The 72,089-nt window shown below is 40.0% G+C and overlaps 1 long non-coding RNA gene and 1 pseudogene across 1 annotated transcript; both read left to right on the top strand.

Moving 5' to 3' along the window:
- Positions 1-678: 678 nt before the first annotated feature.
- LOC137241607 (palmitoyltransferase ZDHHC15B-like) lies at positions 679-1,541 on the top strand (annotated as a pseudogene).
- Positions 1,542-44,116: 42,575 nt separating this feature from the next.
- On the top strand, positions 44,117-59,341 carry LOC137242316 (uncharacterized). Its single transcript, XR_010950184.1, has 3 exons — positions 44,117-44,359; positions 44,418-44,545; positions 58,922-59,341. It is a non-coding gene; the product is annotated as an uncharacterized lncRNA (long non-coding RNA).
- The last annotated feature ends 12,748 nt before the right edge of the window (positions 59,342-72,089 follow it).

Here is a 72,089-nt window from a genome sequence, read left to right on the forward strand (position 1 = left end):
CTTGCGCATGAGGCCTAACGTTTGTATTGCAATAATAATTGACAGTCATACATTAAATGTAGAGATTTTGACGTTTTCTACAATTTCTCACTTCCTGAATGAAAAAAAAAATGTCATTCATATAAAACACGCGGTGAGAACGGTTTCCGTAGTGTGGTAACAAAAGAAGTTGTAACTGTGGTGAAAGTTTTCGGGAAGAAAACTTTTAATTTCACTTTCGCTGGGAGTATTTCCGTTTTTTGGAGCAGAAAATATTAAATTGAACAAAGCGAGAGTTAGTCGCCGTAAAAGTTATATTCATAATTGACATTTAAGTGTTGGATTGCCATTTTAAAATTGCCCAGAAAACGGAGAAGTTTGGCGTTAGATTCTGCGAGTGCTGCCTCACAAGTTGGTGGAAAAAGGAAGCGGATAATTTTTGTACAAAAAAATGTAATATGTAAGCATTTGAGTTGGGAAAGGGAAAAGGTGTAGTGAATTAAAGTTTATGAATACTGCCTCGCTAATATTTGCTTAAACTTCTTGAAAAGTAAAAGCATCAAGCGATCAGTGGTGTGTAGCGTTTACTTTGGCGATATCTCCAGCGTAGTGTTAATGTGCATTGTTTTTTTTGCGAGTCAAAAATTGCCGATTCCGAAGTGCTTTCCATCTGCTATCTGCAATTTTGGCAACTAGATGAACGCGCTGCCCTTATTGAAGGATTTGCAAGAGTCGTCACGGGGCCAACTTTAGCTCAACATATTTCTTTAAATATTTGAGAAATTTACTTCCATAATTCATGCCAGCCAGAATGGGAAATTATGAAAGCGACGGTAAGAGATCAATACCATGCGCCGGTTGTATGGCGGCTATAAAATGGATACCAGTCATATTCATAGCAGCGGTTATTGCGTGGTCCTACTATGCTTATGTGGTGCAGTTGTTTGCTTTCTATTGAAAACACATTTGAGCAAATTGTTTTTCTCATCTTTTATCCTATAATATGTATACTCTTCTTTTGGTCCTATTGGAATACCATATTTACTCCAGTCGGTACAGTGCCATCGAATTGGCGCATACCCGAAACTGACATATAATATTTTTTCCATGCGGATACACAAGAACAGCAAAAACGAATTTTAGAAAATTTTGCTAAAACGCTGCCAGTTACAAATCGCACGCTAAATGGCTCGGTGCGTTTTGTGAAAAATGTAAAATAATCAAACCAGATCGTGCGCATCATTGCAGCGTTTGTGGCGCTTGTGTACTCAAAATGGATCATCATTGTCCGTGGGTGAATAATTGTGTTAACTTTACTAATTACAAATATTTTGTACTTTTTTTTTTTGGGCTATGCGTTACTTTATTGTTTGTAAGTGGCCTTAACATCGCTGGAATATTTTATACGTTTTTGGCGGGGCGATTTGGATGGTGGCATGGGACGATTTCACATACTGTTCCTGTTCTTTGTATCACTTATGTTTGCTATAAGTTTGGTGAGCCTTTTCGGTTATCATATATACTTGACGCTTATGAATCGCACTACATTGATGCCTCTTTAAATAATTTCTTATCAACAATGATGTGATGCAAATAACGCAAATGTTCTTGGTACATCGTCCAATATTTGGCGCCTATTGTTGGTTTCATGTACATACCTCGCTATAATGCGCACTGTATCACAATAAACACCGTAGTGTTTGCTTAATAGGTGTTGCTTCGGTATACCCTGTAGGATTTTCTTGCAGTTGGACGTCCATTTTCGCAATGGGAAACCTGCCGATTGCAATGCCAATGATACTTCGTCCCTTGCCTTGATTGCAATTTCGATGCTGTGTCCACCGGCGAGTACGTCATCAACGTACATGCAATTTCGCAGTATATCTGCTGCCATTGGATGCGATGCCTCCACGTCATCAGCTAGTTGGTGCAGCGTTCGAATCGCAAGATACGGAGCACAATTAACCCCAAAGGTTACCGTTTTCAATTCATAAATGTTAATTGGGTTTTTGGGGCATTTGCGAAATATGATTCGCTGATATTTTGTTTGGTCTTCATTGACCCATATTTGGCGATACATTTTCTCTATGTCGCTGTTAAATACGTATTTGAACAGCCGCCAACGTAGTATAAGAACTGTCAGGTCGGATTGAAGAATCGGACCTGGATATAAGGCATCATTTAGACTTTTGCCATTAGTGGTAGGACAAGATGCATTAAATACGACTCTGACTTTTGTCGTTGTACTTCCCTCCTTTATAACAGCATGGTGAGGTAGGAAGTAACAGTCATTTGAGTCTGGCGAAATATTGCCTATTTGTTTCATGTGCCCTAAAGTTTCATATTCGGATACAACTCTATTGTATTCCGTTTGAAGGACTGGGTTTTTCGCAAGTCGTGTCTCGTTGCGATAGAATTGAGAGCACGCACTTCTTAATGAGGGGCCTAAGTTAAACTCTTTCCTAAAGGGTAAGGAGACTACGTATTTGCCATCGTTGTTCCGAACTGTTGTGGATTTGTATAGCTCCTCGCAGTAAGTGTCATCGTTATTGATGCTCCTTTTCTTTGGAATTTCCTCTATCTCCCAAAAAGCCGCCAATTGTTTATCTAAAGTGACCTCATTGAAATATGAAACTAGGGTCTTATTTGTATCAACCGCATCTGTCCGGCCTGTCAAAATCCAGCCGAACACCGTTTCCTGTGCTATTAATGTGTTTAGCACGTCCTTCCTGATACCGCCTAGCATAATTTGGGGGTATATGTCTCCGCCCAGAATTAAGTCGACTGGCTCATTGACAAAGAATCTTTTGTCAGCCAGTACTAAGTCAGGGAATGCTTGCCTAGTCATTGCATTTATTCGGCAAGTTGGAAGATTCCCTGTCAGTTGTGGTAAAACCAGCATGATCGTATTGATCTCGATTAATGGGTCGGTTGGTGACCGCAGTTGTATGTTGCACGCTTCTTTTACTTGTGCAGACATTGTATTATTGATGCCCGAAACTTGGGCATGCAGGTGTTTGGATGGCAGATTAATTCTGCGCTTTAGTTTCTCGGTAATGAATGAACATTCAGATCCCGAGTCTATTAGGGCTCTCGCCGAATAGTCAACACCATTAAAATGAATCTTGACCTGAGCTGTCCCTAGTAATACCCCTTTATTTGTGTTTGCGAAACATGAGTTCACATTATTAATCGGAGCGTTTTCTCTTTCAGCATTGCGTCGTATTTGAGCTTCCCGTGAGGTAGATGCTCCGATCGTGTCGGAAGTATTTGTTGGTTTTGGCTGATTCGAAATATGAAGCAGCGTATGATGTCTTAAATGACATGTGGTACAGTTCATTTGGCTGGTGCACCTTGTCACCGAATGGCCAGCAGAAAGGCAGTTTATACACCCACGGCTGCTCTTCATTTGTTCAAACCGTTTATTGGGTGTTAAACGTAAGAACTTTTCACACTTTGAAATTCGATGTGCAGGACTTTTGCACATCTTACACGTAGGTTTGGCTGTTGTTGCACTTGCCTGGTAGGACCCTAATCGTTTCGACGATGTATCTGCCGAGGAACGAGAAGCATGTGGCTTAGAGGGTTTTGAAACCGTATCCCCTCTTATATCTACGACAGTTTCCAACGTTTGGAATCTGCTGGATAAGAATTTATCCATATCTGCCCATTTTGAAATTTCTGTTTTATTTTCTATGGTTTGTTCCCATAGAGCCAGTGTGGTTTCTGGCAGTTTTGTGGAGCACAAATACGTTAGAATTGCATCCCAGTTTGATATGTCAATCTTGTGACATTGAAGCGCTGAGATACAATTGTTTATTTCACGTTGCAGTTTTTTAATGGAGCTACCGCATTCGCTCTCAACTGCTTTTAAACTAAAAAGAATTTTTAATTGGGCATTGACCAAGATACGTTTGTTTTCGTATCGGTCACATAAATTTTTCCACGCTGTATCGAAACCGTCTGTTGTTAAGGAACACCGTTCCACTATCTCTTTGGCCTCCCCTTGAGTTTTTTGCCTTAAATAGTATAGTTTTTGCACTGCATGGAGTTTACTATTATTAATATATATGGCAGTAAACATGTCCCTAAAAGACGGCCATGAAATATAGTCACCTTTGAAAATATCCGTATCACATGCTGGCAGGCGCACATGATATTCCATGTTATCTGAGACATCTACTTTCTTATCTTTCTTTTCAAAATTTTCCAAAAGCTCAGCTATTGCCGCCTGACACTTTAGGAAGCTAAAATAGCACATTTTATGCTTCTTCTTGATAGCCGATAAGTCCTTTGAATCAAGCTCTGATGAACCTAAGAGCTTTTCGTATGTCACCTTCGTAGCTTCCCACAGAGTTTTTAACTCATCCCTTTGGTATATTAGGGAGTGTTTACTGTGTTGTGAAGGTGACATGTCGTTGAAGTCATTTTCATACTCCGTCACTGCATCTGCTTGGCGTGTATAGGTCTCCATTGTGGATAAAAATAAAAACCCAAAAGTTTATACAGAAATTGCCTTTGCAGAGAGTAGTGAGTGAAAATGTCGCCAAAGGACAGAACTTGGAAGTGATAATGTGACAAGTGAAAGGGTTTGGTGTATGCGTATGTATGCACAAATTTACCAATTGATTGTGTAAGCCGATAAGTTATGGCTAACGTGAAAAGGACTGTACAGAGGCTTATGTGCCAAGTGGGATAAGTACAATTTCGTGGTGGCAACGGCGCGCACGCACGTAAATGTTAAGGAATGTGCTAATGCAGCTGTGTTAACAAATTGTGTAAGCCAATAAGTAATGGCTAGTGAAAAAATTGTGTCAGTGAAGATAAAAATATATGAACGCTTGTTATGGACTTTTGGTAATTTAACCAAGGACTGTGAACTTTTGTATCACAAAATTAGATCAGTAAAAACTGATTTGTGTATTGCCGCAAATGAGAATAATAATTCTTCAATAGTTCAAATAATTGTGCAAGGAATAAGGCTATTGGCCACCCAAACAACAACGTCAATATGTGTGTATGAAACTAAGTGCACTTTGTGATAAAGCAACAAACTAAATTGCAAACGTACTGCCGGTGTAAATAGGCGCAAGTGATTTTTATGTGGAAAAATTTGTTTAATTCAATGTGAACAAATGCGTGGTGGCAACGGCGCGCACCCACGTATTTGTTAAAGATTAGGTTAAGGAAAGTAGGATTTTCTTGAGTTTGAAGACACCAGCATGGTAAAAGCACTCGGTATCAGGTGGAACGCCCATTTCGACTACTTTTACTTCACAGCGAAACCCTTTGACAATAACCACGCCGTAACAAAAAGGTCAATACTTTCTGCGATCGCAAAACTTTTCGACCCTCTTGGCTGGCTGGCACCAGTCGTAATTGTAGCCAAAATAATAATGCAAAATATTTGGTTGGAAGGGACAGGCTGGGATGAAGATGTGTCTGAAACTACTCTACATCGGTGGCAATCATTCATGACGGACTACGAAAAGATCAACGATATACGCATACCGCGATGGGTTCACTACACATTGAAGGACAATGTCGAAATACATGGATTCAGCGATGCCTCGGAAAAAGCATATGCCGCCACTGTTTTCCTGAGGGTACAAACAAAGGATCAAGTCTTCACCAACCTGTTGATGGCCAAAACGAGAGTAGCCCCGGTCAAAACCATATCATTGCCACGACTGGAACTCTGCGGCGCAGTCCTACTTGCAGAAATTATAGAGTCGGCCATAGAAAATATGCAACTTTCAAACATTAAAGTAACCCTTTGGACAGATTCGACTATAGTACTGGCATGGATCCGAAAACCACCATGTTCGTGGTCAACGTTCGTGGCACATCGAATAACTAAAATCATCGATAAAGTAGGAGACAAAGTATGGCGGCACGTAGACTCCGCGTCAAATCCTGCAGATTTGGCGAGCAGAGGCCTCTACGCTTCGGACCTAATAAACAATTCTTTGTGGTGGCAGGGACCTTCTTGGTTACAAGAAGACAACGAAAATTGGCCAACACAAGAAGAAGATTACAATACGAATATGGAGGAAAAGAGGGTGAAAGTTCATACAACTTTGGTGAAAAATAACTTTGATATTCTGGATAGGTTTTCCGATTTACCAAGGGCTTTGCGGGTTATATCCTATATTCTTCGGTTTTTCCAGAATACGCACCCAAAAACTAAAGCCTCCTTGAAAAGGGATTCTCATTCGATCGCTCCTGACGAAATAGAAAAAACAACGCGAAGATTGATAACAATATGCCAGAGGCAACATTATCAAGAAGAGTACGCAAACTTGAAGTCAGGAAATCTAATAAATGGGAAGAGTGAGATTCTACCCCTGAACCCATATATAGATGAAGAAGGCATCATTCGAACTGGGGGGCGAACTGGGGCATCGAAAGACATGTCCCATAATGAAAGTCATCCCATTATTCTCCCTTATACTTGCAGGTTATCCAGACTTATCGTCCAATCCTCTCATGAGACCACCCTGCATGGAGGGAACCAGCTGATGCTACGTCATATCCGCACTCAGTACTGGATCCCACGCGTTAAAGTAATGATAAGGTCGGTTATCCACAACTGTAAAGTCTGCACTATTTACAGGAAGCGGACACAAACGCAACTTATGGGGATCCTTCCGAAAGAGCGCACCACCTTTACTAGGGCCTTCACTAACACTGGGGTAGATTTCGCGGGACCATTCGATATAAAATCCTACAGAGGGAGGGGATGTCGAATTTCGAAAGGATACGTCTGCCTGTTTGTCTGCTTTTCGACGAAAGCCATCCATCTAGAAGCGACAAACGACCTTAGTACCGGGTCCTTCCTAGCTGCCTTCGCCAGATTCGTATCCAGACGAGGCTGTCCGAAAAACGTTTACTCCGACAATGGTACTAACTTTGTCGGAGCTTCTCGATCTTTACGATCCGAGTTTAAAGCATTTCTGCGTGAAGCAAGGGACGGAACGTTGACTAAATATAGCCATCACATTATAGAATGGCATTTTATACCGCCAAGCGCTCCTCACATGGGAGGTTTGTGGGAAGCGGGGGTAAAAAGTTTTAAGACCCATTTTAAAAAGATCGCGTCTGATCATAAATATACTCTCGAAGAGTTTACAACCCTCTTATGTCGAATTGAGGCCTGCCTCAACTCGAGACCTCTAAGTCCCTCATCCAACGACGCTTCCGACCTGGAGCCGCTTACTCCAGGCCATTTTCTCGTAGGTGGGCATCTTTTAGCTCCACCTGAACTCGACTGTAGTGAAAACCCTGCCTCCATTGTAAACCGATGGCAAAAGATGAAAGCCCTTCATCAGACCTTTTGCAAAAGATGGAAATCGGAATACCTCACCGAGATCCAGAAACGGTATAAATGGAAACATCCACAATCCAACTTAAAACCCGGGGACCTAGTCGTCATCAAGGAGGATAATCTACAACCGAACGAGTGGAAAATGGGGAGAGTCGTCAACACACACCCAGGTTCCGATAACCGTGTACGTGTTGTTGACGTTCATACAATGAAGGGACAAATTACCCGACCAATCGCGAAACTGGTACTACTTCCGCCCAACGACAACGAAAATGAACTTTAATAGTCCATATTCCTTATTCCCAAGCAACCCAGCTCTCGTTCACCCAGAACGAGGCCAACAAACCAATAACCCAGCTCTCGTTCACCCCGAACGAGGCCAACAAACCAATAACCCAGCTCTCGTCCCCCAGAACGAGGCCAACATACCCTAACGCAGATTCACTATCTGCCGCAGAATCCGCAATCAAATCTCCCATATATGATATCCCATATGAACCAAACTTCGAAATTTAAAAGTATTTTCGAATAAGAAACTAATGTATCGTCGGGAGGAAAATGTACCTTAAATGTGATTATTCTTGAATACTCATTTATGATTCATATTTCGAACGTTTACTGGGTATAACCCAAATTATTTGCAAAAAGGCAGTGGTATGTTGACACTAGCATCTGCCTTTTTATAATTACCGCTGAACATACTTTCAAAAACAGTGGAAGTGCTGGAGGGTATAAATTTCACCTCCAACGAGTTTGGCATTTACCCCTTCATCAATAATAAAACTGCAATCAACTGGTGAGGAAGCTTAAGTTATGCCAATCTTCAATGTTAGATTGGGCTGTATTGCCTAGAAAGCGTAGTACGTGACGTGAAATTTCTGGTTTTCTTTTGTGTTTGAGGGTCGGATTTTATTGTCAATCTAACAAATGACAATGAAAAATTAATTATCTGCAATAATTTACGAAAATAGAAGAACATCATAAATAATAAAGATTTAAGTTTTTGCTGCATTTGCAACAAAGGATAATCGGCTTTGCTTGATTAGGCACAACATCTACATATGAGTAGTTGCATGCAGTTTACTTTGATTGCCCTAATGGTTAAGGAGGAAACGGCTGCTATCCATTTTAACTACTTTTGTAAAAGCGTAATAATTGCTTGGGGTTGCTAACGGAGGTTCGCTTAATGAAGCGAGTGGCTCGGTACCTTTCATTTCAAAAAATTACCCAATCAATGGTGCATAAAGCGCATGCGGTCTCCTTTTTTTACAGGAGAAACTAATATCCGAAGTCAACATCCTTTTTTTCTGGTGTGGGGGATTTTCAACACTGTGAATACATACAAGTGGCGAATGTTTGATAAAAACGTTCACAACAGTAAACAGCCTCGATCACCTCTTCAATCGCTGTTCGAGTACTTAAATCATCTGCTCAATAGCCCTTGTCAAACATTTTGTAGACGATTGGTATATTGCATTAGTTGCATATTTTGACATGTTTGCATAGTTAATCAATTAACTTGATTTTCAAAATGAATATTAATATTTAGTCTGATTTTCTGTATACACATGTAAAAGAAATGCTGAGTTAGAACATAAATGTTCAATTTATGGCACTTCAATTTATGGCAATGGAGGGATAGGAAGATTTTTCACTGGTATGTATTCCCAACGGTTTTAAATTTTTTGTTACATTTACATACATTGATAAAACACTCACCAATCTAATACCGAAACGGGCACCGCATTTTGAAAGCTCACAGCGCTATGAAAGTACAGTGCAACGTGAAGTTGTAAGAAGTCCCAATCCTCTTGAATTGGCTCAATTTACCACCGCCAGTCATGTGCTTTTGTATGACATCATTGATGAGCAATATTTCACCTTGTTTCATGGTCAAGTCATCTTCCGTGTGGAAGCTTAACACCTCCTACGAAATCAAAGGTAAAGTTTGAAATAATTAGAACCAATTCAAAAATTCATACTATAAAAAAAATACATACACGTTAGGCGGAACTTCTTTCGACACCCCATCCTCTACTCGTGTTTCACTTCATCATCATGAGCTAAATATAGAGAACGCGGCCGCTCAAGGGCTAAAGCATATTGTTTGCTCTTTTTGGTAACCTCTTGATCGAAAATATCATCCTCCTTCACTTCAAGTCCAGAAGATAAATCCCATTCAGTTGCGGGCAGAGGTTGTGAAATGACACGTGCCGCAGACGCCACAGCAGGTTTAGCGTGCTTTGTAATGCCACCACCCTCCATAAACAGCTTTCTTCTGGTCAGACGTAAACGTAAAAGAGAAGCTGACATACTACGCAAAAGAATTAAACAAAGAAAAAACCTTCAAAAAAAAAAAAAAACATGTTTCTCGTCCGACGGTCGTATTATTTGCTCCCCATATGCTACAGGTGTACGCCTACTTGGATTCTCTGATAATTGTTCGATTTATCCGCATCACCAAAATTATTCTAGTGCGAATAGGATAGCAAAACCATTATCAGAGCTTCTAACAATGACTGCACATTCAGATACAGTACTAAGTACTAGATCCAGCGGTGTTTTCAATAAAGCGAACCAAATCCAACTGCTAGAGGTAGTCGCGAACCCACCCAAGATGTCTTAATAAATATCAATCGTAGGCAACGAGGAAGCCGAATACCATCAAGCCCATCTAACTCTGCGGTAGTGATGCCCTTTCGTCAGTATGCAGCAACCGGTAGTAGCAGCGCGTCAGGTAGCAGTGGTAGTAGAAGTACTTCAACAACTACTGGCAATAATGGTAATGATCACAATTCCATGCCTGCATTTGTTCCCGATATTTGGGCAGCTGAGGTGGGCACCTACATCTGGTTCGTGCCATCATTGATCCCTGCGCCGCCAGCACCATCGTCGATGCAGAGCTGGTACGCGATTTGCAGTTAGAGCGCCAAGGATCAGGGCAATGCACACTTATTCTGCGCGGCAAGTTCGGGTCAACGACTCATGTCACTACCCAAGCCGCCGTGGTCAACGGCCACTATCGGTTAAGTCCGCCATCCAATGTGGATCCAAAGGTTGCCGTTCCATTCGAATTTATGCGGCTTGCAGATCCGCAGTTCTACCGCTCATCGCCAGTTCGTATTACACTCGGCGCTGATCTATACGCCGAACTGATGGTGAGCGGAACGCCAGCAACAACAGTTGGCGGTCTCCTGACCCAACCAACCGTATTCGGGCTGGTAGTCTCAGGAGCCTGCCAAAAATAGGAGTTGTTTCACAAAAATAAGTAATTACAGCACGGGATTTAAAACCACGTACGTGTATTTAATAACATCTTTTCTTTTTCCACAGGAGAGCGAAACGTGAGGTCAACCATCTGGCGTGCAGTGCTTGCAGTCCGCATCTGCACTGCCTTCTTTCATTAGCGCCTTACTGGACGTGCGATCACGTGGCATCCCTTTTTTTAATGTTTTCTTTGTTGCTTACGGCAAGGGGGCCGGTATGTTTAGGCCACAGGCCTAAATATATCTCCCCCCCCCTCGTAACATAATTTTCTTCGTTTACTACCACCCACATATGCTTGTGATTACTAATACACACGGGCATGTGTGAGTGGTGGTACGCATGTATCTTAGAGTTTTACCGCTGTGAGCCCGCGGTATAGCAACTTTGTTGCCGGGAAACCCAACGAAGGAGCTGTATCTCGGGTTCATCGGCTCATGTCGCAAAGAGGCTCGTCCTCTTTTGATCCAGCAGCCAGCAAAGGAACACGTAATCGCCCGTTCACGTAAGTTGTCAAATTCATAAAATAATTTCCGCAAATATCTTTACCATTTTCATTTTCACAACATCTGTTAATAAATTTCCTTAACACTTGTTGTATTTATACATATTGAATAAAAAACACTGTGAATTCTCTTGTATTAATACGAAACCCTTTTTGGTGTTTTTATTTTCTTATTTTTTCCGCCTTAACCTAATCTTTAACAAATACGTGGGTGCGCGCCGTTGCCACCACGCATTTGTTCATGGTCCTGCGTCGCCGAAAATAAGAGAACCAGATATTTACAATACAGTCCACTCCACTCCTTCACAGAACATCGAAGAAGCAGTAAAATCGTGATATAATCAAAGCGAAACTTCAGCATTAAGTCAAGGAAGCATAGAAAACATTGGTGATAAAGTCAAGAAGCCCGCAATTATTATTCACACAGGAATACATTGTTATCAGCAATTTGCACACAACCACTCCCTTGGTGATACCAGCAAGTTCATATTGGAAACGACAACATCGAAAAATTTGAATCAGTACTCCGGATATTCAATATAACGAAGGTACGTGGTTTTATAAACATTCCGTGCTAGGTAGGGTTTTCCCTTTCATTTGTTAATAAAAATTTCAAAAATAAAATTATAAATCTGTGGAAAGTGTCTCCCATTACTAAAAACCGTGCAAGTGATTTTGTTGTGAAGTGAGATCTTATCTGTGCAAAATAGAAAAAAAAGCGCTTAACGCAGTTAGTTAAAGTTTGTGCATCACGCCTTGTGACTATCCGGAATAATCCCCCACCAGCGGTAAGATTTTCCGGACACAGCTCAAGGTAGCACAACACTGCTCTAAAAGGTTAACATAACCTCAACACCGCTTAGCGCCACCTTTCTAATTTCGCTTTTGCAAGATTTTCATTTTCAAAATATTCACCGAAATAAATTTTGATCTGTTAAGGTTATTTACTTTCAAATGAATAAGAATATTGACAGTTGTCAAACAAAACACAAACCAAAAAATAAATATTTAGGACTTCTTTCGGCGACATCTACCGACATAAAGTAAATTATAAAATCCCTACAAAATTTGGTCACAAAACCTAATCACGCCCATGCAAGTGTGACTAGGAATATAACCTATGACCTGGTAAGATGACTAGTCAAATGACGTGGAGTGACGAGAGCGTTTTTGCAGGGATGTACTAGAGGCGCTAAAGCACCAGCCACATCGTATGGATGCGTGCTAAATCCGCTTTTTCTTCGTATTTACTTATGGCCCTTAATTTTTATTTCAATAAAATGGTTTTTTTTTTCTCTTGCGAAACGGCGAAAGAAATCAACGCCATACACTTCTGACGCCCTAGATCAAAAGGCACTATCGCGTGGTACACCGGAAGGCTTCCGAACCGGCCGGCTACTCCCAGCCACTCCAGCGCCCATCATGCGGTCTTTCGTGCCCATTGCGCCGACGGCCATCGTACGCGTCGAATCGCGTGGGCACGTACATCTGGTTCGTGCCATCATTGATCCCTGCGCCGCCAGCACCATCGTCGATGCAGAGCTGGTACGCGATTTGCAGTTAGAGCGCCAAGGACCAGGGCAATGCACACTTATTCTGCGCGGCAAGTTCGGGTCAACGACTCATGTCACTACCCAAGCCGCCGTGGTCAACGGCCACTATCGGTTGAGTCCGCCATCCAATGTGGATCCAAAGGTTGCCGTTCCATTCGAATTTATGCGGCTTGCAGATCCGCAGTTCTACCGCTCATCGCCAGTTCGTATTACACTCGGCGCTGATCTATACGCCGAACTGATGGTGAGCGGAACGCCAGCAACAACAGTTGGCGGTCTCCTGACCCAACCAACCGTATTCGGGCTGGTAGTCTCAGGAGCCTGCCAAAAATAGGAGTTGTTTCACAAAAATAAGTAATTACAGCACGGGATTTAAAACCACGTACGTGTATTTAATAACATCTTTTCTTTTTCCACAGGAGAGCGAAACGTGAGGTCAACCATCTGGCGTGCAGTGCTTGCAGTCCGCATCTGCACTGCCTTCTTTCATTAGCGCCTTACTGGACGTGCGATCACGTGGCATCCCTTTTTTTAATGTTTTCTTTGTTGCTTACGGCAAGGGGGCCGGTATGTTTAGGCCACAGGCCTAAATATATCTCCCCCCCCCCTCGTAACATAATTTTCTTCGTTTACTACCACCCACATATGCTTGTGATTACTAATACACACGGGCATGTGTGAGTGGAGGTACGCATGTATCTTAGAGTTTTACCGCTGTGAGCCCGCGGTATAGCAACTTTGTTGCCGGGAAACCCAACGAAGGAGCTGTATCTCGGGTTCATCGGCTCATGTCGCAAAGAGGCTCGTCCTCTTTTGATCCAGCAGCCAGCAAAGGAACACGTAATCGCCCGTTCACGTAAGTTGTCAAATTCATAAAATAATTTCCGCAAATATCTTTACCATTTTCATTTTCACAACATCTGTTAATAAATTTCCTTAACACTTGTTGTATTTATACATATTGAATAAAAAACACTGTGAATTCTCTTGTATTAATACGAAACCCTTTTTGGTGTTTTTATTTTCTTATTTTTTCCGCCTTAACCTAATCTTTAACAAATACGTGGGTGCGCGCCGTTGCCACCATCCGGCTCGAAGGACCATGAACAAGTGCGTGGTGGCAACGGCGCGCACCCACGTATTTGTTAAAGATTAGGTTAAGGCGGAAAAAATAAGAAAATAAAAACACCAAAAAGGGTTTCGTATTAATACAAGAGAATTCACAGTGTTTTTTATTCAATATGTATAAATACAACAAGTGTTAAGGAAATTTATTAACAGATGTTGTGAAAATGAAAATGGTAAAGATATTTGCGGAAATTATTTTATGAATTTGACAACTTACGTGAACGGGCGATTACGTGTTCCTTTGCTGGCTGCTGGATCAAAAGAGGACGAGCCTCTTTGCGACATGAGCCGATGAACCCGAGATACAGCTCCTTCGTTGGGTTTCCCGGCAACAAAGTTGCTATACCGCGGGCTCACAGCGGTAAAACTCTAAGATACATGCGTACCACCACTCACACATGCCCGTGTGTATTAGTAATCACAAGCATATGTGGGTGGTAGTAAACGAAGAAAATTATGTTACGAGGGGGGGGGGAGATATATTTAGGCCTGTGGCCTAAACAGTGGTATTACATATATAAATAAATTAGCGGTACCCGACAGATGATGTTCTGGGTCACCCTGGTCCACATTTTGGTCGAAATCTCGAAAACGCCTTCACATACACAACTACCAAAACTCCCTTTTAAAATTCTTATTAATACCTTTAATTGGACACCCATATTGTACAAACATATTATAGAGTTACCCCTGGTCCACCTTTATGGCGATATCTCGAAAAGGCGCCCACCTATAGAACTAAGGCCCACTCCCTTTTAAAATACTCATTAACACCTTTCATTTGATACCCATATCGTAAAAACAAATTCTAGAGTCACCCCTGGTCCACCCTTATATCGATATTTCGAAAAGGCGTCCACCCATAGAACTAAGGCCTACTCCCTTTTAAAATACTCATTAACACCTTTCGTTTGACACCCATATTGTATAAACGCATTCTAGAGTCATCCCTGGTCCACCTTTATGGCGATATCTCGAAAAGGCGTCCACTTATAAAACTAAGGCCCACTTCCTTTTAAAATACTCATTAACACCTTTCATTTGATACCCATATCGTACAAACAAATTCTAGAGTCACCCCTGGTCCACCTTTATGGCGATATCTCGAAAAGGCGTCCACCTATAGAACTAAGGCCCACTCCCTTTTAAAATACTCATTAACACCTTTCATTTGATACCCATATCGTACAAACAAGTTCTAGAGTGACCCCTGGTCCACCTTTATGGCGATATCTCGAAAAGGCGTCCACCTATAGAACTAAGGCCCACTCCCTTTTAAAATACTCATTAACACCTTTCATTTGATACCCATATCGTACAAACAAGTTCTAGAGTGACCCCTGGTCCACCTTTATGGCGATATCTCGAAAAGGCGTCCACCTATAGAACTAAGGCCCACTCCCTTTTAAAATACTCATTAATCACTTTCATTTGATACCCATATCGTACAAATTCTAAAGTCACCCCTGGTCCACCTTTATGGCGCTATCTCGAAAAGGCGTCCACCCATAGAACTAAGGCCCACTCCCTTTTAAAACACTCATTAACACCTTTCGTTTGACACCCATATTGTACAAACGCATTCTAGAGTCACCCCTGGTCCACCTTTATAACGATATCCCGAAAAGGCGTCCACCTATAGAGCTAAGGCCCACTCCCTTTTAAAATACTCTTTAACACCTTTCATTTGATACCCATGTCGTACAAACAAATTCTAGAGTCAACCCTGGTCCACCTTTATGGCGATATCTCGAAAATGCGTCCACCTATAGAACTAAGGAACACTCCCTTTTAAAATACCCATTAACACCTTTCATTTGATACCCATATCGTACAAACAAGTTCTAGAGTGACCCCTGGTCCACCTTTATGGCGATATCTCGAAAAGGCGTCCACCTATAGAACTAAGGCCCAATCCCTTTTAAAATAATCATTAACACCCTTCATTTGATACCCATATCGTACAAACAAATTCTAGAGTCACCCCTGGTCCACCTTTATGGCGACATCTCGAAAAGCCGTCCGCCTGGAGAACTAAGGCCCACTCCCTTTTAAAATACTCATTAACACCTTTCATTTGATACCCATAACATACAAACAAATTCTAGAGTCACCCCTGGTCCACCTTTATGGCGATATCTCGAAAACGCGTCCACCTATAGAACTGAGGCCAACGCGCTTTTAAAAAACGCATTAACACCTTTCTTTTGATACCCATATCGTACAAACAAATTCTAGAGTCACCCCTGGTCCACCTTTATGGCGATATCTCGAAAAGGCGTCCACCTATAGAACTAAGGCCCACGCCCTTTTAAAATATTCATTAACACCTTTCATTTGATACCCATATCGTACAAACAACACATTCCAGGGTTACCCTAGGTTCATTTTCCTACATGGTGATTTTCCCTTATTTTGTCTCCATAGCTCTCAACTGAGTATGTGATGCAGCCTTCCTTACTTGTTTGTTAAATAAATTTAAGTTATTTTATTAGACAAATTTTATTACCTCCGTTTTAATATAAATTTTGAAAATGTTCTATTAGAAAAATTGTTACCTCTGTTTTTGTTATAGTTTGAAAATATTTTGTTAGAAACCTTTTTATTACTTCCGTTTTTGTTAAATAAATTTAAGTTATTTTATTAGAAAAATTTTATTAACTCTGTATTTTTATCAAGTTGAAATTATTTTGTTAGCTATCTTGTTCACTGTACCACCACTTTCTATCACTCTACTCACCGTCGCTGCCAAAATATTAATGACCGAGGCTCCAGCCTCACGGTCGCCATGCGGCGTTCCAAAATGGAACGCTCCTTCATTTTGGGAGGACGTCGCTCCCAAATCGTTGCCGCTTTCAAGGTGCCAATCATTATACTGTTCGAGGGGACCTTCTCCGCCAGAACATCAGTCGTATTTATTATTTCTCAATAAAACGAAAAACTTAAGTGTTTACTTTTGTAGTTTTAATTTGTTCACTGAATTCAACTTTCCACGATGTCGGTCAAAAATGTAATGGCCACTCTTTTTCTTTCTTTGTGTGACGTTCGCTGCAGTTGTACTTGCCATGCGTGTTGCACCTGCGTGCGCCTGTCAAGTACAACTAAAGCCCCAACCACATAGGAAGCTTTATTATATTTTTGCTAATGCTACGGTATACATAAGTATATTTATTTTTAATTTTTTAGTTCAAGTAATTTTAAAATCGCGTTTTTTTAAACTATTATTTATTTTACAGTTTTTAGTTCGATTTACCATCTAGTCTTTTGTGGCCATGTAGTATTACTTACGAATCATTCCGCAATCTCATCATTTCATTTAAAGTTTCACTGTTGCATGGGGTTCTTCCTGTTAACTTATAGCGTTTTCTTTTCTGGCTATAGTGTTACGCTTTTTGTACGCCGCGCAAGGGTTGTTGTTCTATTCCAAAAAACAGGCAACGCCTTTACGGGGTATTTCGTTCTTTTGTGAAAATTGTTGCCTGCTCGCAACGCAAAACCATTACACTTTTACCCTGTATAAAATGGCGGTGTGGCAGTGCAACTCTGTGAAATTCTCAATTCGCTCTTGAATTCCACATATACTCTGTTAATATGAGTGCACAAATCACCTTCCCAGATTGCGCATTCATGAGTTCAAAATTGCTTCGTTCTGCGCATATACGTCACAGTTGACTGTTTGAGCGAATGAAAGAAAGAGCGCAAAAAATAAGAGCTGAAGGAAAATGACGTAAGAATTGCCCATAAAAAAGAGATGATCTAATGTTTACATGCGTAATGCGCAATCTTCTTGTTTGATTTGTGATATGAGTGAATATGGTGAGATGAAATGTTCTTTGTATGCACTATAAATGTTGACAATTTTCTGGGGTAGGAGTAACACTATTAAGGCTTTACCATTTACTTAGGCAACAATTTATTTCAGAAAAGAAAACGCTATTAGAGCAATCAAGTTCTTCAATCCGAATGCCGTCTAAAGATCTTACACGACTAAGTGCTACATAAGCTTGTCCAGCAGCAAACAGTCACGAGCCTAAATAAATGACTGCATGATCGACTGTACAACCTTGCATCTTGTGGACGGTCGAAGCCCAACTCAGGATTAATGGCAACATTCGCCTCTCATGATATAATAACATGTTAATCATATATTTAATTTAATATCATTAAAAGTGTGTTAAAAAGGGCTCCAGTATGCTCTTTCGTAGATGTGCCATGCATCCACTTCTATCATTAATAAAGGAATGCGTTTTTCGGTTCAAATCTATGGCCATTTGGGGTGGTCATAAGTTCAATTGGCCTTATGTCCGTTAACCTTATGTCACCCCACCATCACATTATTGCATTGCCATCGAGCCTTGATAAGTGTGCAAAATTTTAGTCAAACTTATGGCCATTCAAAGGGGTAATGAGGCCAATTGACCTTATGGCCGTTGACCTTATGTCACCACACCATCACATTAATGCATTGTCATCGGTCCTTGATACCTATGCAAAGTTTCAAATTAATCAGACTTCTAGAAACCGGTGAAAATTAAGCTCAAAATTCCGTTACATACATACATAGATAGATACAGGCCAAGCTAATAAAAGCGTATTAAAAAGAAGAGAAATTACAAATTGAAAAATTAAAATTAGAAGGTAAGGAAAGATTGAAGAAGTATGAAATTGATTGTAAGCTTAAGTAGTTTCATTCTTGTATTTTAAGCAAGCAGACGCACTCACTGCTTATTGTCATAGTGAAGCCCATCGAGACAAAGCTTTGCTATGATACCATGATAGCATAGTTGGGAACAATTCATTAGATTTCAATTTCCACTGCAACTAAATTTTTTAGTGGTAATGAAAACAATTCGGAATACTACTTAATTTTTTAATGGTAAAAAATTTAATGCTAGTAGAGAACGTTTCACTAAAATTATAATGGTAGTGGAAAATTTAATTTAAATCAAAAAATTTAGTGGTAGTAGAAATTAAAACCTAATGCATTGTGCTCAACTATGAATAAAAGTCTTTTTCTGGCAGCTAGATCCACGACTATTAATTTACGTGCTTTGTTGAACAAAAAATAAGTAAGTAAAATGATTTTGTTTGTTTTTTTAGGGTAATATAAATGTTTAGAAAATGAATTACTTAATTATATTTAATGAGATATTAATGGCACTATATCTGCCTACATCAGCACTTTTTAAAGAAACTAAAAATTTCAGTGCAATCGTATTTTTGTTTAATGAAATTTTACATTTTCAGTTCTTTAATTTAAAATTTTTTATTACAAAATAAAATCGAATTCAAATGTAATGACTTATAAAAATGAATAAATATGAATAATTACAAAATGGATTGTGGAGTTTTTCAAACATATAATAAAGATTAATGTGTGTGTGTGTGTGATTTTGTGGAGAGAGGGAGGGGAATGGATGCTTGCAAGCATCACATTAACAGAACTGCACATTTCTATCCTTATCCCTCTCTCTACACCTATAACCATACCAAACCCTCTCCTTCCCCCTTACCTTTTTATTCCTTCCACTTACTCTCTCGTTGTTCTTCCTCTTCATCTTCCCAATTTTCATCATCCCACCAAATTTTCTCCGTCTTTTCCACTGCCTCTGTTTCTTATCCTATTCTTATTCCTATTCTTGTTCTAATTTTTTTTTCCATTCCCCTCCCTCTCTCCACAAAATCACACACACACACACACATTAATCTTTATTATATGTTTGAAAAACTCCACAATCCATTTTGTAATTATTCATATTTATTCATTTTTATAATTCATTACATTTGAAAAGTTAGAATAGCACGCCGTTTTGCTTCACCCTCGCTGCTAGACCAGTTTGGTGTTTCAGGCCCCTCTTCATCCTCGCCACCAATATCACCTTTAGTTATGTCGGTTATGTCAATGTTATCGTCTTTTTGCTGTATGACAATGTTGTGTAGAATTGCACATACTAATATCCGCCTACAAGCAAATTTAACCGACTCATCATTTCGTATCGTAACTCTGAGCTCTTTTAAACTGTTAAAGTGCTCCTTCAATACACCATAACAATGCTCAATTCTTATTCGATATTGGCTAAATTGGCGGTTAAATGCATTTCGCTGATGAGAAGTCATTTCTGTAGGGGTGGATCTGAAGGGGGTTATAACAGTACTTGTTAATTTATAAGCACTGTCGCTTGCCATTGTGCATCTGTAAACAAGCTTGAAGCTTGGGTCACTAAACTAAAATTGTCGTATATTCTGGCATCGTGAACACTTCCACGCCGAGCACCGAATGACGGATTCGTTGCTTATAGTCGCACACAGCCTGCGCTTTCAACGAATACTCATGCTTCCTAGAAAAGTAAGCTTCCGGATCGTCAAGCGGTTTTTCGGCTAACTTTATTTCAGTGCCATCAACATAGCCAATACAGTGGGGCAACTCGTGAAAAGTTTCAGCCACTAAACTTTGACGCTCAGCACTGCTCAGCACAGCCAGTACACAAACTGCTGTTTCAGCTTTAAAATGGCTTGAAATATTCTATTCGTCATGCTCTGTATAAAGATTTGGTACTAATTATTATTTAAAAAAAATTTAAACGATATAAATAATTAAAAGTTGCGTTTCTAGCGAGAACTGCTTGCAAGTTGAACATTTCATCGTCCTTCATCAAGTATACAACACTTGGAACGTTGAGCGGCTAACTCGGGCAATTTTTCGAAACCTTCTTTCATCTAAGTCAGGCCATACGTCTTGCAAAAAGTGCTGAGATTACGGACGGAATGGTGAACAAAGTCACACCCATACCTTATCTCGCTGAATGCAACCATAGCAAACGTGAAATCCTCCCAAATTTCGTCCTCTTTCCTTTTTTTTATTCTCTGCAATGGAAATTTTATTAGACCAGCCTTCTGGCCAAAAGCACAAATATTACCGTCATTTTCATCAGAAATCTCCAACATCAGTCATTTACATGAATATCTTTGTAAATAAGTTTTAGTTTTAATTTTTCACTTAATATTGGCATTTTTTAATTAATAATAATAATGAAAAATTTGTTTGACAGTAATACAGCTGATCGACAATTCAGTTTATAAAGAATATTACTAGGTGCGTTCATATAATCATTTTTGTAAACGGATATAATTTTACACCTTATAAATTTATACGATTAAATGCATTGTTTGCTATATAGTTTGGCAACTTATTTTGAGGTTATGTTGCGAATAGAGCGGAAGACAGTGGACTAGGCAGTCGAATGACATATAATGAAGGAATGGTCTTCGGAGTCTTTTCAAAGTTAAAAAAAAATGACAAAAGCTTTAATATAAATAAAAATACTGTTTTAATTCGTAAGGATTATCTCACTTTTAAATTTGAGCTAAATAATCTAAAGTTTTATTTTTGAAACTGCGTCGAGAACTGTTCGTGTGAATGTGCGAATTTTCACCGACCAGCTGTTAGTTGCGCTACTTGGTAAATTTTACAATGGTTAAATGAGTACCCCTAGTATCTTAAGGAGAATTGGAAGAGTTCCCTCTCTAACATTCACGGCCATGGTAATTTTCTATCGACAAATTGCATATATAAATTCATTTATCGATTATGATCCCTTAGCACAAATCACTCAAATAAGATTACGCATTGCGCATGTAAAGAAAAGATCAGCTGTTTTTATGGGAAAATTATGCGTCATTTTCATAGTGCGCACAAATCCTAATAGAGGATTACGCTATGCGCATGTAAACAGTATGAATTGACCCTTTTCATTTAGCCGCGCTTTGATATACGTATATTTGGAGTTATTTGTAAAAGTTTTTATTAAATAATCACGTTAATATGGCATTGTGCAGTGTTTGGATATAACAACAACAAGAAAACCAGTGAAAACAAATGGACATTTTTCCATTTTCTGAAGGATGCATTGGTGGCTAAGAAATGGCTTCACCCTCCAGTGAAAGTGACTCGTCTTGGAGAAAAGTACTTAGAGATTCTTTATTTTTTTTTAAAGATAACTAAATAAGTTTAAATACATTTATTCAAATAAATAGCCTTACTATAGAATTTCTTTTTAATGTCAAAATTTATATCATAGATATCTTATATAATTACTCACGAGTAATATTTGATGTGGTATGTAAGTTCATTAGTTGTGGCAGAAGAAATACGTCCACGACGTATTGTTTAACGCTTCTCCCAATAGTCGGCTTAATAATGTTCAGGCAGCTCTTCCTGTTGTATAACTCCGTTGTCTTTCACCAAAAATTCTTATTGGGGATTGCAAACGACGCCTTTTTGTGTCCACAACAGTAAACTTTCATATAAAGCACAGCTCCTAATTGTGTCAATTGTATGACAAACTTTTCTGAATCCTCATCACCTTTCAAAGCACTGATTTTGTTGAAGAGCAGCCTCAGAGCTTGACCTCCACGTAACTCATTCTCTAAAATATCCGAAACTACACTAGCCAAAACTTCCATTGTTTTTAGAGTGGGTCGGACGTAGAATAATATTTTATGTAGCATCAAATTCTCAGCACTCAACTCTGACTGTAGCAGGGCTAAAAGTATATAATGATCCTTAATGCTTTTCTGAATGCTTGCACACATGTGTAGTATGATGAAAAGTGAAGCTTTTTTATATTCCCTTGCCTCTCGTTCTCGTGTGGATAGTCTGGAACATAGTATAATAAATAGATTAAATAAATATACAATTCTATTAAAATTTACATTTTAAATAAATATTCATCATCTAAAATGTCTGACTCTAATTCAGCAACTTTATCTTGTTTAAGTTTCTCCAAATACTTTCAATGTGAATGGACGCGCTGCTGTGGCAGAATTTTGTCTCCATTTTCATGATAAAGCTTTAGTCGTTTTGCAGCCTCTTCGATAGCTTTACGACTATAGCTGGATTCCAATACTTTCCTGGTTTTACACTTATCTCGCTTCTTCAATCAAGCTCAAAAACACACAAAACGTTAGGCAAATAGTGTTTCGATATGTTAAAATTATAGTTGATGGGACATTGTTTAGTAGAGTTGACCGATAAGAACGATATAGTTACGGTTAAAAACATTTTACTTAAACAATTAACTTTTATATTAAAATAATTGAAATTTTCAAAAAAACATGCTCTTGCATTTTGCATGAAAAACTATTTAACAGCATATCAGCTGTTTGCTCAAGGGTCAACTGTCTAGATGCGCAAAACGAAGTAATTTTGAACTCGTGAATGCGCAATCTGGGTAGGTGATTTGTGCTTAGTGCGATTTTGCAGGGTAGTGTCTTTGTTCGATAGTGCAAAGGTGCAAAAAGTTCAATGCTTATTGGCCTTCAACGGCAATAGTTCACATCTTTCAAAAGTGCGCTTCTTTATAATCTAACGGCTGAATTCTGTAATTCGGTCTCATCTCAAGTCACTAAATTTGAGATTTTTCTTTAGAGACAATTTTTGTGACTTGGTATCATATTGGTATTCTATAAGGCCAAATCACAAGAAATTCACCAATTATATGTGGTGAGAACACGCTGAGACAGTCAGCTGTGTCTTACATTGGAGATGACATCAAAATGATTTTTTATCGATTTCATATGAAAATAGGGTTTCAAACACATGTAATAAACAAAATTATTTATTTAAAACTTGAAGAATATGATTTGTAATAAGCATGGAAACACACAGGTTTGAAATGTGTGTTTAAAAAACGTTTAGCCCGAATCGTTGAATTGAACGAATGCCATGAGGCCAGAAAATGAGTAATCGATAACAGCCGGTATGCATCACTATTCGCACTGTATCATTATAATTTTATGTGCTGCAAAAAATGGCTGGAAATGGTGAGTAATGTAAACAAATGCAAAACGTTTACATTTTGTTCATTTTCATGCAAATAAATAATATAAATTCTTTTACAGTTATGGATAAACAGTATCGGACAAGTAAGGAACAAATAGACTGCTATTTGTCCTTTGTCTAGAGCCACCCCCGTATAAGGCAAAACAAAAACGACCCCACGAATCCTAAGAGAATGGAGGAGCTGTGGGCAGAATTGGCAGATCACCATAACGCACTAAGAGGACCGACGCGGACTCCGGCGAAATGGAAAGAGGTAAGCTGCTATATAATTATGAAATAGTGAAAAATAAAATTAACATATGAATGTCTTGTAGCTAATTTTATAATACAGCTTGCAACTGCTAAAGCACGGCCGGAGAAAGGGGTATCAAAAGGCACGTTTTGACCTCGATATCATTAATCAAAAAGCGGAAGTAATTTTTTCTTTTAGTGAAGAGTTATTGGCAAAAAAAATTGTCAACTTCCATTACAAATGTCTCTAGACAGAAATAAAGAAACGAATCTTCACTTTCGGACTATTGACATCGAGGGCAAAACGCACATTTTGATACCTTTTCCGACGTGTTTTAACACTTAAGTTCTGTCGTATATAATTACCGGAAACTTTCCTGTAACTCATGCGTGTACTGTAGACCCGCATGCATAGAAATACTGTGCTGTTGTGCTATGCATATTACGGAAATCCTTCGCTTAATTTCGCCCAGTCTAATTGGGACATCTGCGGAGCAAGCTTCAATGGATGAGCCCTTTTTAGCTAATTCATCCGCTTTTTCATTCCCATCTATTCCCATATGCCCTGAGACTCAATATAGATGTATGCTTCTCCCTGTCATGATTCTCTCCAGGGACTGCTTACACTCTAACACGCATTTAGATGCTGTGCTATGTGAGATTATTGCCATAATTACTGTTTGACTGTCAATATAAAAGTTAACACGGTTGCAGCTTAAGCTATTCTCTTCCAGTTTTTGTACTGCTTTGGTTACGGCTAATATTTCCACTTGGAAACGCTACAGTAATCCGGCGGCCTGTAGGATCTGTTTATTTCGGGATCAGCACAGTATACCGCAGACCCTACTCCTTGCACTACTTTGGACCCATCTGTGTACACATGTATCGCCTCGTCCGCCATTTGAGCACCCTTGCGCCAACCGCCCACCTCTATTGTGGCCTTAAGATCGCCCTCGAAGCGCAGATAGGGAATCAGGTAGTCTGTTCGTCTTGTGATTGATGACGCTATACTACTATGGTCATATGGTCGGCGCTCAAGATGCCCCGAGGCACCTAGCCTGGTTGCAGTTGTTAATGCTATGTTCTTGGCTACCAGGTCTACAGGTGGAATGTGCAGAAGGGCATACAGCGCAGCCGTCGGAGTTGTTTTCAGGGATCCCGTAATGCTAAGCATCGATAGTATGCATACCCCTCTAATTTTTTGAGGTGTGTTGTTTTTTGTGTGATTTTCCACCAAACAAGAACTCCATAGCATAGAATAGGGCTTACAATCGCTGTAAAAACCACGTATACCCCAGCATTCTTTTACATGCATAAAGTGCCGTTGAGGCCTTCTTCACCCTCTCCTCCAGGTTGAGCTTCCACGACAGCTTACTGTCTAGGATGATTCCTAGATATTTTGTGCACGGTTTCTCCTGTAAGGTCACCCCTCCTAACTTAGGCCTAATTTGGGACCTTGTACCTCTTTGTAAACAAGACCATATCCATCTTCTCCGCATTGACTTTCAACCCGACATTAGATGCCCAGGTATAAATATCCCGAAGCGCCCTTATGACAATTGCAACGTCATCTGCGTAAGCCGTAAGTTTTACGGGTCCCTCATCGAATCGCCTGAAAATTTGGTTGATGAACAGCGTCCACAGCAGAGGTGATGTTGTTGTTGTTGTTGTAGCGATAAGGTTGCTCCCAGAAGGCTTTGGGGAGTGTTGTCGATGTGATGGTCTTTGCCGGATACAGATCCGGTACGCTCCGGTACCACAGCACCATTAAGGTGCTAGCTCGACCATCCCTTCCCACCCCCAAGTTCCATGAGGAGCTTAGGGTCGCCAGAGCCTCGTCTGTTAGTGAAACAGGATTCGCCGCGGATAGGTGAGGTTGACATTTGGGTTAGGAGAAGCTATATATTGCGCTGGCAACCTGAAAGGTTGCGCTACACAGCCCCTTGAATCTGGTATTTTAGTCGCCTCTTACGACAGACATCCTACCGCGGGTATATTCTGATCCCCTAACCCGCTGGGGTAGCAGAAGTGATAGCTCCTCTCCCTGCGGCGTGTCCCTGTCCCCTGATTTCGTGGCCTCCTACAATCCCCAATGTGATGTAATCTTCCTGCACTTTAACATGCAGCCGATTGAAGGCTTAGAACTTGAAAAATGTAAAAACCCCTTAAAATATACAGGAAAATTATTCCTATTCAAATCATTTTTATTTCAGTCTCTTAATCATTGGAAAAACCAGGTGCGATCCAGGGCGAGGAAAAACAAAGCCAATCGCTTGGTAACGGAAGGAGGGCCGTTGGTAGAAGAAGATGTTTCGGAGAGTGGGCAGAGGGCATTAAATGCCATCGGTACAATGGTAGTACTTGGGGAACCAGGCGTACCAACTATTGGTGCAGAGGTACGACTTTACTCCCATAAAATGTATATGTATAAAAAACTAACATTCTTCCTTGATTTTTTTTAGACTGAAATGGTAATTACATGCGACCCTCCCAGTCCACCGGTTCAGTTCGATGAACCCATTATTGAGACCTCGTCCCCATCATGTCACCCTTTTAGTCCACCGGGTGAAGTACATGACGCCATTGTTGGGAGACCACTTCATGTCGCCGCAACAAATCATCGTCAACTTCTGTTTTCTAAGATGATGGAAAGTATTCAAAAAAGAAATGAAGCGGAACAACTATTTCGGCAAGAGTCACTGAACTGCATGACAGAGTTTTGCGCTGCCATGAACAACATGGCCAATGCAGTATTGTCCCTTACGCGATCCCAAATCAACAACTAGGGATGAAGTGAAATGGATTGACGATAATCAAACTGGAACGAAAATACCAACCGTCCACACCAATACGTACAAAATAGAAAATTATGTTCTTCGTAAAATACTATGTGTACAGTGCCGAAAATAAATATTGGCACACCTTATCTTTGCAATTTTCACTAATTTCTTCCTCAATAAAATTATTTTGAATAATTGTTTAAGAAGCTATATATTGAGACTCATTGTAAAAACTATAAACTTTGTTTAAAAAGTGTTTGCAAAATTCGCCAAATTTTTTGGGTATGCAGTTTTGTAATCCATTAAATCTAAGACACAAAAAAATTAAATGGGCTGCAAAACTACATACGCCAAAAAATTCTGAAAATTCTGAGAAAATAGTTTAAGAAAGGCTGAGAAAAATTTTGGCAAACAATTTTAAAACAAAGTTTATAGTTTTTGTATTGAATCTTAATACACAGATTTTAACAAAATTATTTAAAATAATTTTATTGAAGAAGAAATTAGTGAAAATTGCAAAAATAAGGTGTGACAATATTTATTTTAGGTAATTACTTTTGTTAAATTACCAAAAATTACCTCTTTTTAAATAATTTCGCAAAATTTTTTATGAAAATGTACCTGAAAATACAATACAAGTAGATTTGTAGCTCATTGAATTCTAATACAATAAAATACTATTTTTGCGCCGCTAACCAAATTACCTAAAGCTTAACTTTTTTATTTAATTTATTGTATTTATTTATAATGTCGGCCATCCGTGGTGTGATGGCAGCGTGCTCCGCCTATCACACCGTATGCCCTGGGTTCAACTCCCGGGCAAAGCAACATCAAAATTTTAGAAATAAGGTTTTTCAATTAGAAGAAAATTTTTCTAAGCGGGGTCGCCCCTCGGCAGTGTTTGGCAAGCGCTCCGGGTGTATTTCTGCCATGAAAAGCTCTCAGTGAAAACTCATCTGCCTTGCAGATGCCGTTCGGGGTCGGCATAAAACATGTAGGTCCCGTCCGGTCAATTTGTAGGGAAAATCAAGAGGAGCACGCAGCAAATTGGAAGAGAAGCTCGGCCTTAGATCTCTTCTGAGGTTATCGCGCCTTACATTTATTTATTTTTATTTATAATGTATTTTTACGTATATTTTCATAAACAAATAGCGAAATATTCAAGCGAATTAGATTTTCGTGATATGCTGTATGTTAAGAATAAAATAGTTTTAAATTTTGTATATAATCACATGAGCACTCTGGCACATGCATATTAAATATAAGATTGCTTAGTACCTCTAATTATTATTATTCTTTTTTTTAATGATCGTAAGGCTTGAAGCCATTTCTGTTTTTAATATACGTAATATTTCTACACGCCGTTACATAATTATAAGGTCACTCGTATTTTTTTAATTTTGCCTATACTTCCGTTTCAATTTTCATTTTTGTCTTAATTAATTTCAAGTTAATAGCCGCGTAAATTTACGTTCAAAGTGTTTTTTAAATTGAAAAAAATATCGAGCGTAGATTTATACGGCTATTAACTAGCAATTAATTTAGACAAAAATGAAAATTGAAACGGAAATATAAGCAGAATTACAACATGACAATACATATACATTGAATATTGTAAGCGACTGTCAGTTTTTTAAATCAGCGATTCATTATGTGTTTTAGATGTGCGCACGATCCGAGGACCTAATACTGTTTTCACACAGACGGCTTATTGAATAATAAAGGCAGTTTTCTACATTAAGGCGCTTATTGAGCTCAATCTTCCCTACAAAATTCGAGTCTATTATTATTTCATTAGTAGCTAATCGAATACCTAATGAAGTCAAAAGCACAATGCAACTCTGTTGGCAGCGTTCCGCTTCCGTTTCCGTTTCTTAGTTTTCAAAGCAAATGTCATTGTCTGCATGGCGGAACGATACAAGGTGGCCGCATCGAACAGCTGATTATAACCTTTTTTATTTGATTTGATACATCAACTACCGGCGCAGTACGATTTTGACATTTGTCCATCGAATTTACAAGTACATGGAATTTTTTTTGTTTGTAGGTATGTCACCATGCTCCCACCTTGTATCGTTCCGCCATGATTGTCTCTCTCATCCTTCATACTAATCGAGCAGTTACTTCTGTGTGAAAGCAAAAAATTTACGATTTCATTAGCAGGTGAAATGAGATCATTAAGTTTCTGTGTGAAAACAGTATAACATCGATTCGGAAAGTTGTACAGACGCATAGGAAGTCAGGTGGATGGCGAAGATGCAGTTACATGGAAGCTATGTGTGCCGACTCCACAGAGACGCAGAGTTCTAGAGGAGATTCACGACACACCGAGCGCAGGGCATATGGGCATCCGAAAATCGATAGCAAGAGCAACAACACGCTATTACTGGCCAGGAATGTTCAGGGATATAAGGAAGTACGTACAGCAGCGTCACACATGTCAAATATACAAACCGAGTCAACAGCCAGCCGCGGGTAAGATGCTAACGAAAATTTCAGAGGAGCCTTGGGCAACAGTCTGTGCAGACTTTGTTGGTCCAATGCCACGATCGAAGCATGGCAACACGATGGCACTAGTCTTCCTAGACAAATTTTCAAAATGGGTAGAGGTAGTACCAATCAAAAGGCAACGACAGAATGTTTAATAAGAGGATTTCGAGAGAGGATCTTGGCACGGTTCGGCGTCCCAAAAGTATTTATTACGGACAACGGAGCACAGTTTATCAGCAGACGTTTTAAGAAATTTTTAGAGGAACTTGGCGTTAAACACCAAGTAACGGCACCGTACACACCGCAGGAGAACCCGACAGAGAGGGCAAACAGGAACATCAAGAAGATGATAGCACAATTTACGGGAAAAGAGCAGAAGACATGGGATGAGTTGTTACCAGAGATAACACTGGTATTGAATACAAGTGTATGTGAATCGACAGGTTACAGCCCAGCATACATAGTACAAGGGAGGGAACCGAGAATCCCCAACAGCCTTTACGATGAGCAGACATTTGGTACAGGTGAGAAATTAGCGAACCCAGGAGAGAAGTCAACGAGGATGAAAGAAATATTCGAGATGGTACGACGGAAGCAAGAGACAGCATCTATGGAGCAAGCGAAGTATTACAACTTAAGACGAAGGCAATGGCTACCGGCAATAGGCGACCTAGTGCTGGTAAAGGAACATCAGCTGTCAAAAGCGGCGGATAACTTTGCAGCCAAACTAGCGCCCAGGTACAGTGGACCTCACCGGGTAACGAACTTTGTGTCCCCAGTGATCGTAGAGTTAGACAAAGTCTTCAGAGGAAGGAGGAGGCCAGCCCACCTAAGTGAGCTGAAAGCATACCACGCAGCCGACGCAGCCGACAACAACGAATCCAGGAGGCAAAGTCATAAACAGAGATACAAGAAGGACGCTAGTGAAGATCAAACCGCGTCAACATCGTCAAATCGAACAGCAAACAACAATCCCGAGGTACAACAACAGAGAAAGAACAGCGAGGTAGCCATTTGCGGTACGCTCACACGATTCAGTGAAGAGACCGAGTGACAACACGGAGAGAACTAAGGTACAAGTCAACAGCTGATGGCATACAGAGACGGTCAAGTACAAAACATTGCGGAGAATCAGGTACGAATATTTCCAGAAAATAAATTACAGATCGCCAGAGAACCGGCGCATGGATCAAAATTACACCTGGGAAGGCAGTTCGCTATGGCAGCTTTAAACGAACACACACCCCGAGACAACTGCGGAATTACAGACTATTTTGTAAGATTCTACTTCAATCCGGATGAAATCGGTAGTAACGGACACATCGTAAACAACATACATTTTGAAATAACTTGGAATTTATATTTGAATTTATCACTTATACATTTTATATGAAATATACATATGTATACCTTTATGAATTATACCCTAAATACATATATTCGGTTGTACATTGAATTGATAATTATTAAATCGAAGGACAAATTAGACTTGCGCACTTTTGCACGCAAGCAAAGTATTTACATTTTCGCAAACATAAATTTTAAATATAGGATCACCCTAACACGCATTGAATATTTGGAAGGAAGGTAGATACGCACAAAACATAAAAATGCAGCGGTCAACCAACCCTTTGCAATCTCAAAATCCAATACATCCAGCTACAAATACAACATACATAATAACTTAAGTGAACGGAGATCAGCAGCAAGTCGTCAAAATAAGCGCCGCTACTAATAGAGATTTCGCTATACATATTTACGCACTAGCATACAACACACCAACGCACGCCATACTACAGAAGGCAGAAGCATTGGGCAAAGCAAAACACAACATTAGAATCAGGTGATCACAAACAAATGTACAAACACACAATAATTATAGCAACGGCTGGAAAGCGCAGTATGAGCAAGTACAAAGGCATTGTATTCAATAAGGAGCATTATGGTGCATGGAAATTCATGGGAAGGAAAGATTTACCGGAATAACAGTTATTTTATATTGTTAATACTATTAGTTGAAAGTTGTTATTATAAAATAACCGTTTGCCTGCGTGCAAAAATTAGTATATAAGGGCGACGAGTTCGCATTGAAATTCAGAGATTAGGAGACAGGCATACGAGTCGGTAGGTTTTATCATTACCGACCAAGAGTACACCTGAAGGTTTTTCACTTCATTTGTACTAAAAGTATACTCGTCTGGAGGCTTTATTACTCCATTCGACCGCAGAGGTTGGCCGAGGGCTTTATCACCTCAGTCACCTCTTACAAAGTAAGGGAATCAGCTAGGAGTAGAAATAGAATTTTTATTAAATAAATACTTTTGTAACGTTTTATAAGAATAAACAGGGTTATTCTTTTAGAAGGACCGGTAGGAATTTCTACTTTCAGGAACCCTGGACGGACTGAGGCTAACCCCGGCAAAGTCAAAGGAAAAGTCCGTCACAGCGTTATAAGAACCAGGATATAACACTTAACTTCAGTTTGCAGAAAGGATTCAGTAATAATCGAGTACTGGTGGAGAAAACTCGACAAAAACCACGGAAGTCAAAGGCAAAGATTAATAGGTCGAATGGGCCAAATAAAGCAAATTAAAAGTACCTGCGAGAGAAACACTGGCATTAACAAAACCTAAAAGGCGCAGGAAAACGAAGCAACGAATTTCCGAGAAATAATGCGAGGGTAGTTTCAAGCCGGAGCGCACTATTATTGTGAAACGTGGGAACGATACTGATTATGCGATGCCAATCCGTCAAGCGCAAGCTCTACGAAGTAGTTCATTGGCCAAGCAACAGAGTGCGAGGGAACGATCCAGGATAATGAGTAGTAAGATGAAATACAGGTACGACTACAAGAATAATTTGGAAGGTTTCCGGGAGGGAGATTTGGTACTGCTATACAACCCTCACCGGCGGAAAGGTGTTCCATCCAAATATCGGTGCAGTTGGGAAGGCCCGTACAGAGTTGTGAAGACGATCAGTGATGTCGTCTACCTCATACAAGCAATTGGGAAATCACGAAATAGAAGAGTGGTACATTTGGCGATGCTAGCAGCGTTTAGATCGAGAGATTTGTCTGATCGTGACGATCAGACTTAGGTGGAGGGCAGTGTTACGAATATTAGCAAAACTAAGGGGTGCTGCTATGTCTAAGCCGATGCTAAGCAGTGACGTGAATTCACATCAATAATTCAATCAATATGTATCTACATAAACGAAACAATAATTGCGTCTACACATATGTACCATGTACGTATACGAGCAGCTGAGAGTCAATGCACAAACACATGCATATATCTGAGATACTCCTATATAAATATGCAATGAGAAAAACTATAAAATTAGTTACAGCTGAGAAGTTTGAGAGCTGCTGGACTAGTAGATTCTGGAAGCGCCTAGAAGATGCGAAGGTTGAAATTAAAGAGTATAAAAGGCGGCAATTGTAGAGGCGCTGGAATTCAGTTTGATTTGAGTTGTCAAGCAGTTTCGACTAAGACGCTATCTAGCGAGCAAGAGCAGTATTAGTTTGAATAGTAGAGTTTATTTTGATATATCAATCAGTTTGGTTATTAAGCAAGCTATTCGTTGCACAGTTTGAATGTTATTGTGAAGTACTTTAATAAAGGCCATTTTGCATTATTACAAATTGGAGTTATTTATTCAAGAGTTTAGTGATTCGAACTTAGCAGAGGATTGCAAATAAGAGGATTTGCAAGTAAATTCGTTACAATATGTAGATATTGTATTCTTGCAGATTCCTTTCAAATCAGTTTCATATACAAGTGCATGTGGGTATCTCTATATAAACATAGGCATGTAAATTCAAGAAAATGTGTAAGGGGCGATATGAAATAAAAATCCCACCTACTTTTTCTGTTATGCTTATGTTTATTTTTTATTTCATTTTATATATATAAACGACATTTCCAAGCGCGGGATTTTAAAACGACAAAGGACATATACATAATCGATTAAAACCCCCTCAATTAAGAACCGAAGGAAAATTCTGTCTGAATATGTCTATGTATATGCAAATGTACGTCTTAGAATTACCTACTCGTATGTATGTATGGTCGTAGAACTGTGGTCAGTCAGTAGCAGGTATAATACATAAAATTATTGGAAAAACCAAAAAATTTAAAAGAAAAGAGTTTCGCGCCGCAAGCAAGAATGGTCAGCGAGTCCAAGCATTAACAAAATGAAATAAAAAATAGACATAATACCCACACTAACAGTAAATGTAGGTGGGATTTTTATTTCATATCACCCCTTGCGCAGTTTCTTGAATTTACATATGTACCCATGTATATATAGAGAGACACCCACATGCGCTTGTATATGAATCTGGTTTGAAAGGAATTTGCAAGAATACAAGATGTACATATGTTAGAATATGCTTATATGCAGTATTTATATTACAGTGTTTAACGCGTTCATGGACAATCAATATTTTAAGGAGCGTCAAAAGCAGACCGGCAGTCATTTTTGAAACTAGTCACCAATTATCGTCTTATACTGTTTTCACACAGAAACTTAATGATCTCATTTCACCTGCTAATGAAATCGTAAATTTTTTGCTTTCACACAGAAGTAACTGCTCGATTAGTATGAAGGATGAGACAGACAATCATGGCGGAACGATACAAGGTGGGAGCATGGTGACATACCTACAAACAAAAAAAATTCCATGTACTTAAATACATTAAATAAAAAAGGTTATAATCAGCTGTTCGATGCGGCCACCTTGTATCGTTCCGCCATGCAGACAATGACATTTGCTATGAAAACTAAGAAGCGGAAACGGAAGCGGAACGCTGCCAACAGAGTTGCATTGTGCTTTTGACTTCATTAGGCATTGGTTAGCGACCCAAATATAGCTAGCTTAAGATCACGCACAACTTTTCTTACGTAAATATAACTAAATAAATGAATATTAACAAAGCAACGCAAACAAACAAAAATATATGCACATATGCAGCTATTCACACATAAATATATGTACGTATTCATACATGCGCATGCTCATATGGACAAGCGATGAGCGTAAGATAAACAGATTTTTTTTTTATTTCGTCCGAACTATTCGAATAATTCGGTATAATAAGGAAATATCAGGAAAGGAATTCGGATAAATGGAAACGAATAAAACGATGGAATAAATATTCTTCGCATTATATTCGTTTCAAATAATTTACTCGTTTATTCGAATAATTTTTATTCGAATATAATTCGAAAATAATCCCACCACTAATATCAACTGTCATCAGGTATTGGTGCCTTGACCTAAAAATCGTAAATATTTCATAAAAATGTAGAACACGCAAAAAATTAGAAACATATTCCACAAATAGTCAAAACGTATCCAAAAAAAAAAAATATATATATACAAAACGTTAAAAATTCACCAACTCAAATCTCTTTAGGTTATGGATATGACGGAAAACCAAAAAACACCCTACAAGACGGTGATAACTAGTTCACCCACACATTCAAAACTTTGTTTGCTCTCCACTAACACATGTAACATTCCATACTCTCATCGAAATGACAGTGTCATTACAGCTCCGACCCATAAGCAGTTTTTCATATAGATGAGTTTAAGGCAAGGTACACACGAGGCTACGCGTCATAGACGCGTACAAGATATTTTATGTAGCTACAATTCCTCTACGCTTCAAGATCTACATACGTAGCTACTTACAAGCGTCGCTACAAAAATTTATTTATGCTGTATAATTGCCATTATACAGAAGTTGATTTTGTATAAAACTAAAAACAAAAGTTTTCACCCCTAGGTCCTTGCGTGGAGTATTCCGATGATGTAGCAGCGCTAGCTGTATGTCCGTGTTGTCTTCGAGGCACTTTTTCATCAGGTTTTTTGCCTCTTGTACATAGCGTTCGGCTAGACCATCTGAACGTGGGAAATGAGGGCTCGAAATTCTATGTTCAAAGTTCCATTCTTTCTGAAAAGCCCTGAAATCGCTGCAATCAAATTGTTTACCACCATCTGATAATAGTACTTCCGGGATGCCGAAGGTAGCAAACCATGTCTTAAGTTCTTTAGTGACGTTGAAGCTGGTGATATTGTTTAGTTGTTTAAAGTCAAAGTATCCTGAGTAGCTGTCTGCAATGAGGATATAATCCTTCCCTCTTAAGTGGAATATGTCCGAAGCGACCATACTCCATGGCCGTTTCGGTGCTGCTTGTAAATTTATTTGTTCCATCCGATTATCTTTTTGTATTTTGCTGCATGCACTGCAAGTTTTTATGTACTCAGTTAAATCTTTGGTCATTGTTGGCCAGAATACATTGTCACGGGCCATTTTTAGCGTCCCTTGTAGTCCTTTAAGACTAAGATGGCAATGTTTCATTACTAATGGCACCATTGAGTTTGGAACCAATACTCTGTGATATTTAAAAATTATGTCCTCGTAAACGCTGAGAGCCTCTCTGTAGTACCAATATTTTTTGAGATTTACCGGCATTTTATTGACGGTCTCTGGCCATCCTTTTAATATGGTTGACTTTAAATCATTAAGTTCTTTACTTTTTGAGGTATCTGCTTTAAGTTCGTCTTTTCGCGTTTTCGTGAATGGTACAAAAGCATATATTTGTAAATTTTCTGTATTTAAATCTTCACTATCTAAGTTTTCGCAGTCTCTACTCTGTAAATCTGCTACATACAATTCCGTACCTTTTTTATAAGTGACTTTTGGATTATAAGGCAGGATTTGATACATGCTTCTTTGCAATCTCGGTGGTGCATCTGTAATTGGCTTTTTAAATATTGTCTCAAGAGGCTTATGGTCAGATTCAAACGTTAAATCTTTACAACCCCAAATGTACATGTGAAATTTTTACATGCAACTAGAATGGCGTTTGCTTCTTTTTCTAATTGGCTATAGCCCTGTTCAGTTTTTGTGAACGATTTCGCACAGTAAGCGATGGGCTTCTGTTTTTGTTTTAGTACTCTGCCACATGCATAACTACTGGCATCTACTGACAGCAAAATTGGCGCTTTAGTGTCATAATACCCTAGTACTGGTGGATTCTTCAACAGATTTTTTAATTTATTGAATGCTTCATTGTGTTGCATATCCCACACCCACTCAACATCTTTTCGCAATAATTGTCTTAGTGGTTGGGTGATATCTGCCAATTTTTTTATAAATTTCGACACGTATGTTACCATTACCAAGAATCTCTGCAACTCTTTCACGTTTTCCGGTTGCTTAATTTTCGTTATAATTTCTATTTTTTCGGCATCAGGTTTTACCCCTTCAGCGGAGACTATATGTCCCAGAAACTTTACTTCTTGTGTTTTAAAAACGCATTTTTCTTTATTAAGCTTAAGGCCTGCTTTTCTGAATTTGTCAAGTACCTCTTGAGTGATCCTCTCTAATTCTAGTTTGCTGGTGGCATGCAAGAGAACATCATCCATAGGCACCTCCGCGTTCTTTACGTTCGCTATCAACGAACTCATTACTTGTTGGAAAACTTCCCGAGCCGATGCTAAGCCAAATGGCATTCTTAAGCAAGAGTATCTTCCGAATGGGGTACTGAATGGCAGATATTCTGAAGTACGGGGTGTTACTCGCAGTTGCCAAAAGACTTTTTTACAATCGAGTAACGTGAACCACTTAGAGCCGTGGATGCGGGCTGTAATTTCTTCTAACGTAGTAAGTGGATAATGACGTCTTTTGAGATTTTTATTTATCTCCGATGGACCTAAACAGAGTCTAATTTTATTATTTTTTACTACTACGACCATGGGTGACACAGCCGGTGTCGGCTTGGTTATGGGTTTAATTATTTTTTGCGCTACCATACTATCAAGCTCATCTTTAACCTGCTGTCTAATAGTATGCGGGATTTTTCACGCAGGGCATATGTTTAGTTTCGGATTTTCTATTAAGTCTATGTCGTATTTGTATTGCTTAAGGCAACCAATTCATTCAAACAAGTTTTCATCAACAGTTAAAGTTTCAATACGCTTCACTAATTTCAATTTCTCTCATGTTGACTTACCAAGCACTGCTGTAACATCCGCTCTAACAACTAAGTATTTTATGGGTACCTCTTGTTTTTTAATAAGCGTGTCTATGACCACTTCACCCAGTACGGGGATTTTATGGTTTGAAAACGATGTTAATTGCTTTGTTGGCGATGGACTGATGTGAACGTCTATTTTCTTTATTATTTCGTAGTTTAAAACGTTGCACTGGCTTACTGTGCCAAGCTTAAACTTTACCATTACTTTTTTAGCCAGCGTAGCTTTTTCATACCAGTCTTCGACGTCCACATTGTCTAAATCCCACCGTAGACACTAAAAAACTGTAATCGTTGCTTTCTCGGTCTTGGACCAGTTCGTTGACCGTTTTGCTTTTGCAACATTTGGTAAGGTGGCCTTTTCTTTTGCATTTTTGGCAAACCTTTTTGAAGGCCGGACAGTTACGGCGACCGTGCGTGGTATCACACCTATTGCAGTGAAAGGGTTCATCTTTTTTGTTAGTTTCTTTGATGTCTCTTTTAGTTTGCTTTTTGTTCCACGTAACTGCGTCAACTATGGCCGCTTGCTTCATTGTTGTTACCTGCATCTTAACTTGCTCTGCAGAGTGACATATATCTATTGCTTTTTCCAGGGTTAATTTGCTTTCCGCTAGTAGTTTTTCTCTTGTTGTATCATTTGTTATACCTACTACTATTCTGTCGCGAATTAAAGTGTCTTCTAACGTCACAATTTTTAATTTTGCTTCTTAGATCTATAACGAATTCATCAAATGTTTGACACTCCTTTTGTACGATGGTGTTGAATACATATCTTTCGTACGTTTCGTTGATTTGTGGTGTAAAATATTCTGTAAATCGCCTTTTGATTGTGCTGACGCTTTTTTTATCACTTTCTGTTAAATTAAAAGTATTATAAATCACTGCTACGTCATTTCCTACCGACGACATGAATACTGCGACTTCCACTTCTGGTTTCTTAGTATTCAGTTCTGTCGCGATCGCGTACCACTCGAATTGTTGAAGCCACAATTTCCACTCGTTTGCCACATTTTGGTAATTGTTGATGACAAAACTTTTTGGTGGTCTAATATTGTGGTCCGGTTTTCCGCTATTAGTTGCTGATTCTGGCATTTTTTCGCTTTAATTCGGGTTTCGGCACCATGTAATGTACCTTAACTTTGGTACAAATTACTTTTGTTAAATAAAATAGAACGATTGAGAAGGCACGTGTTTTATTATAGTTCGTGTCTAGAACAATCTTCAATAATATGTATATTTAAAGTGTGTACAATAATAAAGTGGTTGTGCAGTAATATGTATATATAGGAATGTGTATTGTGAATCGATTGTATGTGTGTTCCTGACATGCACTACTACCAAAATTTTATTTCGTTTCGGAGATATTTGCAGACGAAATGGAATATTTTCATGTGTTTGTTGTTGTTTTAATGACTTTGTAGTACCCACAAGAAAAACTGTGGGTAAAAGTGTTTTGCGCGGATATAGTTTTGGTCTCCAAACCGGTGTTGGACCCACCCAGGGTAATTTTTTATAAGCGCGCCCGAAGGCCGCCAATGCAGAAAGGTGTTCTGCGCAAAAATACTATGGATCCCACCACCGGTTTCGGAGCGCTCCGGGGCCATTTTTCGTTTTGGTAGTAGTGCAGTTTAGGGGCCCCACCCTAAAGTAGGACCAAGATTTTCGAGTAAGGTATCAAAATACGCATATTAATCTCGAGAACAATAATCCGAAGGCGGAAAAGAAAAATTTTATCTCTGTCCGGAGATATTTGCAGTTGAAGTTGGTGATTTTCATGTGGTTGTGTTATACCCACAAAAAAAAAGTGTGCATCACCGTGGCCGTAGCCACGGTTATACCGAACACCCGGGCTTGGCATGGCGTAGTGCAGGGTTATTTTTTATAAGCGCGGCTGAAGGCCGCCAACGTAGAAAGGCGTTCTGCGCAAAAATACTATGGATACCACCCCGGTTTCGGAAGTAACCGGGTCCTTTTTCGGTTTTTCGTTAATATCTTTTGAACAGGTAGAAAAAGTTAACTTCCGCTTTCGGATTCGTCTAGGTGAATACGCGTCTTTTGATATCTCACCAAAAAAAAAAAAGGCCCAGTTTTAGGGTGGGCCCCTAAACTGCACAATTACCTTCGTTTTTTTGGAAATAATTTTGACAGAAATAAAATTTAGAATTTCCGCTATCGGATTCGTGGTCCCGGGATCAAAACGCGTCTTTTGACACATCTCCCGATATTTTTGGTCGGGTTTTTGCAGTTGTGAGCTAAAGTAAACAATTACCAAGACTCGTCCTTTGATACCTCTCTCACTATTAATGTGTTACCGGAGCGTGCCGGATCTGTGTCGGGCAAAGGACCATCACATCGATAACACTCCTCGAAGCCTATCGCTACAACAACAACAACAGGCGTTAGTACGCTTTAGCCAAAGTTCACATTATCAGGTATGAAATAGTGAATATTAGCATTTATGGCAAAGTCTAATGCTGTTCATTCCAGAACTTCCCTTGGCTATGAAATGTGTTCAAAGAGAAAGCAGAAAGAAACGCAACGCTTCTACCACTTACCTGTTTAGATAGATTGAAACTGAATTTAGAGCAATTTAACTAAAAACCTTAGAACGGTGAATTTAATATTCCTATTATAGATAACACAAAAGCAAAATCATTAAAGTTAAATCTTGAATGTTTACAGCAATTTTTGACGTTTTAAATCTTAATACGTTTTTCGATTTACTACATTCCCTAGAGAAGCTTTAAACTCTTCTTCCTGATCAGCTATCCAACGTTCACTTTGCTTTGAAGCTAGCCGAACGTTTAAGGGAGTGTTATCGATGTTGATGGCCTTTGCCGAATACAAATCCGGTACGTTCCGGGAATAAAGCACCATTAAGGCAGTCGGTTCTATGTACCGGGGCTACTCGGGATTTTTCCCGACCAAGGACTTTCATTTCAGTGTAACCCAATTTAATTTGTTGAGTCCCTCCCACAAATTGTCACCCTCCAAGCAGCTCCTTGCAGCAGGACCGCTCCATATTCTCTTGCTCCGGGAAGGTATCACATCCAATCCGGGTCCGTCTCCTGACCCCGGTCCTGAGAAATGGTTTTACTGCATCTGCCGGAAAAGAATCTTTTTAGGACGGTCATACTCTGTTGAGTGTGTCTCGTGTAAGGGATGGTTGCATCGGACAGGTTGTTCTGAGCTTGACCCCCAAAACCCGACGTCGACGTAATTTTTATAAATCTTTTGTGGCTCCTTGCTGTTCACGCCCATGGGCGTCCCGTAGTCTACGCCTAAGCGCCCCCACTACCTTCCAGCAGCCCCGCTGCCCAGCAAGCCACAACAAGTACCCGCTGCTGCTCGCGCCCCACGGCGCCAACAACTCAAACAGCTGCTACCACTCATAACTACTATCTTCGTAGTAGAGTCGGTAGCAATGCTGAGCATCAGCGCCTGCCCCCGTCTTCTCCCCCCTCTTTTCCGGCAGCAATCGTGTAGGTCAGGGAAACAGACTCTTAGTCCCTACCTCCGTTTGCACCGTTTGCCAGCACAGAATATATATGTTTGCGACATCCGCCCAATGCAGCTCCTGCCTTGTGTGGTGCCACTTTCCTAGATGTTCTGGTATCCGCGACGGCAACCCCGACGGGTTTCATCGCACCATGTTCCCAGGTCGCAAACCCAAATCATCCGGGTACCCCAATGCTTGCCCAAGGACGCCCAGTCCCAGGGCCACAACAGCAATTGCGTCCTGGCCTTCCACAACCCAGGCGTAGTCACCCGTCACTTACCCCCAGAGTGGCGGCGTCTCCCCTTATGCACTTCAGAATTCTGCAGTTAAACGGTAATGGACTAACTGGGAAGATTACGGAGATAGTATATTTCATGAAGCAGCATAACATCCGCATTGCTGCGATTCAAGAGACTAAACTCACAGCAAGATCTGCATTGCAGACCTGCTCTGGGTATAATGTCCACAGAAAAGACCGCGAGAGGGGAAATGGAGGCGACCTCGCGTTTATCATAAACCACTCTGTGCAATATTATATATTTGATCCTGGCATCGACCGCAGGGACAATGTCTTATAACGTCAAGGCCTATCTGTCCGGTTAGGCGATGCAAACCTAGAAATCATCAACATCTACATCCCTCCTGCCACCTGTTGCCCCAGTGGATACCGCCCTAATATCAGAGCCTTACTCACTGGCAACAGTCGCATTATCTTAGGCGATTTCAATGCCCCCCATCACGATCTATGGCATTCAAATTTGCGGGCGGGCAGTAGGGGTGCGATGTTGGCGGATCAAATGAAGAAACGACGTTCTGCACAATAAACGGAGAGGCCCCCACTCGTATGGTAGGAAGCTGTCACAGTTCGCCAAATATCTCAATCGTGAGCGCAGAACTCGTAAACTGCGTCAACTGGCAGCCGATGGTAACATTGGCATCCGGCCACCTGCCTATACTTATTTCGCTCGAGCGTACCGCCTGCTTCATCGTCAACGAAAAACGCATTTTCATAAACTTCAAAAAAGGAAAGTGGGAAGAATATAAATCTTTTACAGACAGCCTCTTTGCTGCCCTCCCTATCCCGAATGATGCCCGCCAAGGGGAGCGTGCCTTCCGCAAGGTCATTGAATCCGCCTCGGCACGTTTCATTCCCGCCGGGAGAATTCCCGAAATCCGGCCCCACTTCCCGGCGGAGGCCGCAAACTTAGCGAGAGAACGTGACCTTATAAGACAGCTTGATCCAGGCGACCCCCAAATAAGGGATATAAACCAACGCTTCAGATTGCTTGTGGATGAACACAAAGCGGGCGAAATGGGACGAGCACCTAAGAGGTTGTAACCTCTCTACCGGTGTGGGTAAACTTTGGTCCACCGTAAAGTCCCTATCGAATTCGACTAAGCACAAAGACAATGTTTCCATCGCCTTTGGCGACAAAAGCGATTTCTGCCGACAATATATAATGCATTCTACGGTCGACAAAGATAGACGGAGGGCCAACAGACACGCACATAAACACAAATTCAGCGCGTCACCAATCACCATCACCGATAGAGAGGTTGAGGACGCTATTGGTCGCGCTAAACCATCCAAAGCAGTGGGCCCAGACGGCATAGCCATGCCGATGCTTAAAGGCCTAGGTAAAGAGGGTTTCAAATATTTAGCGCATGTCTTCAACCTGTCTCTTTCCACATTTGTCATACCCGAGAAATGGAAAACGGCCAAGGTGGTCCCGCTACTAAAGCCTGGGAAACCAGGTAACATAGGAGAGTCGTATCGTCCGACATCTCTCCTATCGCCAGTAGCAAAGACGCTTGAAGCCATTTTGCTCCCTTATTTCCAAGCAAATTTGCAGCTAGCCCCTCATCAGCATATATTCAGAAAACTCCATAGCACTACCACCGTGCTAAATGCCATAAGCACCCAGATAAATTGCGATTTAAATCAATACCCCCACCATAGTACAGTACTCGTAGCGCTAGACCTATCAATAGCTTTTGATACGGTCAACCATGGCTCGTTACTGCAAGACCTGGAAGGGGCCACCCTTCCCCCATGTCTTAAAAGGTGGACCGAAAATTATCTGGGTGGTCGGAAGGCATCGGTGCAATTTAGAAACGAAACATCAAAACCAAGGAGAATTAAACAAGGGGTGCCACAGGGTGGTGTCCTATCCCCACTTTTGTTTAATTTTTACATATCTAAGCTACCTTCACCACCGGAAGGAGTCACATTCGTTTCCTACGCCGATGATTGCACAATAATGGCCACAGGCCCAGGCCCACAGATCGATGAGCTATGCAATAAAATAAATGGCTACCTCCCTGATCTCTCCAGTTTTTTCGCCTCGCAAAACCTGGCATTATCACCGACTAAATCTTCCGCGACCTTATTTACAACATGGACGCCCCAAATGTCGACCATTTTGAACATCCACGTCGATGGCACTCCGCTACCGACTGTCCTACACCCCAAAATCTTGGGTGTGACGTTTGATCAGGATCTACATTTTGGTGAGCACGCAGCGGCAATTGTTCCTAGAATTCAGGGCCGTAACAAAATCCTCAAATCCCTCTCTGGCAGTACCTGGGGAAAAGATAAAGAAACGCTCATGACTACATACAAAGCAATTAGCCAGCCGATTACGTGCTACGCGTCACCCATATGGTCGCCAAGCCTAAAAATTACCCACTGGAAGAAGCTACAGGCCTGCCAAAATACTGCTATCAGAATTGCCACGGGCTGTCTTCTTATGTCCCCAGAACACCATCTGCATAATGAGGCGAGAATACTCCCCATCAGGGAGAGAAATGAGATGCTGGTCAAACAGTTCCTGTTGAATACCCAGAAACCTGAGCATCCCAACAGACATCTGATAGATGAACCAGCACCGCCCAGGGGCATAAGGAGTCATCTCCGTAAGCATTTTGAGGAAATACGGCACCTGAGAACCCAGCCGTATGAAGCGAAAAAACACAAGCAGGTCCTTGGTGAACTCCACAAACAGGCGTCGGACCTTTATGCCGGGAATTTCCCGGTTAATCCAGTACTGAAAGAAAAGTATCCAAAACTCGCGGAAGAGGAACGCATACTCCCCAGGGAAACGCGTGTCACTCTTGCTCAACTTCGTTCTGGATACTCTAACTGGTTAAACTCTTACCTATCCAGAATCAACCCCGAAATACAAAATGTATGCCCCGCTTGCAATGTGTCCCCACATTACACCAACCATCTCTTTAATTGTAATGTGGAACTAACGCCTCTAACACCCCTTTCCTTATGGTCTACCTCTGTTGAAACAGCAAGTTTCCTTGGACTCCCGTTAGAGGATATTGATGACAATTTGTGATCGGTCGCGGCTGTTAGGTGGGGCGAAGCACTGCTACATCAACAACAAAAACAACAAGGTACCAGCCCAACCATCTCGGGAAAGATTAGCATGAGCATATTAAACCTTCTAGACCATACCGCCATATTATGCAGGCAATGAGTTTTGAATTCGAAATCAAGAAAAGATATGTAGCTGCCTTCAAAATTTTTGTGATTGTGTAGTATAAGAACTAATCATCATAATAAGGTCTTCAGGAGTAAAGAACACGCATTCATAAAAACAAATAGTGTTGAACATTTACAAGACCTTCGACCGAATATATTGACACAGCTGCCAGCTCATTGTGCATAAGTACACTATATGCCAACTGATCAATGGGAATCTGATGTAAGCGTAAATATCTGTTTTTATTAGTATAACGTGATTATTATACTTGTACTTACAGTTGAAAGAGAATGTATGCAGGTTCATTAATACGTACGTAGAAAATCAAATTGGAAGAGCCGCCGAAGCTATTAGTTACTCTGTCCAAGAGAAAATTTCAGATGGTAATGTTATACTAACAATTGGCTGGTGAGTCCAAACATCTATCGCATATGAATATCGTTGGTGAAATTAAAAAGTTGCATATTATATTTAATACCGAGTGTTATGTATGAAACGAGATGGCAGGGCCACGACAATAAATTATTTATATATACATCTGGCAACTGTGTTGCCAGAACATTCTTTATCTTCTTCTTTATTATTTTTTATCTTTCAATTGATATACTTTTACGCATTAACTTTAAAATGTAACAATTAACTTATTTCATTAATTAAATAAACATTCATATATATTAAAGTGGTGTCAGAAGTGTATTTAAAAATGAGCCTTACACCGAAGGATTTAAAACCAGTGTTGGATGCGCTTGCTGGAGCAATCCGAGGAGCTGTGGAAGAGGCTGCACAGAATGTTGCGGCAAATACAAAGGTAAATCGTTCATTGCCACCCAAACCGCCACCGTTTAGTATTACGGAATACATATCGGAAGATAAATCCTCAGTACAGGATTATTTCACACGTGTAGATTGGGCATACAGTTGAGCAGTTCCAGAAGTGGAACAGCACAAGTTCGTACGTGTACACATGGCGACAGAGCTTAATACAGCGCTAAAAATTTTTGTTAGCCCAAAGACACCAGACTCGCTCAACTACAGTGAAATAAAAAATATCTTGATTCGCCAGTTTGATGGCTGTAGGAATAAGTATGCAGAAAGTATCAAGTTCCGGAAAAACAAACAAGAAAAGGGAGAGCCGATTTGCAAGTTCGCACTTCGGTTAAGAGAAGTTGCTGTACACTGTGAGTATGGAGAATTCTTAGATAAAATGCTACTAGAGCAATTATTGTATGGCGTAGAATCACAAGTTATTTGTAATGAAGTTATTGCAAAGAAACCAAAAATTTTTGCTGAAACATACGAAATTTCGCATACAATCGAATTAACACAAAACGCCACAACAGACCTAAAGTGCACAGAAGTGATACAAACAAGCGAGCCAACGTATAAACTGGGATACGCACCAGTTAAAACAAAAAGAAATACAAATTCGAAAAACCCGAGTGGCGAAGAACCGATGCAGAGGGCAAAAGAGAAAGGGTCCAATTGTTACGGATGTGGGGGGCAGCACCTTAGAAAAGACTGCAAATTTAACAATTCCAAATGCTTTGCATGTGGAAGAGTGGGCCACATCGCCAAAGGGTGTAAGACCAAATTAGATCAGATTTCTGAGGATGAATGGGAATCAGTTCAAAAACTAAACAGTGTTAATGCATGCAATGCAGTAGATAGAAAAATGGTTCCTATATATATAGATGGGAAACAAATTCAGATGGATTAAACCAAATTTTAGGTTGTTAAAGACAGATCGACGATTTACAAGCTATACGGGCCACAAGGTGAACTGCATTGGACGGGTCGTAGTTACTGCGACAATGGGGAAAATTTCACGACGACTTAATTTGTATGTCGTTCAAGGAGATTGTGATACACTTTGCGGCCAAGAATGGATATCGGAATTTCCACGAGAAATAAACTTCACTAAACTGTTTTCATCGTCTAACCGAATCAATACTATAAATTCAACAGCACCAAAACTATCAATAAACCAACAAACGCGACTGCAACATCTCAGTACACGTTTTGAGGACATCTTCAGTACGACAGCTTGGAAGTTGAGTGGGTCACCTGCAAAAGTAAAGCTCAAAGCTGGAGCAACACCAGTTTTCGTGCGAGCGCGCGATGTAGCGATGGCGCTGAGAGAGGAGTATGCCCAGGAAATAGATCGTAAAATTCAGTCAGGTTTTTACAAGAGAGTGGAGCATTCAGAATGGGCCTCAACAACATACGTAGTAGCAAAAAAGAATGGGGTATTCGCATTACCGGTAATTATAAGCCCACTGTCAATCCAAAAATGATCATCGACGAACACCCGATTCCAAAAGCAGAAGATTTGTTTAATAAAATGAAAAACGGTACAATATTTTGTCACTTAGATATAACAGATGCATATACGCATTTAACAATTGACGATGATTTTGCGCATGTATTGACATTAAATACAGTGACGCATGGGTTAATACGACCTACTCGTACGGTATATGGAGCAGCAAATATTCCAGCTATCTGGCAAAGAAAAATGGAGACGGAGTCCCAAATGTTTTAAATTTTTTTGATGATATCTTGGTGTTTGCTGAAAACTTCGAGGAGCTACTGATAGTTTTTGAAACGACACTAAATCGCATTAAATCACATGGTTTGCATTTGAACAAGTCAAAGTGTGTCTTTGCGACACCATCGGTGGAGTTCCTTGGCCACCGCATCGACGAACAGGGCATGCATAAATCCGAAAAACACATTGAAGCGGTACTAAACGCTCCCGAGCCAACGACTTTCGAAGAGTTACAGCTGTTTTTAGGAAAAACCACGTATTATAGCGCATTTATTCCAGATTTGGCCACAAGTGCACGGCCATTGCGGGATATGCTGAAAAGAGAGAAATTTTACTGGACTAAGGAGGCAAACGCAGCGTTTGCCCTATTGAAAGAAACTTTGGTTTCACCTCAAGTGTTGGTGCCATACGACGCAACACTACCTGTACTACTGGCAACAGACGCGAGTCCAACAGGACTAGGAGCCGTGCTTTCACACCGTTTAGAGAACGGGACCGAACGACCAATTGCATACGCAAGTCGAACATTGAATGCTACAGAACAACGCTATCCACAGATTGACAAAGAGGCATTGGCAATTGTGTGGGCGGTTCAAAAATGTTTCAAATATTTATACGCGCGTCATTGGACACTAATCACCGATCATAAGCCATAGTCACAAATAATTCAACCTGACAAAACGCTTCCAGTATTATGCATAAGTAGAATGGCGAACTACGCAGACTTTTTAAGCAGATTTGATTTCGAGGTATTGTACAAGAGCTCAAAGGCGAACGCGAATGCCGGCTATCTTTCAGCCCACTTTCAGCCACCAAAATCATTACAAATTAAGCAGTTGCAACAGACAGCCATGACGAATCTAGACGAATATGATGAGTTCGACCACTTCATGATTCGCCAAATCAACCAATTACCACTAAGTTCAGAACATATAGCAAGAGAGTTCAGAAAAGGTGAACGAATGAGTAAAATAATTAAACTCCTGGAAACAGGCCAGTGCTTGAAAAGGGCAGGGTACAAATCCCCAGAAGTCAATTGTAAGTTGTCCTCCGGATTGTTGACGTTCGAACATCGTGTTGTTATTCCACCAAAATATCGAAACAAACTGCTTGACAATTTACACACGGGGCATTTAGGAATTGTTAAGATGAAAGGGATTGCTCGCTCATTCATATACTGGCCGGGCATAGACAATGATATCGAGAATATTGCGAACCAATGTGATGCATGTGCAAGACAAGAAAACAAACCGGCAGAAAGTGAGGATCATCATTGGGAATACCCCAAAGGGACGTATTTATATCGATTATGCGGGACCTTTCGAGGGAGCGATGTTGCTGGTAATCTCGGACGCATACAGTAAGTGGTTAGAAGTGAGAGTTACTAAATCTATAACAGCAACGGCGACAATTGCGTTGTTGGACGAAGTGTTTGCGGCTTACGGCGTGCCGCTAACTGTCGTTTCTGATAATGGAACAAATTTCACTTCTGCAGAATTTAACAACTTTCTGACAGCAGTTGGTGTTAAATATCACAAATATACAGCGCCGTATCACCCAGCAACTAACGGAGCAGATCGTAGCGTACAAACAGTCAAGAAAGCATTGAAAGCGATGGGTACTACGAGTAGTTCATTAAAGACAAATTTGAATGAATTTTGGAGGCAATACAAAAACCCACCGCATGCAACCACAGGGTCATCACCAGCACTACTATTTATGGGGCTACAGTTGCGCACAAGGTTGAATCTGATTCGACCAGAGGAAATGTCAAAGAAGGTAGAAGAGAAGCAATACGTAAAGTCCAAGAAAACTACTAGAGAGTTTGAACCAAATCAAAATGTTTACTTTTTGTCTGGAAATCCACGAATTTGTAAGTGGCTCAGGGGAACCATAAACGCACGTCTAGGTGATCTGCACTATGAAATACTCTTCAATGGGAAAAGTGTAATACGGCATGTGGACCAAATACGCAAAGCCCCGGTTGGACCTGATAAAACAGCTCGGGAAGTTAATTATTACAAGGCGAGCCTGTCAACCGAAGACAGCACTAATGAAACCGAGGCATCCGCTGAAGTAGATAGCACTGAAGCAATAACGCAACCGGTGGTTACTGAAACGGCGCAAAACGAATCGTGGGGATCGAAAGATTTTGAAGGCTTTGCTTCGGCCAATAGTACAATAGCGCAAAATCCTACATCGACACCGCATACAACCCCTGTCGGATACTCACCTTAGCCCTTGCAGAGGAGGGAAAAATGTTATATATGAAACGAGATGGCAGCGCCATGACAATAAATTATTTATATATACATCTGGCAACTGTGTTGCCAGATCATTTTTTAACTTCTTCTTTATTACATTTTTATCTTCCAATTGATATACTTTTACGCATTAACTTTAAAATGTAACAATTAACTTATTTCATTAATTAAATAAACACTCATATATAAAACCGAGATAGCAACATAATCTTACTTACTTACTTAATTGGCGCTTAACCGTCTAAACGGTTATGGCCGTCCAACAAGGCGCGCCAGTCGCTCCTTCGCTCCGCCAACAGGCGCCAATTGGTCACACCAGGGGAGTTTAAATCCTTTTCCACCTGGTCCTTGCAACGGAGTGGGGGCCGCCCTCTACCTCTGCTTCCATAGGCGGGTTCCGATAGAAACACTTTCTTGGCCGGAGCATCATCATTCATTCGCATAACATGGCCTAGCCAGCGCAGCCGCTGCGTTTTAATTCGCTGGACTATGTTAATGTCTGCGTATAGCTCGTATCATCATTAAATCTTCTTCGGTACTCGCCATCGCCAACGCGTAGAGAGAACATAATCACTTAACCTATTTTGTGACTAAGAATTAAATAATGTCACGATTAGTTTTTAGTCAAGATCGTTTCCTCAACTATTCGACTGTAGAACAATTAAAACTTTATTAGCAATTAAGTTAATTGTCCAAGTTAAGGAAAATGTGGGTGGGATGTTCGATCAGGATCTTCATTTTAGAGAGCATGCAACCGCAATTTTACCGAAAATCCAGAGCGGTGCAAAACAGAATGAGCACGTCCTCAGTGATATCCACAAACAGGCGTCGAACCTCTATGCCGGAATTGGCCGGCGAATCCAGCTTTTAAAGAAAATACTAAGAATTCCCAGAAGAGGAACGCATTGTCCCTAGGGAAACGCGAGTCCCTCTACCTCAACTTCGATCTGGATACTGTAACAGATTAAACTCTTACCTATTCAGAATCAACCACGTCATACAATATGTATGTCCTTCTTGCAATGTGGCCCCACATGACACTAACCATATTTTCAACATTAACTTTAAAATGTAACAATTAACTTATTTCATTAATTAAATAAACATTCATATATATTAAAGTGGTGTCAGAAGTGTATTTAAAAATGAGCCTTACACCGAAGGATTTAAAACCAGTGTTGGATGCGCTTGCTGGAGCAATCCGAGGAGCTGTGGAAGAGGCTGCACAGAATGTTGCGGCAAATACAAAGGTAAATCGTTCATTGTCACCCAAACCGCCACCGTTTAGTATTACGGAATACATATCGGAAGATAAATCCTCAGTACAGGATTATTTCACACGTGTAGATTGGGCATACAGTTGAGCAGTTCCAGAAGTGGAACAGCACAAGTTCGTACGTGTACACATGGCGACAGAGCTTAATACAGCGCTAAAAATTTTTGTTAGCCCAAAGACACCAGACTCGCTCAACTACAGTGAAATAAAAAATATCTTGATTCGCCAGTTTGATGGCTGTAGGAATAAGTATGCAGAAAGTATCAAGTTCCGGAAAAACAAACAAGAAAAGGGAGAGCCGATTTGCAAGTTCGCACTTCGGTTAAGAGAAGTTGCTGTACACTGTGAGTATGGAGAATTCTTAGATAAAATGCTACTAGAGCAATTATTGTATGGCGTAGAATCACAAGTTATTTGTAATGAAGTTATTGCAAAGAAACCAAAAATTTTTGCTGAAACATACGAAATTTCGCATACAATCGAATTAACACAAAACGCCACAACAGACCTAAAGTGCACAGAAGTGATACAAACAAGCGAGCCAACGTATAAACTGGGATACGCACCAGTTAAAACAAAAAGAAATACAAATTCGAAAAACCCGAGTGGCGAAGAACCGATGCAGAGGGCAAAAGAGAAAGGGTCCAATTGTTACGGATGTGGGGGGCAGCACCTTAGAAAAGACTGCAAATTTAACAATTCCAAATGCTTTGCATGTGGAAGAGTGGGCCACATCGCCAAAGGGTGTAAGACCAAATTAGATCAGATTTCTGAGGATGAATGGGAATCAGTTCAAAAACTAAACAGTGTTAATGCATGCAATGCAGTAGATAGAAAAATGGTTCCTATATATATAGATGGGAAACAAATTCAGATGGATTAAACCAAATTTTAGGTTGTTAAAGACAGATCGACGATTTACAAGCTATACGGGCCACAAGGTGAACTGCATTGGACGGGTCGTAGTTACTGCGACAATGGGGAAAATTTCACGACGACTTAATTTGTATGTCGTTCAAGGAGATTGTGATACACTTTGCGGCCAAGAATGGATATCGGAATTTCCACGAGAAATAAACTTCACTAAACTGTTTTCATCGTCTAACCGAATCAATACTATAAATTCAACAGCACCAAAACTATCAATAAACCAACAAACGCGACTGCAACATCTCAGTACACGTTTTGAGGACATCTTCAGTACGACAGCTTGGAAGTTGAGTGGGTCACCTGCAAAAGTAAAGCTCAAAGCTGGAGCAACACCAGTTTTCGTGCGAGCGCGCGATGTAGCGATGGCGCTGAGAGAGGAGTATGCCCAGGAAATAGATCGTAAAATTCAGTCAGGTTTTTACAAGAGAGTGGAGCATTCAGAATGGGCCTCAACAACATACGTAGTAGCAAAAAAGAATGGGGTATTCGCATTACCGGTAATTATAAGCCCACTGTCAATCCAAAAATGATCATCGACGAACACCCGATTCCAAAAGCAGAAGATTTGTTTAATAAAATGAAAAACGGTACAATATTTTGTCACTTAGATATAACAGATGCATATACGCATTTAACAATTGACGATGATTTTGCGCATGTATTGACATTAAATACAGTGACGCATGGGTTAATACGACCTACTCGTACGGTATATGGAGCAGCAAATATTCCAGCTATCTGGCAAAGAAAAATGGAGACGGAGTCCCAAATGTTTTAAATTTTTTTGATGATATCTTGGTGTTTGCTGAAAACTTCGAGGAGCTACTGATAGTTTTTGAAACGACACTAAATCGCATTAAATCACATGGTTTGCATTTGAACAAGTCAAAGTGTGTCTTTGCGACACCATCGGTGGAGTTCCTTGGCCACCGCATCGACGAACAGGGCATGCATAAATCCGAAAAACACATTGAAGCGGTACTAAACGCTCCCGAGCCAACGACTTTCGAAGAGTTACAGCTGTTTTTAGGAAAAACCACGTATTATAGCGCATTTATTCCAGATTTGGCCACAAGTGCACGGCCATTGCGGGATATGCTGAAAAGAGAGAAATTTTACTGGACTAAGGAGGCAAACGCAGCGTTTGCCCTATTGAAAGAAACTTTGGTTTCACCTCAAGTGTTGGTGCCATACGACGCAACACTACCTGTACTACTGGCAACAGACGCGAGTCCAACAGGACTAGGAGCCGTGCTTTCACACCGTTTAGAGAACGGGACCGAACGACCAATTGCATACGCAAGTCGAACATTGAATGCTACAGAACAACGCTATCCACAGATTGACAAAGAGGCATTGGCAATTGTGTGGGCGGTTCAAAAATGTTTCAAATATTTATACGCGCGTCATTGGACACTAATCACCGATCATAAGCCATAGTCACAAATAATTCAACCTGACAAAACGCTTCCAGTATTATGCATAAGTAGAATGGCGAACTACGCAGACTTTTTAAGCAGATTTGATTTCGAGGTATTGTACAAGAGCTCAAAGGCGAACGCGAATGCCGGCTATCTTTCAGCCCACTTTCAGCCACCAAAATCATTACAAATTAAGCAGTTGCAACAGACAGCCATGACGAATCTAGACGAATATGATGAGTTCGACCACTTCATGATTCGCCAAATCAACCAATTACCACTAAGTTCAGAACATATAGCAAGAGAGTTCAGAAAAGGTGAACGAATGAGTAAAATAATTAAACTCCTGGAAACAGGCCAGTGCTTGAAAAGGGCAGGGTACAAATCCCCAGAAGTCAATTGTAAGTTGTCCTCCGGATTGTTGACGTTCGAACATCGTGTTGTTATTCCACCAAAATATCGAAACAAACTGCTTGACAATTTACACACGGGGCATTTAGGAATTGTTAAGATGAAAGGGATTGCTCGCTCATTCATATACTGGCCGGGCATAGACAATGATATCGAGAATATTGCGAACCAATGTGATGCATGTGCAAGACAAGAAAACAAACCGGCAGAAAGTGAGGATCATCATTGGGAATACCCCAAAGGGACGTATTTATATCGATTATGCGGGACCTTTCGAGGGAGCGATGTTGCTGGTAATCTCGGACGCATACAGTAAGTGGTTAGAAGTGAGAGTTACTAAATCTATAACAGCAACGGCGACAATTGCGTTGTTGGACGAAGTGTTTGCGGCTTACGGCGTGCCGCTAACTGTCGTTTCTGATAATGGAACAAATTTCACTTCTGCAGAATTTAACAACTTTCTGACAGCAGTTGGTGTTAAATATCACAAATATACAGCGCCGTATCACCCAGCAACTAACGGAGCAGATCGTAGCGTACAAACAGTCAAGAAAGCATTGAAAGCGATGGGTACTACGAGTAGTTCATTAAAGACAAATTTGAATGAATTTTGGAGGCAATACAAAAACCCACCGCATGCAACCACAGGGTCATCACCAGCACTACTATTTATGGGGCTACAGTTGCGCACAAGGTTGAATCTGATTCGACCAGAGGAAATGTCAAAGAAGGTAGAAGAGAAGCAATACGTAAAGTCCAAGAAAACTACTAGAGAGTTTGAACCAAATCAAAATGTTTACTTTTTGTCTGGAAATCCACGAATTTGTAAGTGGCTCAGGGGAACCATAAACGCACGTCTAGGTGATCTGCACTATGAAATACTCTTCAATGGGAAAAGTGTAATACGGCATGTGGACCAAATACGCAAAGCCCCGGTTGGACCTGATAAAACAGCTCGGGAAGTTAATTATTACAAGGCGAGCCTGTCAACCGAAGACAGCACTAATGAAACCGAGGCATCCGCTGAAGTAGATAGCACTGAAGCAATAACGCAACCGGTGGTTACTGAAACGGCGCAAAACGAATCGTGGGGATCGAAAGATTTTGAAGGCTTTGCTTCGGCCAATAGTACAATAGCGCAAAATCCTACATCGACACCGCATACAACCCCTGTCGGATACTCACCTTAGCCCTTGCAGAGGAGGGAAAAATGTTATATATGAAACGAGATGGCAGCGCCATGACAATAAATTATTTATATATACATCTGGCAACTGTGTTGCCAGATCATTTTTTAACTTCTTCTTTATTACATTTTTATCTTCCAATTGATATACTTTTACGCATTAACTTTAAAATGTAACAATTAACTTATTTCATTAATTAAATAAACACTCATATATAAAACCGAGATAGCAACATAATCTTACTTACTTACTTAATTGGCGCTTAACCGTCTAAACGGTTATGGCCGTCCAACAAGGCGCGCCAGTCGCTCCTTCGCTCCGCCAACAGGCGCCAATTGGTCACACCAGGGGAGTTTAAATCCTTTTCCACCTGGTCCTTGCAACGGAGTGGGGGCCGCCCTCTACCTCTGCTTCCATAGGCGGGTTCCGATAGAAACACTTTCTTGGCCGGAGCATCATCATTCATTCGCATAACATGGCCTAGCCAGCGCAGCCGCTGCGTTTTAATTCGCTGGACTATGTTAATGTCTGCGTATAGCTCGTATCATCATTAAATCTTCTTCGGTACTCGCCATCGCCAACGCGTAGAGAGAACATAATCACTTAACCTATTTTGTGACTAAGAATTAAATAATGTCACGATTAGTTTTTAGTCAAGATCGTTTCCTCAACTATTCGACTGTAGAACAATTAAAACTTTATTAGCAATTAAGTTAATTGTCCAAGTTAAGGAAAATGTGGGTGGGATGTTCGATCAGGATCTTCATTTTAGAGAGCATGCAACCGCAATTTTACCGAAAATCCAGAGCGGTGCAAAACAGAATGAGCACGTCCTCAGTGATATCCACAAACAGGCGTCGAACCTCTATGCCGGAATTGGCCGGCGAATCCAGCTTTTAAAGAAAATACTAAGAACTCCCAGAAGAGGAACGCATTGTCCCTAGGGAAACGCGAGTCCCTCTACCTCAACTTCGATCTGGATACTGTAACAGATTAAACTCTTACCTATTCAGAATCAACCACGTCATACAATATGTATGTCCTTCTTGCAATGTGGCCCCACATGACACTAACCATATTTTCAACTGTATTGTCGAACCAACGCCTCTAACACCTCTCATTATGGTCCCCCTTTTGAAACAGCAGTTTCCTTGAACTCCCGTTGAATGACATTGATGACAATTTGAGATTGGTAGCACCTATTGGATAGGACGAAGCACTTTACAACAACAACAACAACCACTCGTCTATTAAGCCCTCAACTCCTTCACAGCACCTCATCCAAGCCTACTTCCTTGATGGACCCTAGTTCTCTTGGCTTGACGGATTGAATGTGGAAATGATCTGGCCATGGTGGGCCCATAAACTTAGCCTTACGTCTTGGGATTGCGTCGCATTCCAGGAGGATATGGATCACAAAATCAGCATGTACTATTCAATAGTATGCCCAGTTTCTGCATACGTTCAGTTCTACAATTTCCTGTAAAATAGCTGTTAGGATTCTTTGGTTTTCCTTCGAGAGGCCCATTATTTCCTTGTAACCACTTGTGCTATAACCTCCTAACAGTATTGCGCCAGTGTTCTTTTCTCTTTCCCTGTCTTCTACTAATAAATGCACATGTGAGTCAACAGGTAGGAACGGCCCGGAATCGATGGGTCGTGCAGTTGCTGCCTCTCTGTCCAGGTTGTCCGCCTGCTGTTGCTGTTGTTGTTGTAGCAATGCTCGCCCCACCTAATAGCCGTGACCGATCACAAATTGTCATCAATATCCTCTAACGGGAGTCCAAGGAAACTTGCCGTTTCAACAGGGATGGACCATAAGGAAAGGGGTGTTAGAGGCGTTGGTTCCACATTACAATTGAAGAGATGGTTGGGGTCATGTGGGGACACATTGCAAGCGGGGCATACGTTTTGTATGTCAGGGTTGATTCTGGATAGGTAAGAGTTTAACCTGTTACAGTATCCAGAACGAAGTTGAGCAAGAGTGACACGCGTTTCCCTGGGGAGTATGCGTTCCTCTTCCGCAAGTTTTGGATAATTTTCGTTAAGTACTGGATTCGCCGGGCAATTCCCGGCATAAGGGTCCGACGCCTGTTTATGGAGTTCACTAAGGACCTGCTTGTGTTTTTTCACTTCATACGGCTGGGTTCTGAGGTGCCGTATTTCCTCAAAATGCTTACGAAGATTACTCCTTAAGCCCCTAGGCGGTGCTGGTTCATCTATCAGATGTCTGTTGGGATGCCCAGGTTTCTGGGTATTCAACAGGAACTGTTTGGTCAGCATCTCATTTCTCTCCCTGATGGGGAGTATTCTCGCCTCATTATGCAGATGGTGTTTTGGGGACATAAGAAGACAGCCCGTGGCGATTCTGAGAGCAGTATTTTGGCAGGCCTGTAGTTTCTTCCAGTGGGTAATTTTTAGGCTTGGCGACCATATGGGTGACGCGTAGCACGTAATCGGCTGGCTAATTGCTTTGTATGTAGTCATGAGCGTTTCTTTATCTTTTCCCCAGGTACTGCCAGCGAGGGATTGGGCATTTTGTTACGGCTCTGAATTCTCGGAACAATTGCGGCTGCGTGCTCACCAAAAATGTAGATCCTGATCAAACGTCACACCCAAGATTTTGGGGTGTAGGACAGTCGGTAGCGTAGTGCCATCGACGTGGATGTTCAAAATGGTCGACATTTGGGACGTCCATGTTGTAAATAAGGTCGCAGAAGACTTAGTCGGCGATAATGCCAGGTTTCGCGAGGCGAAAAAACTGGAGAGATCAGTGAGGTAGCCGTTTATTTTATTGCATAGCGCATCGATCTTTGGGCTTGGGACTGTGGCCAATATTGTGCAGTCATCGGCGTAGGAAACGATTGTGACTCCTTCCGGTGGTGAAGGTAGCTTAGATATGTAGAAATTAAACAAAAGTGGGGATAGGACACCACCCTGTGGCACCCCCTGTTTAATTCTCCTTGGTTTTGATGTTTCGTTTCTAAATTGCACCGATGCCTGCCGACCACCCAGATAATTTGCGGTCCGCCTGCTCATTACCCTCTGTTCCCCTATGGCCTGGGACCCAGGCCAACAGTACTACGTTGTGTGCTCCTAATTGATTCAGCTTCTCTGTGCACTCAAGGACCAGTGCTGAATTTATTTCGAACGCCCCAATTGCTTTTAATGTGGCCTGACTGTCTGACTGAGTTTGACAATTGTTTTATTGGAGTATCCGCGCTGTAGGTTCAGCTCAGCGCACTGACTTATGGCTCTCCGCTTGAAAAATGTTACTTAGGCGCCTTGTTGTTGTTGTTGTAGCAATGTTTTGCCCCACCTAATAGCTTCGACCGATCACAAATTGTTATCAATATCCTATAACGGGATTCCAAGTAAAACTTGCTGTTTCGACAGGGGTAGACCATAATGAAAGGGGTGTTAGAGGCCTTGGTTCCACATTACAATTAAAGAGATGGTTGGTGTCATGTGGGGACACATTGCAAGCGGGGCATACATTTTGTATATCGGGGTTGATTCTGGATATGTAAGAGTTTAACCTGTTACAGTATCCAGAACGAAGTTGAGCCAGAGTGACTCGCGTCTGAGCGCAGTATTTTGGCAGTCCTGTAGCTGTGTAGCACGCAAACGGCTGGCCAATTGCTTTGTATGTGGTAATGATCGTTTCAACTGTAATAGTTACAACCCGTTGATTTGAGTAATTGTGGTACTAGATGCGGGCGTAGTCGCGGGAGTAACTAACTACATGGAGATTACACTAGTCAACTACTTTTAATATCGGAAGGTAGACCAGCACCACAACAACAGTCCCGAACAACAACAACAACAACTGGATCCCTTTAGCCAATATTTTTTAGATGGTTAGCAAGTTTGATGGCTTTTTCAACCTCTTTGCCGATGATGGTAATGGGAGACGGGATATAATGGTAATGTGCGCGCCCCGTGGCCTGCCGCCTGGATTTAGTTGGATAACCTAGGGTGGGATAATATAGAAGGTTCAAGTTTTATCGATGTTGAAGATCCTTTGCCAGATATAGATCTGGTCCGTTCCGGTAACAAGCACCATTGAGAAGCAATCCCGACCATCTCGAGAGCGATTTAACATGGCCACATTGAACTTTCTTGGCCATCCCGACCATCCCCTAGTTCCATGAGGAACCTGGGGTCGCCAGAGCCTGGTCTACTAAAGAAATAGAAAAGAGAAGCAATAAATTGCGCTAGCAGCCCTTGACTCCTTTCGGTGGTGCATCAAACAAGTATATAATGTACTAGCATAAGATCAACTTGGAGACAACCAAACATTTATTTTCATGTCCAACACGGAACTGGTACTCGACCCTGATGCTAAAGAAGGATAGGCATAGTCATATCAATTCGTTCCCGAGTTACTCGGGGAAAGCAGTTTTGGCAGTACTCTGCCCTTTTCAAATTGAATATCCATTCAAGGACTTCAGATAATTTATTAAACAGTCATCTGCATTTATTTGTTTTTGTAGCACGTCTAATTTACTTCGTCACATCAATTAATTATCCCTTGTTATAATTTTATATTCTCTATAAATGTAATAGCGAAGTATCTTCGGGTACCCCTGATTCTGGTTATCTGAAATCTCCTTGAGTCCCTTCTGCCATTGGCCTCTCAGCAAATACCTAATTGTGGAGCCCTATTTATAGAAAACTTTTCGGGTTACATATATTAAAAACTTTTAATCTATCCTTACTGATACTAGTTTCTTTCTTATTCTAGTTAATTTGATTTTGACGATGTGCGCATAGCAATATCCCAAATATTCAAGCTGTGGCTGTAAGAAGAACATACATTTGCTCAAATTACACGAAAACTGCGACAACTATTCATCCGACTTTTTAGTACCACATATATGGCCCTAACAAGTATATTATGGGAGAGGGTCAAGACCAAAGGCTCAACATCACCGGTATTATACCTACAAAACTCATATTGTTCTGCAAACTGATGTTGAATGACACCACCAGCGAAGGGAAAATTGAGCACCATCACTCTGAGCTTCGTAAAAAGGTCTCAAAAAGGGCACGACTATAAATAGACGTTAATGTGTTTATGTAGCTTGTACATATCATTATACACATATGTGAAGCTTGCTAGAGTAATAAGGAAATAATTTAAATTGTAAAAAAACATTGTAAATATGAATTATTAATAATTAAATATTATTTAAGCAAAAAGGGCGCGTTTCATTCATCCAAAAAGCGATTTGACAGAAGGTAACCGGTACGGGTAACCGATAGGCCAGTTACCCGTGTTGTTGTTGTTGCATATGTTTTCGTTAGACGGCCCATACATGACAAAAAAACCATGCGCAAATATAAAACGACGAAATTTGTGCAAATGAAAATTTTGACATACACGGCTCAAAAACACTGCGCAATATTCATTTTTAAAGTAGCGCACCAAATGAAACATGTGTTTTAAATGTATAAAAAAGGCACTAAATGTATAAAAAATCACTACTTATTTTCCACAGTGCTGGTAATTCACGGTATAAGTCGAAAAACTCGCACCAGAAGCGTTTATTTTCCATTGTACTTATAAAATATATGTTTTAATTGCAAGACCAGCTCAACTCATTGCAGCACTGCGCAATATTCATTTTTCAACTAGCGCAACAAATGAAACATGTGTTCTAATTGTATAAAAAATTATTTTGTATTATTAAATTTGTGTGAATTCCTGTGACAAGCTAGAGATGATCCTTACGCCTTCGATATTAAGATTTTTAAGCAATAATTACTGATGTTATATTATCAGGAACCACAGGTAAACTGTGTAAGATTCACCATACACGAAGAAAAAAGCATGTGCAATATTTGCAGACATGCGTAAATATCAAAATCGTTTTGATTTTAGCGCAGTTCTCTGCGCAAATAGCGCAACCAGTGCACACACCGGTCAAATCCTTGTGCAAATTGGTAATTGGCACAGGGATACTTGAGCCGTGTAATTGGCGTATTAGCGATAACGAAAATATACCTAATGAAGTAACTTAAAAATGGAAATAACATCGAGCGAGAAGGAATGTCGAAAACACAATAGGTAAGAGCGAAAAAGCGAGTCACACGTACACTATTTTGAGAGACCGCGTGCGTTACCTTTTTCACGACAGCAATGTAAAAGTCATTAAGACGATAATTGGTGACCAAGTTATTGGTGACGATTAAGTACTCGATTAGGTAACGGGTATCCGTCTTGTAGGGCAGTTGGTTGGCTATTGTATGGTTATGGCTAGGGCGTCATGCTATGGCATCATTGACCAGTTAAATTGATTTCCACAATGTTGTTTGGATCAGCTAATTTATATGGATATGCAATGCATACATATTATGCATATTATGCATACATCAACTTTTCCAAGGCTTTTAAGCTGAAAAAAAAATATAGGCGCCCATTATGAGACAAATCGATCAAAGCGATCTTCGACTGTGGTCGAAAGAACCGATCGAACGAATTTTCATTCGGTATTATGACCCTCACTGTTCGATAATTGGCTAAATTCAACTGTTCAGAAAAGCAAATTCGCATCAGCTGTCAAATAAAATAAAAGAAAAATTATTTATTATGAAAAAAGCCTTAAGTGCTGGAGCTCATTCAACGTTTGCCGCTTCTGCCATTCGGACGTGTTTGAATTCTACTATTCTGTAAAGTAAAGTAAACATGTTTCATACAAAAGACAAAGTTACGCGCCGTATTCGATTTCATATCAACTTTTCTGTGCTACTTGGCAAATTTGATCATAAAAATATAAATCACGTGGTGGTAAAGGAGTGGAAAAAAGAACAAAGGCGTCGAAAAATATCGCTGAAGCATCAACATCACACCGTATTCAAGGAAAAGCGTTTACGAGAAGAAATAAAAGTCATTTTCCAAAAAGATTAAAATAAAACTATTGGCGACAAAAGGTAACAAATATTTTGTAGAAATTACTCGTTTCATCCTGAAACGAAAACAAAAGCACGTGGGTGGAAATTCGGCTTGCAAAGCAAATTCTGCAACTTTTTGTGTGACGAAGGCCAGATTACCATATCTGTGGGTATTTCTGCTGACTTAAAATTATATTTTATTGCGAAATTAAAATTTCAACAGTGAAAATGCATATTTAAAAGCTAAATATTCATATCAATTTAACAGTTAATCCGGACGCAAACTTAACCTCAAAGTTAGGGAGAGATTTGCAGCACGATCGCACGTGCATAAAACGCACCATTCGCTTAAGAATAGCAAAGCTTAGTAGATCGCCTTGTGATACAGCGTAAGTTACCAAATACAAGAGAACTTTGCGGTAGAGGTAAAACCTGAAATAAAACTGCAATAATTAAATCAATATACATAACCTGAACATTGTCCTCTACCTGTTAAAAAAATAAAGTGGGTGAACGTGTTTGTACACGATGGACTCTTTCAGTGGGCGCTAGCACAAGAAGTGTATTACAGGCTGAAAATAACAAATTACAAACCAGGTGAGTGATGCTGTTTGCAAAACACTGAAAAACACCAGCAATTACAGATGGTGTGGTATATGCCCTAACTTTCGGACGTGCTCTAACTCTGTTTAGATCCGACATATTTCCCCCCATAATTTTGTAAATAGTCTGTAAGGATATTTTAATTTGTCCTAGATTTACTTTGAAATAAATAAATAAATAATGTCGACGGTTAAAAAATCCAAAGCCGAAATGACCTCCCCCCCCCCTTAATCCACATTAAAGGAATCGAAGGGAATATACAATTTCGCATATTTAAATGCAAAAGCTGCAAAATCAAAAAAAGAGACAGAACACAAGGTAATAAAAATAATGAAGATGCAAGACTTCACGAAGGTAAAATCTGCATCCTCATCTTCATCAGCATCTAGCGAAAAAAAGTGAGGTTAGGAAAAGGGAAAACGAAATAAAAAATGGTGCAATAGCTCCCGCCATTAATGACGGTATAACAAATACATTACAAAATCGTATAGGTATACAAACTGACAATATGAACAACGGACAAGAAAAAAACAAAACGAAAACACACACATTCACCCTACCCCCACAAAATGAGAATACAGCTACGACCACGGTATTATACCCTAAATACAAGGCCATATTTTTTGTTCTTGTTGAGTCATCAGCGTGCAAAGAGAAGACAAACGAAAAAATCACAAACGGCCTAAATCTATTTAACTGCATAAAACATCTTAAAATAAAAGATATCAATCTTATTTATGCAATAGGCAAATTCCTATACAAAATACTTTTTAAAAATGCAATGACATACCAAGCGTTATCACACTGGACTACGCCAGAATTCCAGTAGCTTTCTCGGTTCCCCCCTCGTACAAATCAAAAAATCGCTGCATCAAATGTGGTCTTACCTAATGTAGCAACGACAACTGCGAAAAAATGCATCCTTTGTACAAGCACGGGACACATTTCAACGGACAAATCTAAATGTTCGGCATGGGAAAGGGAACAAACAATAAATTTCGTGAAAAACGTTAAAAAAATGTCTAGAGGTGAAACTCTGGATACATATTTTTCGGACAGATTCAATAAATTTGCACCACTGGCAACTGACAACACACATTTCCCCTATCTACCAGATACATAGAACAATACATCAAACAATACATCGAACAATACAATTGACAGGGACCTCACAATAAACAGAAAACTTACAAAAGTTAGGTACAACACTGTAGCTCAAAAAGCAAGCTATGAAACAAAACTGAATAAACAACCCACAGAACTCAGCGAAAAAAACAAAACGATACCAGTATACAACACAACAGAATACCTTAAGGGAAGAGTCACAGATATGGAAAAGCTGATAAATGATCTGTTTCAAAGTCTACAAAGGGGGAGAGTTAGGGAGCACCTAGGAGATGCTCTGGCAAAAATTGCTAAAATAAAAGAAACTTTTCAGCAAATGCATTAAATGAAGATATCCTTGCTATACAAACAGGGACTGACGGCCCCTCAGTTTAACCCTTTTTAAAGGCGCACTAAAAATTCTACAATATAAGTGCCAATCTCTCAAAGCCAACATAAACACAGTAGAATACCATCTACACCAAAACCTCCCCAGCATCTCCAACTACTGCTTGGGGCTCTAGAGAACTTAATTATCTAAAAAACAAAAAAATACGCTTCTTCAAGCGTTTCAAATTATCTGGCCTAATAGTGACTATGCTGCATACTCCATCTTGCGCCTTAAGTACAACAGGCTACAGATAAGATGTTATAAGAATTATCTGATGAAGATTAAGCATCGGATCTCTTCCAATCCAAAAACATTTTATTCCTTCGTCAACTCCAAAAGAAAAATTAAAGGGTTTCCTTCTGCAATGAAGTATAGCGATCGGATTTCTAGTATTGACTCCGAGATTGCAAATATGTTTGCTGACTTTTTTAAATCTAATTACTCGACTATCCCTGACTCCCCTCCGGTGGATTATCAATACATGTTACCTTCGCTTAACTCAGTAGGTATCCCATATATTCATACAGATGAGGTACTAAAGCATCTGGAAAGTCTGAAAATTTCCTACTCCAGTGGACCTGATGAAATACCATCTGTTTTGCTGAGAACTTGCGCTCAATTTCTTTGTCAACCCCTTACCTGCTTATTTAATGCCTCTTTGAGGCAAGGGATATCCCCTAAGAAGTGGAAGGAGTCATTTATAATACCACTTTATAAAAGTGGGAGTAGATCTTGTGTCACAAACTTTGTGCTATTCCAAAACTATTTGAATCAGTTGTCACAAATCAACTGGCTTTTGCAGTATCTTCGGCAGTGGACCTTTCACAACATGGCTTTTGCAGGGGTAAGTCCATTGTGTCTAACTTGCTAGAGTTCACAACCCTCGTATCCAATAACTTAAGGACGAACTGCGAAGTTGATATCATTTACATTGATTTCAGTAAGGCGTTTGATAAAGTTTCCCATTCCTTACTCCTACTAAAACTCGATTGATTGGGTTTTCCATCACGGCTTCTCAATGATAAAGATTACCTCCAGATTATAAAAGAGCAAGTTCGCTCGTCAGAAAGGCTCCCGATTAACTTTGAAACAGTCCCAACAAACTCCCTCGCGATTAGCTTTGAAGAACTTAAAGATATCCTGACTAGCAAAAGGAAGAAGTCTGCGGGAGGGGCAATTGGCATTACCTATGCGATGCTAAAAGCCCTACGTGATCCTATGCTTAATAACATAAGAGCTACGTTAAACAATGCCTTCCTTACAAATCAAATACCCGAAACATGGAGAACAACTAAGATAGTCCCCATCCCAAAGAAAGGTAAAGATCTAAGTGATTTAAAAAACTTCAGACCCAAATCACTAATACCCGTGTTCATCAAATGCATAAACCTATGCTTCAAAGATAGAATCTCCAATTTCAAAGAAGAAAATCAAATTCTTCCCAAACACTCCTTCGCCTATAGGAAAAAAAATCAGCAACAGTATGCATCAACTATCTACTACATGAAGCTGCAGTTCTTAAAGACCAGGGCCTCAAAGTCGTTATGTGCTCAACGGGCATCAGTTACGCATACAATTGTGTGAGCATTAAACGCCTCAAAAGCATTTTAGAACATACAGATCTAGAGAAACACTAAATCAGGTGGATCACAAACTTCCTAGCCTCCGGAAACTTACAACTAGGAAAGGAAACAATAGCCGTGTTATACGCGTATACGTTTCGTTTGCGGGTGAAAAAACGCCTATCCTCGCTTAGATAATGCTTAGGAGGCTCATCTAGCGGCTGTGGTTAAACAATTAGCTACAGCAACAGGGTGTACCGAAAAGCGGAGACACAACGCTCTGATGGCCATCGGGTATAACATATAGCTGAATCAGTTGCGATGAATTGTGAACACACGTAGGATACATAGAATTAGTGTAGAGGGTGAAACAAAGACACATATTTCAGTTACATCTGAGTATAATGCGTATTGAAATTTAGTAGGACAAAATTTATGCGCAGCAATTTCAGAGGTGTATTTAAAGTTTGTCGCTTAGCACTCCATATAAAGTTTAAGCGTAAACGGATATACGCGTGTTAAAAAACACGACTAATAATAACAAACGATGGACTTCCACAAGGAAGCTGCCATTCCCCCTGTCTGTTCAATTTCTATACAAAAAACTTGCACATTATTGAGTATGCAAACACAAAATTGTACCAATTTGCTGATGATTTTATCCTTCGTCATCGCACAAAAACTTGCAACATGCGCAGCCAACCTACAAGCCAAACTCACTTACTTCTCTAATTTATCAATCCAGGAAAAAACTCAAACCTGTTCAAACCTATAACATCCATCAAATCGGGACTACATCCACAAGTAGCTCTAAACTACTACAAATCCATAGTACGCAGTAAAATTTAATATTGTAGATCATCCACTTCACATTGCGCTAAATCAACAAACAAAAAAATACAAACATTTCAAAACAGTTTTCTTCGGAGAAGTTTAGGAATCACCCCAGTGCCACATATATACGCACTAGCTAATGAACTCCCACCCACAGAAACAGGCAAAAGGCTCTGTGCCAAATAAATAATAAACAACATTAGCCTGGACTGCACTTTCATGCAAACCCTAGTCAACAATCCAAATGTTAAATCCAGCTACGCCCAGATATATAGAGTTGAAACTAATTCTTGACAAATTTCAAACAGTGGACAAATCCGTATCCTCCCCAAACGTAAAAGTAATAACATCAACCCTACCTGCCAAAAAGTCCAACCTAGCCCCTAAACATAATGCAAGCATTGTATTCCAGTTTTCTTACCGAATATACAAGCCTCAACTACAAAATTTTCTTCACAGATGCGTCCGTAGGTACCACACCAACTGGCTGTATACAACCACATGGATAAAAGCGAAATAGTTGCGGTATATATGGCACTGCAGCAGGCCAAGGATAACAACTATAGCGATGTTGCAATTTTTACAGACAGCCTAGTTTCATGCCAACTCCTCTTCAAAGGCGACACACAAAACTGATATATCTTAAAAATTCATGAACTAATAAGTGACAGCAACTTTGATAAAGTTGACGTAATATGGACTCCCAGTCCATACGCTTGCCAAAAATGCGCTAAACTGTGATAACACAATAATAGTCAGCCTCTCCAAAGAAGAAGCCCTTAGACTTATAAAAAACCAAATCATGGACAAATGGTAGCCTTGCCGTGCGTGGACGTGTTTTTGATCGCTCTTCGAATTGTTATTCTTTTTACGTTGTAAACAAGTTTTATCTTTTATAAATATTCATTAATATAATAGAAAACAGTTTATAAGTTTAATTTCGTATTAAATCTCTACACAGTGCAATATACATAGTGGCTTTTTGTACAATTTAAACTTTCAGTCTAGATCATAGATTTTCATAAAAATTTTTGATAACTGCATATCTTTTTGTTGGTAGCTGCTATTAGCAAGTCATTTTGTGCCCTTTTTGCTTTCTGTTGTGTTCGCTGCTAGCTATAAGCTGTTTTGCGATTTGCATCCAGTGCTCCAAAATAACTCTCGCCCATATTTTTTGAACAGCTCTTCAATTTATCCTATACTTATAGTTTCTTTTGCCTATTTTTCTTTTGGGTTTGTTTAACTTTGCAATTATGTTGAATTGCTGTGTCAAGAAGTGCACTTATCAAAAGAAAATTTCCCGTGGTGATACTTATGTTTGTTGTTGGCTCTGTGATAATATGGCTCATGTTATCTGTGCCGGTTTCTCTCACATAGGTGGTAGGGTTTTTGACCTAATATCCCGCAACATTGGACTGAACTGGACATGTCATGATTGTCGTTCCGTAGAAAATGACATGCGAGCTTTTATGAGGCAAACTCAGAAAGAGTTCAACAACTTTTTTATTGGATTTCGTTACCTTAACAAAAGGTTCAAAACGATTGAAGCTCACTTTAAAAAATTGAAATTGATATCTGAATCCCCAAAACGTAAGAAATGTATGCCCAGCAATGATTCCACCTTGTCTTCAAGTAAGGGGCAAAGCTGTCCACCTACGAATGTCCCTTCAACCGCGTTGACTGATACGAACAGGCTTGCCAAAGACGTTATGAACAATGCAGCTCAGGAATCTCCACAAAGCTCTGTCGAGACTTCTAGCGAGACGATCTCTGGCAAATTAAATAATGGTACCTTTGCGGCTGTTTGTTCTACGTCACCAATGTTGATTTCGCTGGACTTCCCAATTCATCCTACACCTCCGCCGGTATCTTTAGCTCCAACAATAACAGCTACCGATACTGGGGTTGTTGCTAGCGATACAAGTGTACCTGAAACAAATAGTACTTCATTGACAGCCTCAATAACCAATGCTAGGTCAAGCAATGCGTTTTCTGTCAACTGTCCTATAACGGCCGCACCTTCCCAGCTAATAGTATTAGCGATAACGAAAATATACCTAATGAAGTAACTTAAAAATGGAAATAACATCGAGCGAGAAGGAATGTCGAAAACACAATAGGTAAGAGCGAAAAAGCGAGTCACACGTACACTATTTTGAGAGACCGCGTGCGTTACCTTTTTCACGACAGCAATGTAAAAGTCATTAAGACGATAATTGGTGACCAAGTTATTGGTGACGATTAAGTACTCGATTAGGTAACGGGTATCCGTCTTGTAGGGCAGTTGGTTGGCTATTGTATGGTTATGGCTAGGGCGTCATGCTATGGCATCATTGACCAGTTAAATTGATTTCCACAATGTTGTTTGGATCAGCTAATTTATATGGATATGCAATGCATACATATTATGCATATTATGCATACATCAACTTTTCCAAGGCTTTTAAGCTGAAAAAAAAATATAGGCGCCCATTATGAGACAAATCGATCAAAGCGATCTTCGACTGTGGTCGAAAGAACCGATCGAACGAATTTTCATTCGGTATTATGACCCTCACTGTTCGATAATTGGCTAAATTCAACTGTTCAGAAAAGCAAATTCGCATCAGCTGTCAAATAAAATAAAAGAAAAATTATTTATTATGAAAAAAGCCTTAAGTGCTGGAGCTCATTCGACGTTTGCCGCTTCTGCCATTCGGACGTGTTTGAATTCTACTATTCTGTAAAGTAAAGTAAACATGTTTCATACAAAAGACAAAGTTACGCGCCGTATTCGATTTCATATCAACTTTTCTGTGCTACTTGGCAAATTTGATCATAAAAATATAAATCACGTGGTGGTAAAGGAGTGGAAAAAAGAACAAAGGCGTCGAAAAATATCGCTGAAGCATCAACATCACACCGTATTCAAGGAAAAGCGTTTACGAGAAGAAATAAAAGTCATTTTCCAAAAAGATTAAAATAAAACTATTGGCGACAAAAGGTAACAAATATTTTGTAGAAATTACTCGTTTCATCCTGAAACGAAAACAAAAGCACGTGGGTGGAAATTCGGCTTGCAAAGCAAATTCTGCAACTTTTTGTGTGACGAAGGCCAGATTACCATATCTGTGGGTATTTCTGCTGACTTAAAATTATATTTTATTGCGAAATTAAAATTTCAACAGTGAAAATGCATATTTAAAAGCTAAATATTCATATCAATTTAACAGTTAATCCGGACGCAAACTTAACCTCAAAGTTAGGGAGAGATTTGCAGCACGATCGCACGTGCATAAAACGCACCATTCGCTTAAGAATAGCAAAGCTTAGTAGATCGCCTTGTGATACAGCGTAAGTTACCAAATACAAGAGAACTTTGCGGTAGAGGTAAAACCTGAAATAAAACTGCAATAATTAAATCAATATACATAACCTGAACATTGTCCTCTACCTGTTAAAAAAATAAAGTGGGTGAACGTGTTTGTACACGATGGACTCTTTCAGTGGGCGCTAGCACAAGAAGTGTATTACAGGCTGAAAATAACAAATTACAAACCAGGTGAGTGATGCTGTTTGCAAAACACTGAAAAACACCAGCAATTACAGATGGTGTGGTATATGCCCTAACTTTCGGACGTGCTCTAACTCTGTTTAGATCCGACATATTTCCCCCCATAATTTTGTAAATAGTCTGTAAGGATATTTTAATTTGTCCTAGATTTACTTTGAAATAAATAAATAAATAATGTCGACGGTTAAAAAATCCAAAGCCGAAATGACCTCCCCCCCCCTTAATCCACATTAAAGGAATCGAAGGGAATATACAATTTCGCATATTTAAATGCAAAAGCTGCAAAATCAAAAAAAGAGACAGAACACAAGGTAATAAAAATAATGAAGATGCAAGACTTCACGAAGGTAAAATCTGCATCCTCATCTTCATCAGCATCTAGCGAAAAAAAGTGAGGTTAGGAAAAGGGAAAACGAAATAAAAAATGGTGCAATAGCTCCCACCATTAATGACGGTATAACAAATACATTACAAAATCGTATAGGTATACAAACTGACAATATGAACAACGGACAAGAAAAAAAACAAAACGAAAACACACACATTCACCCTACCCCCACAAAATGAGAATACAGCTACGACCACGGTATTATACCCTAACTACAAGGCCATATTTTTTGTTCTTGTTGAGTCATCAGCGTGCAAAGAGAAGACAAACGAAAAAATCACAAACGGCCTAAATCTATTTAACTGCATAAAACATCTTAAAATAAAAGATATCAATCTTATTTATGCAATAGGCAAATTCCTATACAAAATACTTTTTAAAAATGCAATGACATACCAAGCGTTATCACACTGGACTACGCCAGAATTCCAGTAGCTTTCTCGGTTCCCCCCTCGTACAAATCAAAAAATCGCTGCATCAAATGTGGTCTTACCTAATGTAGCAACGACAACTGCGAAAAAATGCATCCTTTGTACAAGCACGGGACACATTTCAACGGACAAATCTAAATGTTCGGCATGGGAAAGGGAACAAACAATAAATTTCGTGAAAAACGTTAAAAAATGTCTAGAGGTGAAACTCTGGATACATATTTTTCGGACAGATTCAATAAATTTGCACCACTGGCAACTGACAACACACATTTCCCCTATCTACCAGATACATAGAACAATACATCAAACAATACATCGAACAATACAATTGACAAGGGACCTCACAATAAACAGAAAACTTACAAAAGTTAGGTACAACACTGTAGCTCAAAAGCAAGCTATGAAACAAAACTGAATAAACAACCCACAGAACTCAGCGAAAAAAACAAAACGATACCAGTATACAACACAACAGAATACCTTAAGGGAAGAGTCACAGATATGGAAAAGCTGATAAATGATCTGTTTCAAAGTCTACAAAGGGGGAGAGTTAGGGAGCACCTAGGAGATGCTCTGGCAAAAATTGCTAAAATAAAAGAAACTTTTCAGCAAATGCATTAAATGAAGATATCCTTGCTATACAAACAGGGACTGACGGCCCCTCAGTTTAACCCTTTTTAAAGGCGCACTAAAAATTCTACAATATAAGTGCCAATCTCTCAAAGCCAACATAAACACAGTAGAATACCATCTACACCAAAACCTCCCCAGCATCTCCAACTACTGCTTGGGGCTCTAGAGAACTTAATTATCTAAAAAACAAAAAAATACGCTTCTTCAAGCGTTTCAAATTATCTGGCCTAATAGTGACTATGCTGCATACTCCATCTTGCGCCTTAAGTACAACAGGCTACAGATAAGATGTTATAAGAATTATCTGATGAAGATTAAGCATCGGATCTCTTCCAATCCAAAAACATTTTATTCCTTCGTCAACTCCAAAAGAAAAATTAAAGGGTTTCCTTCTGCAATGAAGTATAGCGATCGGATTTCTAGTATTGACTCCGAGATTGCAAATATGTTTGCTGACTTTTTTAAATCTAATTACTCGACTATCCCTGACTCCCCTCCGGTGGATTATCAATACATGTTACCTTCGCTTAACTCAGTAGGTATCCCATATATTCATACAGATGAGGTACTAAAGCATCTGGAAAGTCTGAAAATTTCCTACTCCAGTGGACCTGATGAAATACCATCTGTTTTGCTGAGAACTTGCGCTCAATTTCTTTGTCAACCCCTTACCTGCTTATTTAATGCCTCTTTGAGGCAAGGGATATCCCCTAAGAAGTGGAAGGAGTCATTTATAATACCACTTTATAAAAGTGGGAGTAGATCTTGTGTCACAAACTTTGTGCTATTCCAAAACTATTTGAATCAGTTGTCACAAATCAACTGGCTTTTGCAGTATCTTCGGCAGTGGACCTTTCACAACATGGCTTTTGCAGGGGTAAGTCCATTGTGTCTAACTTGCTAGAGTTCACAACCCTCGTATCCAATAACTTAAGGACGAACTGCGAAGTTGATATCATTTACATTGATTTCAGTAAGGCGTTTGATAAAGTTTCCCATTCCTTACTCCTACTAAAACTCGATTGATTGGGTTTTCCATCACGGCTTCTCAATGATAAAGATTACCTCCAGATTATAAAAGAGCAAGTTCGCTCGTCAGAAAGGCTCCCGATTAACTTTGAAACAGTCCCAACAAACTCCCTCGCGATTAGCTTTGAAGAACTTAAAGATATCCTGACTAGCAAAAGGAAGAAGTCTGCGGGAGGGGCAATTGGCATTACCTATGCGATGCTAAAAGCCCTACGTGATCCTATGCTTAATAACATAAGAGCTACGTTAAACAATGCCTTCCTTACAAATCAAATACCCGAAACATGGAGAACAACTAAGATAGTCCCCATCCCAAAGAAAGGTAAAGATCTAAGTGATTTAAAAAACTTCAGACCCAAATCACTAATACCCGTGTTCATCAAATGCATAAACCTATGCTTCAAAGATAGAATCTCCAATTTCAAAGAAGAAAATCAAATTCTTCCCAAACACTCCTTCGCCTATAGGAAAAAAAATCAGCAACAGT

Source organism: Eurosta solidaginis, chromosome 2, assembly GCF_040869045.1.
Source record: "Eurosta solidaginis isolate ZX-2024a chromosome 2, ASM4086904v1, whole genome shotgun sequence".
NCBI lineage: Eukaryota > Metazoa > Arthropoda > Insecta > Diptera > Tephritidae > Eurosta > Eurosta solidaginis.